This window comes from Scomber japonicus, chromosome 21 (assembly GCF_027409825.1).
Source record: "Scomber japonicus isolate fScoJap1 chromosome 21, fScoJap1.pri, whole genome shotgun sequence".
Classification (NCBI taxonomy): Eukaryota; Metazoa; Chordata; class Actinopteri; order Scombriformes; family Scombridae; genus Scomber; species Scomber japonicus.
This window is the reverse complement of record NC_070598.1, coordinates 23,887,263-23,959,351: the sequence shown is the minus strand read 5'-3', so window position 1 is coordinate 23,959,351 and position 72,089 is coordinate 23,887,263. Positions and strand designations below refer to the sequence as shown.

Sequence of the window (72,089 nt, the reverse complement as noted above, 5' to 3'; positions counted from 1 at the left end):
GCATACACAGACACATGCATACACAGACACATGCATACATTCATTTTCATGCATAATGTAGCGTAAATGACAGATATGGTAACCACTAATTTATTATTAATGTTGCTTTTCATGTAAAAATCATATTCCGGGGCATTCATTAAATGCACTGAAGCCTGTGAGCACACATCTGGCACAGCAGAGACATAATAAGTTATCATGCAATAAAATAGAAATAACAATGTTACTTTGGGTTTTGAACATAACGAGCAATTGCAGTATATGAAGAATATTATGAAAATGAAAGAAAAGGTTAGAGCAGTAAGCTACACTGACTGACTTTTATTTCTGTCTGTGTGTGCTCTCTGTGTTCTGCTGAACCATTAAATTGTTACTTCTGTATATTTGCTCTCAATGGAAAAAACATCAGATAGACTTCCTCCTTTTAAATCAGCCGGTGGCTTCTGCTCCTATCTGTGCAATTACAGGAAAACCATTTGCATGAACATTTAACTTCGACTCAAAGTCAAGGATAACTTATTGTTGTGTGCTAACGCAGCACAGACGTTTTAAATCAATGATCAGTAAATTCTCCGAAGGGGAAGAAGAACTGCAGTAAAGAATGTGTGGAAGTGTAGATTATAAAATAACGTTTCAGGCTTGGGTTCAGTCTGGGTCGGGTTATTTTAAAATGTACTCTCTTAAGAAATGTCACTCTCTCTGTCTGCCTGCATCCATGCATGTCATGTATTGCAGGTAAATCCACTAGAGTTCATGACTTTCAGATGTAAGACTCATAATTCATTTAACTCTTACATACTGTTTGGGTCACATTTGACCCATTTTGACATTTGAAAGCAATTAAAAAAGACAAATTATTATTCAAACCGGAAATATTATGACTTCTCCTACAGTGGGCTAAAATATCCAAAAATGGAAATATTTTTAAAATGATTCACTTATCCTTACTTAAATTAACAGAAATAATTGTAGCTGTTCTAATTTTAGATAACAGCAGATCATAATATAAGATTGATTGTGAGTGTTTCAGTGTTTCAATTTTGGTATAAGCAATAATTATAAAGGAAAACTTAAGCTGGGTTAGAATATGAACAGTGTGTAAGGTTTGAATTAATTATTTTCCTCTTGATTTATTAATATTGATGCATTAATTAATCAATAAAGGTGGTGCCCCTAATATTAATTTAAAACTGTAGTGTTATTCCTACAGTGTGCACATGTATTGTAATGATTTAACCAATGTCTCTTTTCATTCTTGCTTGCATGTAAAAACTCAGCGGTGAGTCATGTCATGAAGGGGGCCAAATGTACTCTCCAAAAATATTCCATGAGGACAGTAAATGTCAGCCAGCCTGTCTAGCTGGAGCTTTAGTAACCCTCTCTCTCTTCATAACATAACATTGCCAAGAGGTCATCAGCAATAAACTGAGTAAGGACAGCGGCTGGATGTGCTCATCTACAATGAAACAAGGCCCCTGGGACACGGATCAGATGGAAAAGGGCCACTGAGTATAATCCTGCTGACAACATCCGGGCTCCTGCAGCTCTGGGTGGAAGCTGAAGTGTCAGTCTGGTTTTGAGTGGAGTTTGGAGAGTTGGTCAGGAAAGCAGACAGGAACAGAAGCCTGGAGCACTAATAAATGACATCCTGTGGATTCTAGTTAAAGTAATAAATCATGCTGATGTTGGTCTTTAGAAGGCTGTGCAAGTGTGTGTACTTTCAGCAAAAGGCTTAACACTTTGATTTATGGGACTTCAATATCCAGAAATGCTATAAGGTGATGAATGATTCTAATCTCATAGAAGAAATTGATCTCAGACATTGAAGTAAGTGAAGTCATTCCATAATTGCTAATCCTAACCTGCTTTGTGTTTTCAGTCCAGGAAGTCAAAGGTGTCAGAATACGCTGTTGATGAAGAAGATGGTGACTTTATTTCAGTGAGTTTGACTGCATTATTTTGTACTTTGCTTTGGACAAAAGTGTAAAAAAAAAAAAGAATAAATGTAAATGTTATTACTTGCATCACTGATGGAGATGATTTCCCACCAGAAACCATACTAAACGGTTCTATTCTCCTTCCTCTTCTGTTAAAATTCATGTACTACTGTAGCTCAGATTATGGAAAACAACTAAATATCTTTTTATAATAAATTTTATAAATTTTTATAAATAAAATGATGGTCCCATTATCACAACCATGTGAACAAATCCATTTTTCGAGAGTGATTTATACTATTTATACTAGTCTTATGATTAAAGTTCTATGTTCACTTTGAATCACCAGTGTTAAGACAGAAGACCCACACTGATTCTACACTACCTGCCCAGTACAGCAGCTAGAGAGATAAAGTCATGTTTGTGTTAGGTGTGGTGGAGACCAACGCAGAGCTAAAAGTGAGTATTGACTATTAGACTACACAAACACAAACATGACTCCAAATGAATGATTATAGTGCTCTGTGTCTGCTGGATGTGCAAATAGGCAAATATTAGCCTACACATCTTTTAGAAACCCGAATAAACCTGTTTCTATTTTAGTTTAGCTTTATAACATCTGTTGTTAAGGTTGGAGTGGGTTGTTTCCTGACTATCAGCAAAACTATTTGTTTGTTGAGGTGATTTGGCGTTTACTCCCATCCTACTTTTTTCATTGTGTATTGCTTTGTTTGTCACAGGAGTTAATCTAGTTCATTTACTAATTGGCCTATGCTTAGTTTTTTTGGTATTATTGTGATCCTCATTTGTTAAATAAAAGCCTACTTTGTGTTCATTTAACTCTATTCACCTTGTTTGATCTTTCCTCAGGGAAGCATAGTTACTCCCCTCATCCCCTATTCATTTTCATATTTGGGGACCAGCTGGAGAGTCTTTAGAGACTTGTTAGGACAGCCTGATAATAATGAATTACAATAATCCAGCCTAGAAGTAACAAATGCGTGGACTAGTTTTTCAGCATCATTTTGAACCAGGATGTGTCTGATTTTTGTAATATTACGCAGATGAAAATGGATGGTGCTGGAGTGATGCCATCCAGAGTAGTTATATTATTAGATAGTGTGTTTCTAAGATGTTTGGGGCCAAGCACAATAACTTCAGTTTTTTCAGAGTTTAATAACAGGAAGTTGCAGGTCATCAGGCCTTTATGTCCTTAATGCAGGCTTGTAGTTTAGTTAACTGGTTGGATTCATCTGGCTTTATTGATAGATATAATTGAGTATCGTCTGCATAATAATGAACATTAATGGAGTGTTTCTGAATAATATTACCTGAAGGAAGCATATATAAGGTGAATAATATTACCTAAAGGAAGCATATATAAGGTGAATAATATTACCTAAAGGAAGCATATATAAGGTGAATAATATTACCTAAAGGAAGCATATATAAGGTGAATAATATTACCTAAAGGAAGCATATATAAGGTGAATAATATGACATGAAGGAAGCATATATAAGGTGAATAATATGACCTAAAGGAAGCATATATAAGGTGAATAGTATTACCTGTGTTGTGTTCTCAATGGCCAAAAACTCACTAACAATCTGCAGGTTTTAGAATATAGCAAGAATTAAAGAATCAGCTAAACTTACACCTACTTTAGCTTCACAAGTCTCTCAGAGAATGGTCACCAAGCAGCTCCTCACTGAAACCAAGAGTAAGACGTCAGTTCTCAGATCTGCAACCTGGATTTTCATGTAGTAAAAAAAGATTTTAAAATACTACTAGTGCTTTATAAAGCTCTGAATGGGTTGTCTGATGTGCTGCTATGTCAGGAACCATCCAGACCTCTCCATGTAATGCACTTTGATGGCCTTGTTGGAAGCTGTTCTACATATAAACTTGCCTTGCTTTATAAAACTGATGAAATTGAGTTGCACTTCTATTCAAATGTTACCTTTTTGTCAGAATTGTTAATGTTCTCTCTCTGTAAATGTGCATTCACCTGATTTCTTCATTGTGTTTGGAGAGGAAACAACTCTCAGGGTCTCCTGAGCATCAGAGGAAATTAGATTTTCTCTTTCATCTGAGGAAGGTTAATAAAATGCTCGTGCTCATTTTTAGGAACATCTCCAACTCCACAGCTCCTCATGAATAAACACATACATCCATAAACGCTGCGAGGAAGAAGTACGTTCACACAGAGCAGCAGTATATGTGTGTGTGTGTGTGTCTGTGTGTGTGTGTGTGTGTGTGTGTAAATGCTGGCTTGGTGTATATGGATGCTGTGTGTGTGATGCTTGGCCAGACAGGCTGATAAATTAGCCTTCAATGAAGCGAGGTAATGCGCTATTTGAAGCTCTGCCATAATTCTGTATCGGCTTTAGTTTTTCAAATTATCAGCTCATCTGACTGATCTGCACAGCGATGCTCTGCTCGGATGTAAAAACACAACAGCAGCTAGAGCTCACTGATATCACATCCAGCTGAGAGAGATGAGAGAAACCTTTGAGATTACTAAGGTAAAGCATCGTCTTGGTTCACACACACAGAAAAAGAAGGGAAAAAAGCTGACCCTGCAGTTCTGGCTATGGCCCTTTCGCATTGTTATGGAAATGAGAAGCAAATGTCTGTCATTGGCAAAGAAGAGAGCACAGATGAGAATGGATTTCCTTTGCCTCTGAGGCAAGAGAGGAAAGGAGCAAATGATAGAATGTAATCCCTCATAATGTCATAATTTGTCAGTAATGTCACACATGTCACTCTAACTGAGTCAAATGAGCCAAAATACTGGAATTGTATTGACGTTTCCTCTGCTTCTACAGTCCAAGGTGTGTTTAGCCTCACTCAGCAAAAAGGCTGCACATCATCAAATGTGTCTTATATATATATTATACCTTGTTGTTGTTTAACTTACATACTGTTCATATTCTACACTCTCACAGTATATTCTAAGAATTCCCTCATAAAACGTGTCTAACCTCATTTTGAACCACAGATATATTTAGAAAGCATCAATAGTTGATCTGACTAATTAATAAATTAATGATTAAACCTTGATTCATGTTTCAGAGAGCAGAGAGAGTGTATTTTTTAGCTTTTACACCACTAAACATCTCCTATCACACAATATCATGTCCTATTTAACCTAAGACATGAAAATATAACATAGCAATAATGATGGAAATGTATTTATAACTTTATGGAAGTGTGGGGTTTATTGTATAACCATTAGAGCCATCAGTCTTCACTGCTACATCCTAAAAAGAAATCTTATTAAAACTATTAACTATTCATTTAACATAAACACATGTCAATAGATACATTTGTTAGATACATTGCTTTTAAGTTAGCTAAATATGTAACTGAAGCCTGGAAAAAACGTCAGGACGGTCTATATGTTTAGTTGCTATAATGCCCGTTATCTGGTTTTCATTTGTTATTATGTGTTCTTTTCTTCTTTTGTTTCTGTGTCTTGTAAGCCCATTTGGGCTGGGCACCTCTGGTGCATGACACGTTAATAAAAAATCAATCAATCAAATCAATCAGATACAGGTCAAATTTGACCCAGAACAGCCTCAATGGACAAAAATTTGTAGCAGCTATACAAAAGTATAATATTTTAAAATATTTCATTTTGGGCCACTTTAGGAAAAGTCATCAAATTTCAGAGTAAAAGACATTTGGCGTGTTTTTACAGCTGTTAAATGTGAAGGGTTAATTTATTAGTCAGGTTGGTGAGGTTTTGTTGTGTTATATGGTGTTAAAACTTGGTAAACTCGCTATGACAACAGGACTTTATTAGACACTGCTAACTGTAACCAGTGAATGTTTTCTAAGAAATAACCTTAATGTTAACTGCTTCCTATTTACTGTACAGTACATTTGAGACACTATATGATTGCTTTATCTGGCACAGTGGGCATCTGAGGGTCTAAGGTCTTGCATCATTACCACATGTTCACTTACTTTCATTTGCAGTCACTTAAATGATATACAGTAAAACACAGTGTGTTTGGTTTAGAACCTTTGACACTACACTGTTCTCTAAATGAGTTCTCCCTCTGGTCTGCCAATAGATGTAGCTGAGGGTGGAGCCACCTACTTATATGCAAGAGACCAAGCCAAGGGCCAGACCAAGAGCTGTGACAGTATGGGGGTGGATCAGGGTTTTAGTTATTGTCAGTGTTGTCTTCCCCTGTGTATGTTTATTGGTTGCAGCCAGTATGCTGTTCATGTTTCCCTTGTGTCTCTTTCTGTTAGGCCTGGTAGCTGACATCTGAATTTGTTAGCCTTATTTTTCAGTAGAGTTATGCTTTGTTGATCTCATTTTAAGGGTCCTATAATTCAGTTAACTCCATTTATTTGTTTTTGTTGGATCTTAAAAAATATGAATCTGTGTTTTCTTGTGCCTTGACTGCTTGGTTCACTACATCTCAAAAGACGAAATTATTGTGTCAAACAAAGCATACCCCTTAATAAAGTCTGATTGTTGCCATATTTACTTCTAATTAATGCTATGTTATCTATTAATGTTAATGTCCTGTGGCTGCTTTGCTTTCTGGCTCATTGCAGCTACTGTGCTGCTTGTTATAGGATGGATTTTCTCCTTTACAACTGTTCGATTTCTTCAAAACCCCATTCTGTGTTCTGCTCTCTTCTAATCATCAGCTCTCCTCACAGGAGTGCAGTATATGCTATTTAATTGGCTCAATTTGGAACAAAAGAAAAGGAAAAGTCAAGAGTCCGCAGTTTAATTCATCTGCCTCTCAGCAAAAATGATCAAGAGAAGAGAAGACTGCTTTTTAACTCTGACTCTAAATCTTTAAAGTGGTTGCTATTTTTTGCTGCAAATGAGCCACCTGGGTTCTCCAGGTGAGCTATTTTTGGGTTATTGATAAAAAAAAGAGCTTAGTGACTGACTGTGTCTTTGTTCACAAACCCAGTGAAAGGATAGATTCTACTAACCCTCAGGTCAATCCTGCACTATGCTGACCCTGTTATAGAGTACTACAGGCCTGCCTCCAGTTTATCAGCTTCCTGGGACCATCTGCTGTCCCTTCTACATACACTATAATCTTCCTCTTTCACCCCTCTCTCCTCTACATCAGTCTATGTCAGAAAGTTTGCTAAACATTTAAGATAAAAAAGAGCAGTCCAGCAACCAGTGTTGCTCCAATTGGACCTTGTAAGAGCCTGCTGCACCTGCTGGGACCCCCGTTGATACACAGCATTATCGCAGCATCCTCCAGTGTTTGGATCCCGTCTCCAGAGGATTAGAACATCATTACGGCCCTTCATGATTTCATCAAAAAAAAATCCCACTGAGTACTGGATCAAGAGGGAGGAAATGCAATACAGAGCAGAGTGATCCGGCGGTATAGCACTGTGCTGCCACGAGCAAGTACGTAGTAGAATGTGTCGAACGCCCTAGGCTATCCATTCAGCAAGTGAACCATGTTAATTGTTCAACCAGCAGATGTTTCGAGGATGTGACGCGCTTCTCTACAGGCTCCTTTGTCAATCTCCTTGGGCTAAACGCAGTAGGTTAGCCCACATTTCTCTCCTCTTTCCAGTGTCTGTTGTGTTTTAATGAAATGCATGCAGATGTGAAGCAGAGTTCAACCAACACAGGCGCAGGAAGTTGCTGTTAGCGTTCCGTTTTCTACCAACAGTGAATATTAGTTTGTTTTAATCATGACCAAAAATGTTCCTCAAGTATATTTTAATCTAAACCTTGATCTATATATTTTTGGCTTTTAGTTGTAGAAGCATATGACATATAACAGATTTTGTCGATTAATTTGGAGGACTTGCTCAGGTTTTACTAACCACTGGTAGAGCAGTGTGAGTGCTTTTAATGGCCTCCAGAGAAATATTCCAAATAATTGAATCAAACCCTCCACCCTCCTTGACCATCAAACACCACCATCTTTCATAACAAGTACCTGACTGTAATGAGCAAATGAAATGCCAGTAAAATCTGCTGACCACATTCATGCTCCTAAGGGTGTGAACCTTTTTCATTGTAATAACGCCAAGACCCCTCCACATGATCTTTATATTTGAAGTACTGTTAAGGTTCCTGAAAAATGCTAAATTGTTTCCAGTGCTGTATGTCATTCCCAAGCCCAGTATTCCAAGGAAATATGTCTATAGTGGATGATTCTACACCTCATGATTGATGTCCAATGCTAACATTTTGTGGAAGTGTGCCCTTGATGGAGTCAAGCAGAAAGGAAGGATGTAAGGGTTTGCATGGTGAACTGATGTGTCACGCACATATGGATGACTAATACAGCTGAGAGAAAAATGTCATCTTTAACATGATGGTCAATGTAAAGGGTATGATAGAAGCAGTTCCTATTCACAGTGCTGCTCAGATAGATAAATATATAGAAAAGAGTTCTTCCATGAGAGTGACCCAACAGTAGAGTACATTTTCACATCAGTGTCACACCTCAAAGGGTGTCTAAAGTATGTCCTGGCTTTTATGCTTCCTGTCACACTCCTTCAATTAATTCATGTTAAATTAACATCACATTTAAATCGGTCATAACCTCAATCTTTACATATTATCAACCATGCCATGCTCAAACTAAGCAAAAAATAAATAGAGAAATGGTGATAATGTGTTGTTCCCTCCATGCACACTTGTATTGTGTAAGTGTAATAACTGTTTAAATTTCCAAATTTCATTGTCTAGTGAATAACAATGCAATGACAATAAAGGCATCCTGACAGCTGACTTGAAGCTACAGTCAGTACAGGAATACTTCGATTTTGTGACAGCAATTGTTCTTCATCACAATAATGATATGAAGAGCCTCATTCAATAAGCATCCTTAAATATGATCCAGGAGTCAAAATGACCTGTATTCAAAGGTTTCCTGAGAACCATTTTTGTCAGTGTGAAAAAATAGGAAATGAATCAAAGTGTCAACCAGTGTGTCTTAGTGTGTTTCTAAATTTAGAGTGGCCTGAGTCTCCCCCCCCCCCCCCCACACACACACACAGACCCACATACAGACAAACTACAAGGCTTTAACTGTCTCACCCTCATGTAGATAAACTCACTTGTTCAGCAGAAGTTCATTGATTCCCCCTGATGGAGAAACAGTGTGACAAAAACAAGAGCCTTTGTGATAAGAGATGGGAGACAGCATCCCCAGGTCAGAATATACTGCCGCTTTAGAGGCTCTGCTGTATATTATATTGGAGGGATTAGAGATACTCTGGAGATACTGTTAGGCAAAGTGTAGATGGGAAATTGGTGAATCAAATGCCATTAGTGCTCCAATTCTTACTAATTGTTATCGTGGTCAGCCTCTCCAGGAAATCATTTATGTAAAGTGTTCTAGGAAATCATTATTGAGATTGAAACTAAAATGTTTTCCTTTGTATAAAAAAAAACTGATAACATCATCTGACTTACTCAAGTTTTACTCTGACTGTGTTTATTAAAGGAAATAGACAGCTCTTAATGGATTTGCAGGATATGCAATCATAGAAAGGTGATGCAGATTGAAGCAGCGGGAGAAAGTGACAGAGAAGGAGGGTGAGAGAGGAGGGAGGGAGGGGGGGTGGGGGGCTGGATTTATTTGCCATATTGCCTAATCCCGGCAGCACAGCATCACACACCAACACCATCTGTCACCATTCACATTTGGAGTCAGCTGCCTGAACTGGGTACTGATGGGTACTGGTGGGCAGGGCTGGGGTTGTAGTAGGGTGGGGAGGGGGGGGGGGCGCCTCCCTGCAGCCTGTGGTCTATACAGAGTGTATAGGGGGTCTGTCTTTCAAACCGGGGCGGAGGTGGAGGAGGAGGAGGAGGAGAAAGAGGAGGAGGAGGGGGGGGACATTTGTGATTTGCGGAGCAGCATCAGCAGCAGTGTGAGGTTTGGTGAGAGGAGCAGGGGAAGGATGCAGACACACAAGGAAACGCGGTGATGCGGTGACACATGGCTGCATGTACCGCCTGCATGCTCTGACTCTTACTGCAGCTTCCACTTTCCATTCACTGGGAAACAGGAGAGGCTGGAGACTGGGACGCTGCCTGAGAGTCGCTGCTGGGAGGCTGGAAGCTGGAGGCTGGAGGCTGCAGCAACTATACACACACACACACACCAGGATCATCCACATCCAAACAGGCTGCTGACCATATATAGTCTACACACTGCTGGTCGAATCGCCTGCTGATCAGATTGTCTCTTTGGTAAGTCTGATTCTGCTCCACCTGTCACTATACCTGCAGGGTTTTAGTCATTTTTTAAAAGCAGGGGCTGCTAATATAACCTAATGGTCAATTTTACAGCAACCACAGTGCAGCAACAATTGTTCTCCATTATAATTCTGATCTGCATCTTCATTACAAAAACAAAGGATGTGTTGAAAATTGAGCAATTTCTGATAATATTTAACATGTTTTGCATTTATACATATATTTAAAATTGTCATAAATTAACCACCATTGTGGCCTATATGGAAGCTCAGCCCATTCAAGGTGACATTCATTAGCTAAAAGTTTTTTCTCTTTAGCTGTTAAACTTAATCTCTACATCATGGTGAAAGCTTATGTTGTTTTTAATACGTTAGTCATTTATTTTAAAGTTTTATCTGATCAAACTTTTCCCCCCTTCTCCTGGTTCTCTATTAGGTAAATAAACAGCTCAGTTTTTCTTCCTAAAAATGGGAGCCACAGCCCAGATCATTCAGTGGTGAACTCATATAATAAGACACACTTGAATTTACATACATACATACATATATTCATGAGGTTATTGGACTTTTCTGCCTCGTATAAAAAATGAATATCCTTGGAAACACTATAGATTATATGATAATTATGCACTTCTAAATGTAAAATGTAATCGACCTGTGGTCATTACAATAAAGCTGTATGAAATATATTGTCTTCTATATAAACCTGTAAGATATTCTGTCACTTTTACATATTGCTGCTTAGTGCTACATCAGTCTACAGCCTGCAGGAACAGTGATTCTACAGCCAAGCTTTGATTTGTTCTTCACTTTATAATAACAATAATGATAATAATAAAGGTGATGATGACGGTACAATTAATAATAATAATAATAATAATACAGTTATTTGTAACGCACTGTACATTTGAAGCAAATCTCAAAGTGTTACAAAGTAAAAGCATCAATATAACAGACAGATTAAAAAAAAAACCTAAAATAAAACATCAGCAGCAGCAGCTCGTATTTTAATGTTTTATTCTGTCGTTCTTTACTAATGAGTAGAAATCACTTGTATACATACTTTAAAGCTGACTATCAAAACATTTTTGTCACCATAATCATATACTCATGGTCGCTTATTATAACAGCCCACGTACTCTTTGTTGCCAGTTGATTTTCTGTATTACACGTTTCTGAATCGCGCTTTCTTATTTTCACTATAATGGCCCTACAGTGTGCCTGTGGGGTTTTTGGTCCCTGCCGAGCCGCCGTAGCGATGGGAGATAACATGTCTAAGCGGTTGAAGCTGATCTCAGTGACAGAGGCAGAGATGGAGGAGCGCTCTTTCCCAAACCCTTACCCCGACTGGGACCAAGGACTCCACACTTCCAACTCTGGAGCTCAAGAAGACAATAACGAACCATTTGATGCAGACGGAAAGGTGAGAGACTGTTTTTATAACTATTAATATTCAGTTTAAGAACATGACGTACCAAGTTAGAAAGTAGTGCTAACATGAGTGATGCTGGCCTGACGTTAGCTGTCAGTGTGAACACTTGTTAGTATTTATAGTGTGTGTATTGTGTAAGGACTCATTCTGGGGATGTTTGTGTCATTTTAAGAGAATGGCGTCAAATACAGTAGCTTGGGCTTCACTGAATGTAGCAAACATGCTAATATAACACTTACCGCGGCTCACTAGCATAATTAATGAAAGTATTGGAGGTTCAGCTGGACAGTTTACACTCACAGGTGTTTCGGTTTAACTGGTGACCGTGTTAACTGGTGACTTTCTCACATTTCAAGATATGTTACGACCATACGACAGGTGAATAACTTAACTGACATAAATGCTGAGATATTTAGATATATCATAGATATTAGGCAAGGCAAGGCAGCTTTATTTATATAGCTGCCTTTAAAAATAAAACCCAATAATAGTAAAAATTGGAAACATTAAAACATACAATTAAAAACTAAAATCCCACTAATAATAAAAATAAAAACAAAGTACAGAAAAATAGAAAACAGAGAAAAATAAAATAAAAACTAGAATAGAATAGAACATTAAATATAAGATTGCAGATTTCAGTTCTGCTGGTAGTTTGTTCCAGTTGTGTAAAAGCTGCTTCACCATGTTTAGTTTGAACTCTGGGCTCAACTATCTGACCTGAGTCAGTAGATCTCAGAGCTCTACTGGGTTTATATTCTACTAACATGTCATTCATGTATTCTGGACCTAAACCATTCAGTGATTTGTAGACCTGTAGCAGAACTTTTAAACACACAGTATGTATTTAAAAAGGATTAAACTGCAAAGGCTTTCGTGAAAGTCACCAGTTAACACCGTCAGTCACCAGTGGCCACTTCATTAGATACACCTGTGCAATCTAATCCAATCCAATACAACAGCTCTGCTATAAATTGTAACATTTGGAAGTTTATACATTTTCAGTTTTTGTTAACATTGTCACAAAAGAGACAATTCTACTATGTGTTTACTACTGAGGTGGTACTAAGAGGTGGTGGGGTGAATTATATTGACTGGTGTTCCTAATATTTTGCATGCTCTGATGTATTGTTAATGGAGTGGACAAAATATTAGTAACACCATTAATTATAATGCACCATCATCCACTATGACCTCAAGAATAAACATCGCGTAGAATGATCGCCTTTTGTAAACAAAAACTGGAAATGTATAAGCTTCATGAATATATCATTTTTATAGCAGAGTTTTTGTATTGGATTGAATTAGATTGCACAGGTGTACCTAATGAAGAGGCCAGTGAGTTTATATTCACCCAATTTAACCTCCTCATAGCTGACTTTCCTGCTATCACTATCAGTGTTATGGTTCACACAACTGTAATCATTAAGTCTTAAACACACCTGATTAATTTTACTGCAAACGATGAACAACCACATCACACCTTAAACCTGCCCTGACTGCCTGGCTGGGATTGTGTGTGTGTGTGTGTGTGTGTGTGTGTGTGTGTGTGTGTGTGTGTGTGTGTGTTATGGAAATGTGTATTTTTGTCTGCATATGTAAGTAATTGTGTTTCTCTGTATTTGAATGTCAGGTGTTGATGTTGATGTATAAAGTGTGTGTATATAATTGGGTGGGTGAGGATAATATAATACAATGACAACTGATAGTATGGAAGTTAGTGGTCAAGCAATTTAAGCAGATTAAAATGTATGTAATTTAATTTCTAGAAGGAATGACAAATATGTTGACAGGTTAATTGTATTGTGGTCTTGCTCACCTCAAGAAAAAAACAAGAAAAGAAAATAGTCCCACAAGAGCAGCTAATGGACCACTGATGATGTGCAGGGAAACAAATATGAGCAATCTGTAAATCATTTTATTACACAATTAGAATACATAGTGATTAAATGTTAAAGACTACATGGTTAAACTTGAATCTACCTGGTACATGGATCTACTTTCCTATTGGCACCTTCAACCCAGTGGCACCCGTTACACTAAATAAAAATATTGAGGACATTAGCTGTAAAATTCATGAGTCTCACCTTACTGTACAATGTGCTGTAGAAATGTCTGCTTCACACAAACACTACATAGTTTAGTGGCATTAGGTTTGTGATGGTTAAAGCTTCACACACTGAGTTTGAAGTGCAGTGGCAGAAACAATCCTTGTATATAAATATAACTCATCCATCCATCCATCCATCCATCCACCTATTTATTTAATATATTCATTCCAGCCAGTGAGAAACGATGGGTAACCCACAAGGTGCAGACGTGCACATCTTGCAGTAGCAGCTGAGAGTCTTTGGGTGCTCACCTGGTTGCAGAAACAGGCCCTGGTATCTATACTGCATGTGCTTCTCTTTGATCTCTCTTTGAATGCTAGAGGTCTGTTTGATTCGCTCTTTGTATGCCCATTATTTTTCAGCCCCCCCCCACCAACTTCTGAGCATGTGAATTAAAGCACATCACAGGAGAGAGGGAGTGCTGCTGTCCTGAATATCAGCACAGCTGGGATTCTGTTTTTTTTATTTATTTTTTTTACTCTCTAATATCTGAATCGGCCTTCAAAAATCCAATCTTGGTCAGGCTCTGTTCTTGTGAAACAAATCCTGTCTGTCACTCTTTCCTCCACCATTGATCCCTTCATCCATGGATGGATGTACTGTAGCAGTGTGAGGACAGAGGACAGACTCTGCTCAGGCTCTTTGGCTTTTACCCTTTAAGGTTGTTTCTTGTGTTAAGACTGGACTGAATGTATAAAATATTTTCTGACTCACAAGCTAGTACTTTATCTTCATAAGAAAACCACCAGCATAAATAATTACAATTTTCAATTTTGTTTTAAATTCTATCCTTGATTTAAAAAATGCTACTGATTCTAGTTCCAGTTTTACATTTCAACATTTTCAAAAGATTTTTTCATTTATTATTGATCCCCTCCAGGTTGAAATTCAAAAATGATAGATGCTTTATTGTCATTGCATATTTCTTTGAGAGCAGTCACACAACAGCATAGATAAAATAAAATAAAATAAAAGGAGTAAACATAAATAAAAGGGATAAGCAAAAAATAAAAGGAATAACAAGGAATAAAAAGTCAGAATTTCTATTAAATATAAAGTACAGTGCAAGTCCAGTAAAGTTCCAGAGTCCATATCAGGCTTCCAACAGAGCTTTAACCGCCCTGGAGAAGAAGCTGAAAAATAAATGAATAAACATAAAATAAATACAATAAACAATCTCTGTGTAAAATAATCTGCAATCATATAAATCTGCACTATACACATAAATTCCTGATACTATATACAAGTGTGCAATGTTCCTGGGATTACAAAGTAAAGTTCAATATAAGGACAGCCTCAGTCTTATTAGTGGGAATGGGAGCTACTGGGAGCTGTGGTGTCATGCAGTCTGATGGTTGATGGGATGAAAGAACCCCCAAGCTCTTTAAGGCACGTGACTGGATGAGTCTGCTTTTGCTACAACTAGCACAGCACTTACTGTATACAGTATAGTTTACAATGCTAATGTTGGGTGGCGTTACACTTTGAAATTCAATGTAATTTTTGAAATAACGGCTCCTTCATTTTAGTCCAAGGTAGACAAAAGCTGCTTCTCATTTCTAGTTAATGATTGTCTGTTGTGTCTGTTGTTACTTGCAGATTTGATCAACTGTAGCTTGCTAGCTAAGATCACTGCAGCTCTATTAGCTGGTTGAATGCTCTCCAGCTGAGGCATTAGGCGCGACAAATGATAGTTTTATCCTGAGTAGGGTATCATAACCAACCAGAATGACATGCTCTCATGCAAACAAAGCACTTTTGCTTTGAGACTAATTTTACTCAACAGAAAATAACAAAAACTAATTCACAAAGAGACAGAAACACTTCTGGCTTTCTATTCACGGACGAGCCCCCAACTGTTAGGACCAGCTTATAGTTCTACAACAAAAGAGGGAGATGCATGCCAAATTTAGCATTAACACACCCACACCTGTTCAAGTAAATAACAGTAATAACTGCATTGGGGTGTAAAAGTCAGTATCAGTGATGTTTGAATGTGTGAGGTGCATGTTATCAGTGTAAAACAGAACCAGAAACGGTAACAAAAACAAACCAGACTTGGCAAGTGAGGAAGCAATCAGAGAATTGGAATCAGAGCAGGCAGGCTTAAGTTTAAGGTTTTCACAGTTAGTACTCAAGGAACCTCCACTCCACCCATTCAAGCACCTGCAACATACAAACACACACCACAGGACCAGATGCAGTAGGCTCTAGAGCCTTCACATTGGACAAAAACTGAAGCCAGCAACAAGATTAGAGTGTCAGAATTGATTTACCTTCTCACGCCTCGTATAACAACTTCCACAATTGTTTCTGCAATGTTGACCAGCAGGTTTGTGCTATTCTATGCAGACCTTACAACATGGCAAAACAAAAAAAAAAGGAATGATGTTGTCGGTGCTGCTCATGCTGTGAGGTGGAACCGTGAAACAGAAGAAAGGTTGGTGTTGGAGTTATGACAAGCGGACATTCTTCTTACATTCTTGTTCCTGGAAGTTGGACCCTAGCACTTTGACTATGGAGGTTTTGTCCTATCTTTATTCAAGAGCATGGTATATCAATTTTTACTTCGTAGAGCATCCAGTACAGGCGGGTAGTCTTTAACTGGGTTCATTCAGTCCTGCTCCCCAGGGCTTTATTAAATATATTTCCCTTTCCCTTGCCTTCTTTATGACTTTTGGAATAAAATAATAATTAATTTATACACCAACGTCTCGTATAACAACTTTCACAGCAACAAGAAAGGTCGGTGGCGCTACGACAGGCACACCATTTGTTTATTTACACTCTCGGTGCTGGAAGTTGGTCCTCCACCAACCTTGACACAATGCTGGTCCTGAATGATGGCAAGCTGTGATTGGTTGGGTACCAGCAGAATCTTTCATGTCTCTTGGCCAATTCCAAGCAAGAATTTATGACTCTATAATCATCTAATTTGTCACAGTGACATCTTATCAGACAAAAAATATAGTCTAGTCTACAGCTGGCATTACATTACAGCAGACAGGCACACTGTGGAATCCATTCCTTGCACACAACCCTGTCTTTACATATGAAGTATGTCCTGAGTTCTTTACTTCAAAGTCTTGAGAAATCTAAAGTTTGACAAGCTTTTTCTTAGTTTCTTAGGTTCTTAGGCTTTTTCTTAGGTTACTTTAATTGAACTCTTGAGCCATTTTGAGCAATCACTAATGACCAAGATTGTTAGTTACAGGCCCCTGTTACTTTACTCAACCTTATATCCTATCATCCATTGAGGAACATGGAGTGCAGCTTGTGAACAACTGTCTGCACATGACTGGCTTTCAGCAGCAGAGGTTGGCCAGAGCTGAGAAACCTATTCTCTAAGCGGTTCTTGTTAATTTATCAGGCCAATGGATAGGAGTAAATGGGCCTTGAGTCCAACAAATAGCTCCGGCGTTCCTCGTGCACTCCCTGATTCCCATCTGTGTTTATTTGAAGAGGTGGCTAGTGAGAGACAGAAATCTCTGTGCCTGCTTTGATTCAGGAAGCTTCCCAGCTCTCCTTCGCATATAGTTCACACTGTAGACAGAGTGTGAACGGAGCCTGTAGAGAATTAATTAACTCCATATCCACCATCAAACTGAGCTTTGAAGCAGAAGTCTGACCCATGCTGTTCAATCTGTAAAGGGTAAATGGAGCTTTGAGTCTTGTGGAAACTAACCTCATTAACATAGTATGTTTGTTGAAATGAATGGTAAAGATGAAGACTTTTTGGGTCATAACCTACTGGCTGATATCTGAGCAATCATCAGGCTTACCACTGCTGACGGTACATAACAGACAGGACACACGTTCAGGCCTCTTATGGTGTCTGGAGGTAATGAGACAGAAGTAGACTTGAAGCTCATTGGTCTACTCAACCAGTTTATGATGTGGCGTTTCTTCTTCATGACCTCTCCTTGATCTACTGCGTCTTGGATTGTATCTCATTTGTACATCGCTGTGGACAAAAGTGTCTGCCAAGTGAATGTAATGTTTGTTTCTAATGTGTTACTGATAACACAGCCAATATCACAATTATGTAATGCAGAGATTTGATCTGATGATGATTCATTTGTAATTTGGAAGCACACTAACATTTAGCCATGATAAACTGTTTTCATTAAGATGTGACTGTTACTGCGCAACTGTACATGGATAAAGTTGATTACTTTACTAGCTGATTGATGGATTGACAGTAAATTAACAATTTTCTATTTTAAATGCTGGTATTGTTCAGATAACACTGTGGGTTCTGTAAAGTATAACAGTGTTTTTCACTATTTCATGATATTTAGTGTAGAAGAGAAATAACTGATTAAATGAAAAAAATAAACAATTGGTAAATTATTAATGAAAATACCCCATGCTAGTTAATATGAAATGTGTGTATGTGCAAGAAGTTGTGTTCACTTAAAGCAATGATGTGTCAGTGAAGCATTCAGATTGACCTACTGGACAGTAGAGTAGAGAACTGGCAACCAGTTCCAAAACATATCTCAGTAAAAAATAATACGATACGGGCAGAATCAAATATCACAATATTTTTGACCAAATACCTCTATCCATATTTTGACAGTATTGAAGGAATGACTATGGGTGCTTCCACAAAATATTTACACAATGAGATTTTTGATAAATAATCATCAGTAATGTGGATATAATGACTAAGTGGATAAAGGCAGATAATAGAACACTCTGTTAAGCTCAGAAAATTACATTTTTACTGTAATGCAGCCTTAAAAAGTAGGAAAAGACACTTATTCTATATCACCATATTATGATATTCAAACTCTAAGACGATATCTCTAAAATATCACAATATTGATATCATATCGATTTATTGCCCTGCCCTAACAAGCAGTTGTAATACAGTTTTCATTTTAATCACTGCCATTATTGAGAGGATATTTCTCTTGTGATGGTTCTCTGCTTTACATTGTAGGATAAGTTTTTTTCTGGACTATTTTAATACATCGTAATGCTGACAGGGGCACGTCAGCCAGAGCTCCAACCATTATTTTCATTATAGGTTACAGCTGATCATTTACTCAAGTCATCATTTAGTTTGTTCAGAATATCAGTAAATAGTTAAAAATGCCTGTCACAAACCTTCAGAGCCTGAGCTGACATTTAAATGGAGTGTTTTGTACGAGCAGTGATTGGGAACCAAAGAGAGTTAGTTTACTATCATGACTGAACTGAATAAGAAAGCAACAGATAATTACATTTGAGAGGCTGGAATCTATGAGGGTTTTCTTTCCTTTTGCTTAAAATGATTCAAACCATTAATAGTGGTATTAGAAAGTTATCCACTAATGGATTAATTGTTTCAGTTCTAATGTCAGTGTCATATTAAGACAGACTTACAAATTCTAATCTGCCCCTTTTATGAAGCATTAAGGTGGAATTTTTCCCCTTAATGAGTATGGCTAATTAATATTTTGGCTGTTAGTTATTAATCTGCTCTCTGTCCTCCTTAGTTGAGTGCGGCCTTCCAGAAGAAGGTCCAGAATAAGATCAAAGACCTCCTCCAGCAGATGGAAGAAGGCCTGAAGACTGCCGACCCCCATGACTTCTCTACTTACACTGGCTGGACAGGTCTGTCTGTGAAACTGCAAAGATATGACAGTTCCATGTGTCAGGTTCAGCCAATCACAGCTTACCCTTTCCACTACAGGCATCGCCTTGCTGTACCTGCAGCTGCACCGCGTGTCCCATGAGGCATCCCACCTGCAGAGGGCTCTGGACTACGTGAAGAGGACCATGAGGATCCTGAACGGCCGCAAAGTGACGTTCCTGTGCGGTGACGCGGGGCCGCTGGCGGTGGGAGCAGTGGTCCACCACAAACTGAACAACACTGCTGACAGCAAAGACTGTCTCTCCAGGTACGTAGCTGGGACTAGATTGTCCAACATGGTACATCAAACATGACAGCAGCTGGGCAGATGTCAGTTTCGCTCTGTGTTTTTGGCTATGTCCACAGTCCAAAAATATCTGGAGCCACATATTTAACTTTAGGCCCTTTTTTGTCTGGCAGGCTCCTCCAGCTGCAGCGCTCTGTGCTCAGTCCAGACTCTGACATGCCAGATGAGCTTCTGTACGGGCGGGCCGGCTATCTTTACGCTCTGCTCTACATCAACAAAGAGCTGGGAGCTGACACAGTGGATGAGGACACCATTACAAAGGTGAGACACACACATGTAGTGCAAGGTTTATCTCATGTCTATGTCAATAACCCTTACATACTGTTCATGTTCTGACTCATAATTCACATTCATAAATTCACCATCAGTCATTAATACATGATTAATCCTTAATGAGAAGTGTTTTCTGTTTGTTTATGGAGGAAAAAAAGACATTCACAATTGTTATATTATGCTCCAGGATAACATCTTATAGAATATGAAGAATACAAAATGTTTGAATTTGACCCCTTCTGTTCAGTCTATATATGCTGCCCTTGGGTCAAATTCTGCAGAACTCTAATGTAGACTATCACAGTTATGCAGATGACACACAGATATACCTAACACTGTCTCCAGATGACTACAGTCCAATACAGTCACTGTGTCACTGTTTAGAGCAAGTCACTAATTGGATGAACCAAAATTTCCTTCAATTAAATCAGGACAAAACTGAGGTCATTGTTTTTGGCAATAAAGAGAAGAGGATTGCTGTCAGTAAACATCTCGAGTCACTCTCTCTAAAAACTAGGGACCAAGTCCGAAACCTTGGCGTGCTGATAGACTCAGATCTGACTTTCAGCAGTCACATCAAATCAATCACCAAAACAGCCTTCTATCAGCTTAAGAACATATCCAGAGTGAAGGGTTTTATGTCTCAAACAGACCAGGAGAAGTTGATTCATGCTTTCATCTCAAGTAGACTCGACTACTGTAACGGTCTTCTGACTGGACTCCCACAAAAAAGCATTAAACAGCTGCAGCTCATTCAGAACGCTGCAGCTCGAGTTTTAACCAGAACAAAGAGATCAGAGCACATTACTCCAGTTCTAAAGTCTTTACACTGACTAACCCTAACCCTGGTCTACAAATCACTGAATGGTTTAGGTCCAGAATACATAAATGACATGTTAGTAGAATATAAACCCAGTAGAGCTCTGAGATCTACTGACTCAGGTCAGATAGTTGAGCCTAGAGTTCAAACTAAACATGATGAAGCAGCTTTTACACAACTGGAACAAACTACCAGCAGAACTGAAATCAGCCCCAACTGTGAACAGTTTTAAATCCAGGTTAAAAACACTTCTCTTCTCCTGTGCTTATGATTGAGCTCTTTTAAAGCAAAATGGTGCATTTTAATTCTATTTTTGTAAAGTTGGGGCAACATTAGGAAAAGTTTTAAAGCAATGGGACAAATTTGACCCTGAACAGTATGTAAGGGTTAAAGGTGCAGTGTGTAGAATTTAGCGGCACCTAGTGGAACAGACTTGGCAGAAATAGAATATAATATATCAAAAGTATGTTTTAATTAGTGTATAATCACCGGAAAATACGAATTGTTCTGTTTTCGTTGCTTAGAATGAGACCTTTCCGTCTAGAAAAGGAGTGGGTCCTCTTCCATGGAGCACCACCATGTTTCTACGGTAGCCCAGAATAGACAAACCAAACACTGACTCTAGAGAGGACCTTTTCACTTTTTCACATCTTCTCTCTCTCTGTTGTAGAGAAGGTTTTAAATATGTTTAGAAATCACCTTCATATGACAGACAACATGTTTCTCAGTGAGGCCGCTGTTAGAACCATCTGTTAGACATGGAGCAGGGACAACAATGAGGTGCAGCCAGGGCACAGTGGATAGTAATCCCTCCACACACACTATCTGACTATGATTTTAAGCATGCTAACACACACTGGAGAACCTGCAAGACCAGCTGTCCCCTCTGGTAAAGTGCCAGGCCCAACCACATATACTTCACACGTACACACACACTCTTACACACAGGGAACAGAAGGACTGAGAGAGCAGGCTACGGTCGCGTTTTATATGAATATTATGATGAGTAAGCAAGGAGTAAAATATCCTGCAGCGCTTCACTACTGTTTACCATCATCTGTGTCTCTGTATCTGTCACCAGCACAGCAGCACTCTGCAGGCTTTCTGCTCCAGGCACCTAAAGACTTCTTTTTATTTTCTTATTTTCCCGGGCCTTTCACCTTGGTTTAGTTGTCTCTGAACTATTTGTGAGACTCTTTTCCTCTTTGAAGATTTCCTCTCAGGGTTTTATTCAGTCTATTTTTATGTGTCTGTTCAGCCTGCTGTACGTAGTTTTGTGCTCGGGCTGGTTGTGAGCGCTGAGTTTTCCTCTCTTTTTCGTTGCTCACACTGCAAGCTGTCAAACTTTCAGCTGAGGTTAATATTTTTGTGTTTTTTCCTCTTGCAGTTTGATTATTTACTGGGATTGCAGCCAGATACAGTATCTCCAGTTTGTGGCTGCTCCAAATTGGGGGGAAAATGGAAAAAAATACTGTGTGTGTGTGTGTGTGTGTGTGTGTGTGTGTGTGTGTGTGTGTGTGTGTTAGGAAATGTCAACCCTGCTGTCAGCCAGCAGCAGACTGTAATGTCAGGGAGCCTCTGTCCAGTCTGGTTCAGATCTGGATTTGGCTGCTTGACTGAGAACGAAAAATCTAGTCTTTCAAGTTACTATCACAGCCTCATCAGTAGAAGGCTAAAAAGTGGACAAAATGATAAGCTTCAAGGGGACATTTATTTGTAGTTTTGTATATACTGTTATGATGTAGAATATTTATATTAAACATAGACATTGATGTCAGCTCATCGTGCATGTAAGCTCGGTTGCTATGATTGTTGCTAAGGTTTTCCATGTGTTGTCCACTCTCATATTTCAGCTCAAACATGTACAGATGTGATTTGAGAAGTTGACATTTTGAGTAAAGGATGAGATAAAAGTAGTGAAATCCTGCTGCTATACTTTGTTGGTGTAGCCATCTGAGCCAATTGGAAGTCAGCTGAGACGCAGCTTCTGGAAGATGACCAATCAGAACAAAGTGGAGAGAGTGTAGCGCCAGATTAAAAAAACAGAATTATAATGTGCAGAATATGGCCTCCTTTAAAGCTGAAAAATATTATTCATAATATAGACATTTGCCTCATTGTTAATATGAAGACACTGATCATTTGTCATCATTTATATTTATATATTATTTTATTGTAGACCAAACAGTTGTACAACAGCACAAACTAACCAAGCAGCACTCCCTCCTCCTTTTTGCAGACTGAAACACACACTGAGCTCATCAGTCTTTGTTTAAAATGAATTTAATAGCTTAAAAATATATTGGCTTAAGTTCTGGTGTATTCACAATTACTACTGTACTTTCAAAATAAAAAGATGTAATCATACATTCACAAAAGCCTTTCACTATAAACACTGTGATATTTGCATCAGACAGCTGTTTCAGCCTGTCTATGTATATTGTATCTGTCCCTATTAAATAAACCATAATAATTAAAATACGCTGTCTGCATGCTGGACTCTAAAGTTATATGAGGTCACACAGCAGCTCTTACTGCTTCTATCAGCACATACTAACAGACAGCACTGACAACCAAACCTCTGAGTACGTGCCTGTCTCTCCCATCCTCAGTCTTGACGCTGCATCCCACTCGGCATGCAAATGAACAAGAATGAATTAACACTTCAGTCAGTCAGTCAGTTAGTTTTGGGTGTGCTCGGCCAGTCAAAGCTCAGAGCTCGCTGATTAGATTCAGCCTGTTCAAATCTTTGATCCTGGCGGTGACGAATCCCACTGGCTCCAGTTTGTTTGCAGTGATTAATTTATTCTGCAAACTGATTAATTCCCCCTAAATTACATTTTCTGCCTTCAGGAGAGACAGCTGATTGCTTACTGAGGCTTTTGTGTGCGTGTGTGGGACAGAGAGAGAGAAATGTGGATGTTTGGTGGGTGGTGCCTGCGATGTCAACTGACAAAAAGAGTATTTGATGCAAAGAAGGAAGTATAGTATAAATCATTTAGACATAAGTCATAAACTTTATTTCTATAGCATCTTTCCAAACTGATGTTATAAGGTTCTTCACATAATATAATATTAACAGGATAACATACATAAAAACACAATAAAAACAATAATCAAGCATAAATATTGTGATATTTGACTTTGTCCATATTGCCAAGCCCCATGAGGCGCTGACTCAGCTGTTCTGATTCTGAGGGGGAGTTTGTTGCACAGTGTTCAGGCTCCAACAGTTTTAAGCCTGGACCTCAGAATGTTATTGGTGGATCTCGCTGCAGAGTAAGGTATTAGTAGGTGTTAAGAGTTGTGAAACATAAAGCGGAGCCAGACCATGTAGGGATTTGAAAGTTATTAATTTTTTTAGACATATTTTTATCAGCTTTTTTTAAACATACACAGCCACACAACAATACAAAACAGCTAAAATAATAAATATGAATAAATAAATATACTGAAGAAAATTGAGGTGGGTTAAAACACTGAGATAGATACAGGACCAGAAATAAGCGTTTTATTTTATATGGAGTTGCATTCTAAAAAGGTGGGGGAGTTAGAAGCTTGGCTCTGGTGGTTTGTCAGATTTCTCACAAATGTATCCGAGGAGCCACATATTGTCAGTCTCAATTTCTCAAGTTTGAGATACTACATCACCTCCTTGCATCCACTGAGTCCAGCCCAGAGGATGAGGAGACTTCCACTGGAGAAGGATCCATCGTCATGTCAACAGAGTATCGAATGTTCTTATTTAAGTTTAGTTCCAGATAGATTATTATTGCTTTCTCCTGCAACCCCAAAATAATAGCTATTAAAGGATCTGGCTGAATTGTCGATTTGAAAGTGTCTGATAGTGTTCTGCAGATTGAACTCCAGTAAGTGAACAGATTAGGACATTACCAGAATGAGTGTGCTAGAGAGTTATTAGTAAAAGTAACAGATGGGGAGACTGTGTAATTGAACCAGAACAGGAGTGATGTGTTCTCTACAGCAAGTGTTTGTAAGAAGCCTTGCTGCTGTAGATGGGCAACTGCTGCATTAGTTAGACAATTGAATAATGAATTACAATAGTCCAGATAGCAGAAAATGAGGGCGTGAATAAGGGGGAACATTGTTTTGGCTTTGGCAATATGTTTGATTTTGTAGAGAACAGGATTGATTAAGGCTCTTACTGTGTTTGTTGAAGTTGAGGTGTTGGCCAAAAACTACTCCTAGATTTTTGGCAGTGTGTGTTATGTTAGTTCTTAATAGAGCAAGATAGGTGGTGATGGTTGTCTGTGTTAAGTTGCAGGAAGTTGGAAACCATCCAGTCCTCAATGGCAGCAAGGCAGCAGTGCAGAGAATCCAAGTTTTTGAGTTTTTAGGGCTGAAAGAAAAATACAAGAGAGTCATCTGCATAACAGTGGTATGACACAGGGGTGAATCAGCAGATAACATGGCCAAGGTGGAAAAGATATAAACTGAATAATATAGAGCCAGGGACTAAGTTGTCAATGCAGCTCTGAGTTAAACATGTTCTGATGAGGAAGATGAGATGTCTTTCAGATTGCACCACTGGTCGATTTTACAACGTGCTATATTAAAGCCTTAATTAAAGATCATCATGTGCGTGAAGGGCGTTCACGTCTGCTTCTCACAGTGAATGCACAATATTAAATGAAGTTACACAAGCACTGAATGACAGGACAGTGGTCTCATTAAATTCCTATAAGCTCACATCCTGTATGATGTTTATCTGTGCAGTTGGCATTAATGAAAATATAGGGCAGGAGTGCTTGTGTGATTATCACTGTGGTCATAGAGTGTATTTTTTTTTTACCTTTTGTAATGCACCTTTAATCTCTCTCTGTACTGCTGTTGGCTGTATGTTAATCTGAATGCAATTATTTCAGACCTTTCCAGTGTTATTTTGCAGAAAAGTGACTCGGGCTGCTTATTCAGACGTGAAAGTGGCATGTTAAATGTTTGAAATCAGATTAATGTAACAAGGTGAATATTTGAAAGAGGCTTAGGAATGACGGGATGTTTAAATGATCATGCTGAGTGTAAATTTGCTCCATCATGAGGTAGCCACTGCCGCTGCTGCTGCAGAACCGTTTTCCTTTTCACTCTGTCTTCCATGGGGGACCGTACAAACTGCTGACTCAGAACTTCCCTCCCTCGTTCAGAACACACACACACACACACACACACGTATATATCCCATCCCTTTTATATGCATTGAGGTGGACTAAATACTAAAATATTAGAGCAACCCTTCAGCATAACCCAACACAATTGAACAGAAGCACAAACTACAGCCTCCAAAATGACTGTGAGATAAATCAACACTTCTCTAAAACAAACAAGATAAAAATGGAATATTATAATCCTCATGAATGCAGGATTTATTGCAGGGATGTTGTATTATACTGCATTCATTTTATCTAATGAACTGGTAAGTGAGTGTATTGTGCTCATAAATGTAAAAAGGAAATGCTTTTGAATCGTGCCTTTCTAGTCTTTTCACTACTCACTTTACACAATATGCTAACATTCATCCATTCACACACACATTCACTCACTGGTGAATGGTGGCTGCAATCCTGCTGATTAGGAGATAATCTAATCTAATGCTCATTCACACACACAGACACACACACACACACACACACACACACACACACACACACTGCGGCCGCAACCATCAGGAGCAATTTGGGGGTTCAGCATATTGCCCAAGGATACTTCCACATATGGACCAGTGAGGCTAGGGATCGAACCATCAATCTTCCAATTAGCGGACGACTGGATCTACCCCCCTGAGAGAAAAGGGTTTGATCTTTGGCTATTATTGAGATCAGCTGCTGACCTTCTCAGCCAATTTTGCTCCTCTCAGGGCTTGCTTGGCCTTCTATTACTTTCCCACATTGGCTCTTTCATTATTGAAGGCAGTGATGCATGTGTGTATGGCACAGTGTAGCCCTAAACACATTCCAAATGTCAATAGAAACTACCTTGTACAGAGTTCGCATTGTTAGGGTAAAGCCTTTTTATTTACTGTGCATGTATTCCTTGCACATATTCATTGTACTGACCTTTCATTTTAATGCCCAGCAGGACCTCTGATTCATTTAGCTTGTAGAACTGTGCTCAAACACAGGAAGGGCAAACTTAATGTAATTCCACATTTCCCACAATGTGATCTGCTAATGACTCATTTTAGCTTAATAGCTTACACACCAAGAAAGCAGTGCAATAACCAGAAATGGTTCTAAGTAGTGTTTATATATACATCCTGTCACGACCACATATTAGAGCTTCAACAAGACCTACAACACAGACTAAACTAAGCCAAGTCTAAACAGATGGCAGTGGGCTGCTTTATTAAAGGTGTTCACAGATTTTAGATCCAACGGGAGAGAGTTCCAAAGTGTAGCCAACACTTGAAAGTCACGGAATGCTTTAATTTTAAGCTTGGAGTGAGGACCAACCAACAAACCCTGATGAGAAGACCTCAGAGTGCTACCAGAGATGCACAGCACATCACTGATATAGGTAGATGTCCTAACATATAGAGCACTAAGAATTACAGAGATCTCCAAACTTGAAGAATATAGGATGATCATTTAGAACTAGTAATACTTTGTCAAACTGTTTCAAGCTACACCAGGCTGTAGTTCTGTAAAAAAGGTCTTATACTAAATAATAAGGTGAAGCTGCAACTGAGACGAATGAAACAAGTTGGAGTTACCAAAGTGTACTAAATCTGGGTGTATAAAGGAATCAGACAGGCTGGCTTAAGTGGATTAAGGCTGGTGAGTTAGCAACGTTTGTCATGGCTTTGGTCTTTGTCTTGTCCGGTGGATAAATGGCATCTCATGTTTTTGTGGATGACTGTATGTCTGTAAATATGAGTTGAATTCCAACAAATGAATACAGTGTAAAATCCCCATGACGAAGTGAAAGCATGTGTCAGGACTGCACTGAAAGCTGAGCTCAAATCAACACAAACTAAATTACCTGTGGTACTTGGCAGAGTCTGGTCTTAATGTCGATTATTTAGAACTGTGTGTTTCTGCAGTATATAATAGAATAAAATCCTCTGGAGATGGAAGTCTCTCCAACTGATCCATTACTGCACATAAATATTATTAACTGCTGTGTCACAATTTCATCTAATCTTTTTTCTCGAGAACAATAAATATCATAAATTGTATTTAATGCATTTGAAATTAACCCCAGCATCCTTATCTAAAATAAGCCCACAATCACCACCTTGCATCAGTAGATTGATGGATGCAGTTCTCTCAATATTTCAATGGGATTAATTGTTATAATTACTGTGGTCATATTGCAGAATGTCTTGCCATGGCATAATCCTGGCTGACACTGTGCAGGGAGCACAGTGTCTTGATGTTCAATTTACCAGTGTTGTAGTAAAAAGTTAATTACAAAAGACAAACTTGGGGTTATACTATAAAGGAGATGTGTATGCTTTATTATATTTTCATATCTTAAAGTCTAAGGCTGGCAGTTTTCTATATTTTTCTTGTGGTCAACAAATCTCATGTTTGGAGCCAAACCAACTATCCCACTTACAAGTGCGTGCATCCAAAGACTGATATATCGTATTCCTCTGTACTGTAGACCTCAGTTTTTTCCCAAAAACTATTAAAAACACATCAATGAGTCACACTGCTGCACTGTGTGACACGTTCCTTCACCCTGAAGAGCGTGGTTTCTTCATTTTGTTTAGAAATGGCTCCAAACAGTAACACGTATTTCTGTCTACAGAGCTTCACTAGCTTGTGGTGCTACATATCACAACCTCTTGACTTTGTTCTGAAGTTCTTTGAGAATGTATAATGTAGGACAAAGTCAAGAGGTTGTGTTATGTAGCGCGGTAAGTTAGTGAAGCTCTGTAAACAGGACTTTTCAGCTCATACTCATTGGCAGGTTATGCTATTTTTACTCTTTGGAGTCGTTTCTAAATATGCTAAAGTAAACCTGTCTTCGTTGATACAGAGGAATAAGATCTGTCAAGCTTTGGAGACACACACATTTCTTCACCAGTCTTAACCTGTGGTCTCATGGTCATTACAATATATAGACCCAAGTGTGAGTGGATGTCCTGAGACCATTAACTATAAAACCATCTATCTCTTAAAGTAGCATCTTTGAAAGAAAAAAGGAGAAGAGCAGGAAGTGATAAATGTAGTGTAGTGTCACTATATCACACTACTCTGGGTCAAAGATGTGTTTTATACTGTATGTTCAGAAGTGCTCCTACATGTATAAGTGGCTTTCCATTATTTTTCTGCCATATCACAGTCCTATACATATAAAACAATAAATCTGTTGATATATGAAATGGGTGAAGAATCATGAATCGAAGCAGCAAGAAGGGGTCTACTGGTCACATTAGTACCCCCAGGGGCCCCCAAACGACTTTTATTTCATTCTGTTGGATAATGCTGCTGGCAGGTGGGAACCTTGCAATTCCTCATTATGTTTTGGACATATTTAATTTCTGACAGTGACCATAATGATCAACATCAAGAGAATGGGTCAAGCCCTGTGTTGTATATCTGTAGGGTCCTGCAGTCATTGAGGGCCCCTTTCTGCTCAAGGGCCACTGGGCACTTGTCCAGATTGCTCATATGGTAGATCCGGCCATGCTGCTGGTGCAGTAGGTTGGATAGAAAGAATAACTGACAGTAATATGTCCACAGTGTGTGTTTGTCACTGAAGTTAGTGGAACATGTTTTTCTGCCTCTGCAGTGTTTACTCAGCATGAATTTGTTCTACATATGAATGTGGCAGGTAAATGGAAGCTCAGAAATGTTTGCACAAAACCACTTTTGTCAGAAAAAAAGACAAACATCACAACATAGATTACAGCAGCTGTATCTGTTCAATATTTATTCAATAAATCAAACTTTGTGTGGTTAATGTATGCGTAAGCTGGTGTCTATTCAGTCAAAAGATTGTGTATAAAATATGATGCATCACATAGAAACACACACACAGATAGTCTGGTGGGCTAGTGGTTAAGACACGCAGGATATCTTTATTGCATGTAATGCGAGGGGCATTACATTCCCCCTCATGCCTCCTCATGGTTCCTGTCTTCATCTACACTGTCACCTGTCCAATAAAGGCAGAAAAAAAAATTTCATTTCAAAATGTAATTTAAATTTCTGGTGATTGGTCCAGATTCAAACTGCTGGGCTCAGTAGAAGTTATTCAGGTTAATCACAATGAGTGAAACCTCAGCATACAGCTTTAGACGTAGCTTTATCAAGTTGTAGTAATTAGATTCCTAGAAATCAAAAGAGCTACCAGTCCTCCAGTCTGTTCCTTCTGTCATTTTCTCTCTCTCTCATCGTCAGGTGGTGACAGCCATCGTGGAATCGGGGAAAAATCTGTCAGCGGAGCAGAAGAAGACAGATCGCTGCCCTCTGCTCTATGAATGGCACAAGAAGCAGTACATCGGTGCTGCTCATGGCCTCGCCGGAATCTTTTACATGCTCATGCAGGTGAGGGGGGGGGGGGGGTGAATGAGTTCACACACCATAAAAACACTCACCATTGTATAATGCTGTTACTTTTGGCTGATTACAGCTTTGTCACACCCCCTTTGTCGTTACATGGAGACATGTCATGAGATTAATCTTCAGTGTTTTCATCATATTTTGGTTTCTTTTTATGTCTGAGAATCAAAGTGAGGAATTGATTAGAGCTAAAATGAAGAAGGCTCAGAAAAGAGATTTACAATCTAAAATCAAAATGTAGACCGTGAAATCTAGCTGACATGATCACACAAATCCAGATATGACATAGTGTTAATACTGTGGTTGTGATGTCGAGACATGACAAGATGGTAGAAATAGAAAGTCCCTGCAGTAAGGAGGCAGAGAAGAGTGTACCAGTGTCTCAGAGATACAGATCATCTTAGTTCTGCAGCTTAGAAAAACATTTTCATGCTAGTCTGGTTAATTGATATCTGATTGCTGATAGGGATAGTTTATAGAATAGTTACAGTAATGCATTTTTCTATGATGGAACCATTCGTTAAAGGCTGTTAAGATTCAGATAAAGTCATGCCTTCAGGTTCAGTTGCATCTGCTGCATCTGGAAGAGCTGCTGAAAGAAACAGCAGTATGACAGACATACTTTGGTTATATTGCAGGCCCCAGAGCATTTTTTTGTCACTTTTATTATTATGTATTATTTATATATTTATGTTTAATCATCAAATTTTTGGTATTGTCGTCATTATTTTAGTTTTTGTCCTGTTTAGTTTAGTTTAGTTTATTAGGAGACCCATTATATCATAAATGTAAGCATCTATACAGTCACTGATGTATAACGTGTCATTTTTAGGTATTGTAGTCATTATTTTAGTTTTTCTCCTGTGTATAGTTACAGACGTAGCTGTCTTGACTCTGGACGTGGCTGCCGTAACCAAGTCCTTTCCTGAGACAAATCAATAAAGTATATATCAATCTAAAGCACAACCAATCATGTGGCATTCTGAAAGTGCTTGCGGAGCTGTATTGGAGAGCAGTGAAATGAAGCAAGAGTTCTAAATTGCGCACTGCTACATTTTGATCTCAAAGCAGCCGTGATGCCTGTACTAACATTACAGGATAAATGATTCACATGGTTTCAGTAAGCAGCAGGTTTGACTGTAACTTAAATCTCTAATTTTACCTCAAAGGATATTTTCTTATATTGCAAAAAACATGGCCTAAATACTACAGCTAACAGACCAAGATATTAGCTGTTAAGATATTAATATTTGATGGTTTGGTCAAATTAAGGTCCCATTTCCCATAAAGCTTGTTGCAATAAGGACAAGGCTCTCAGCCAGAGGTTAGACACTCTTGGCTAAGATTTCTTTCGTTTTATGATGATTATACCACTGTGTTAATGTTAAGATGTATTAATGCTCAGCTGTTGGCCACATAGATCCTTAATTCTTAAAACTCTCCAGTGATTCAGCCTGACTGTTTGGTGAGTAAACCATCACTGGCAGTACACAGTCCAGCAAGAAAGATGAAGCAGTGAGCCAGCGGTTTAATGATGGGTTCATGTATAGTGTTTGGAGGAGCTGATCATTCTACAGTCAGATATTACATCACCGCTAACGGGGACGTTATAAAACCAGTAAATCCCTTCAATTGACAGATTTGATCAGACTGCAACCTGCAAATGATGATGAAGTATATCTCAATCTGGTGATATTATTACAGCTATGAACTGAGTTCTGGTGATGTGCCTCGAAAAGATCAAAAAATACATGCAGTATTTAGGAAACTGTGAATTCATGCTTGAGAGAAGTGACGGCAACATCAGAGAGCATACAAATGAAGTGAAGTAGAAGAAAACAGGTAATACATGATTTAATATGTGATTTTTCTCTTTGCACCTGCACCTGTGTTTTTATAGTTGCAGACATGGCAGACAAAGGGTGGTGCTGTACTTTAGGTGGAGCAGTGTTCACTGAGCTGATACAGTAAAGTGCCACTTAGAGAAAAATCCAACTACTGGATGAGATTGAATGATTTTGTAATGTGTTGAGGTCACTGAAATCAATCCACAGAGTCGGACTGTGTTGTGTCTCTTGTTCCTGTTTACGGATGTTCTCATTAACACACTGAACTCCTACTTGCTAGAGAATGAATAATTCATTCAGTCTGAGTGAACCTGCCAGTCCTTCCAGACCAGTTAAATAATCTGCTTTGTTTTTCAAGCTTGTTCAACTGTGAATTCAGAGCAGACTCAGTATTAGTATTTATCATTATATCATGTTATAATGTTGCTGAAGTGTCTAAAGATACAAAGAAACCAAACAGATCATTAGTAAAAAGAAAATTCTGCATTTCAAACTCACTCACACTTGACTGAATGGTAAAATAAATGACATCCTTTTTCATGTTCTGTTAATTAACTGTCCAAACTTTGCTTTTGACTGACAGTTTCTGCAGTTTGGGCAAACATTTTCTTCCTTGATGTTAGCAGCACAAGATTACTTCTACTACTCTCTACTTCTACTTAGTTGTGAGAATCCTTCTTTGTAGGCATCAAGTCCACAATATGAGTAGCTGCATTCATTATCTGTCTTTGTTCTGTGTTCTGTAGTTTTCTTCTTGTTGGTTAATTGGCCACAGACAAGGACAGATAGTTGAGACCCAGACCTGCTGCTGACAGTTTTTCTGCCTTTTTTAAGAAATTAGAGGCAGAAGAACAAATGGGTCCTGACTCAAACCAGGGACATTGTGACACATCTTATCTTAAACCTCTACACCACCACGATGCCCCATCTGTGTTAATGAGCTCTGACTCCCTCTTGCTTTCCTCCTCCTGTACAATAATGTAATTATCAACATCATCATGTCTATCTATCGACTTGTCATATGATGACCTTGATCTTTTTTTTTCACGTTAGCAGCTAAGAGTCTATCCATGTCACATTGGCTAAGCAAGTAGTGTCCTCCATTCCTCACTGTGTACAAATACTAGAAGTAAACATCTTCTATATACTACTCATGCTTATTGTCATCCTAGCTGGATACCTGACTTTCTGGCACTGCTTCCACTACCATAATCAGAAATACCTGCAACAGATGGTGGAAGGTGTGACAATTAACAACCCATCAATCAATGCAAAATCATACCATCACTTACTCTATAAACAATTCCCCTGCTAGCAGTCATTATCCAGCTCCAGCTCTGTTGCAGGTGTTGGAGAGGATGCAGCATATAGCCAGCATTCTTATGCCCACCTGGATATGTGAGCAGACTTAACGGAGCATCTCTTCCTGCTGCACTATCCATACAGCCTGGTCTATTTTTGCTGAGGCAGCCAACTATAAAATTGAATTGAGAATTTCTATAAATGCCTGTATTTATTGACAGTTTACATCAAACCCTGTGCCATAGCTACACATAGTAAATATAGTTGTTCTTCATTATTCTTATTTATTTTATATTCAGCGAAGTCGGTGAAGTAAGTGAGGGAATGCTGCCATTATCCTTCTGCTACATTCATTACAGTATTAAGGAAATAAAAAATAAACGTGTAATTAAAAGGATTCAAATACAACCACAAAGTATCTGTTATTAATGTGCTGCAAACAGGTATTCAGTTTGCTGATGTAACACAAAAAATGCAGCAAATAGCAAGACACTACCGTTTGAGAGAGAGTTGACCAGTAATATTGAAACTAAACTCTCTCTCTCTCTCTCTCTCTGCAGCCTGGAGCGAAGGTGCATGCAGACATGCTGTCAGAGCTGGTTCGTCCCAGCATCGACTACGTCCGCCATAAGAAGTTTCGTTCAGGCAACTTCCCGTCGTCGCTGAGCAACGAGACTGACCGGCTGGTTCACTGGTGCCATGGAGCACCTGGCGTCATCCATATGCTCATCATGGCTCATAAGGTGACACTGCTTTATACTTTGTACTGTGCAGCTCACATTAGTCAACACAGGGTGACAACAAGCAGCATCTGCCTGAAGTGACCAGACATCAAAGCCCAAACACATGAACAACACTGACACCCTGTGGCCAGAATCTGCACTGCATCCACAATGTATGCTGTTACATCTAATTTTAAAAAATGCAGTATTCAGCCATTTCTAAGTACACAACTTAAACATGTTTTTTATTAAACACACACTGCCGCCTGTCACTGATGAAGTGAATGCAGGAAGAGAGAGATGTGAGCAGATTGGAACAAAGCTGGGATATGAATGCACAGTCCATGTGTCCCCTTCCAGATTAAACACCAGCTATCTTTCATTTCAGTACACACATACACACACATACTGCAGCAATGCATTGTCGGCTAATTTCTTCTCTTCTTTGCCCATTAGGGAGCCACTTGGCAGCTAATGTGCTGCTATTCTGGCGTTCTCATTCCTCTCGCTAATGCAGAGACTCTTTGGCAGCACACAGAGAACAAAGCACAATGGGAGACACGATTGCTTATCACTGTCTCACTATTAACAGAACACACAACAAATCTTGCATTTGTTGTGGCAGGAGGAGCATCTGAAATGCTGCATTTATTTTGTCAGTGGACTGTTCAGGTCAGCTGGTGCAGCTGTCTGCATACTACGCCCCATTTAGAGCTGCTGTCATTCTGTTTTTTAACCTTTTCAACTGTGATTTCCTGTGAACAGGAGGTTACATGATAGGGTCAGTTTCAGAAAACACCTGGATATTCATGAAATCATTGTTTGAGCCATGTTAATGGATATCTGTTTATTACAGAGAGAAGTGATAAACAGCAGTTTGTACTGGTGTCCTTCACACAGGTGAGGCTGGTAACAGAAATCTGTCAAAGGCTGCAAGGAACCACATCACTCTTGTTGCTATGCAACACAAAGCCTATCAGCTATATGACTAGTTTCCTCACCTTAAAAAACCTATATTTTTGCCTTTAGGGGTAGAGTGTTTTTCGCTTTAGAGGCAGAGGAGGGGTTTCTAGCACAACTTCTCCTGCTTCCAAGGTGCACAGAGAAGAAAAAATAGTCTACAAAGGTCAAAGCTTTACAATAATGTAAAGTTGTTATATATACTACAAATGTGGATAGAGCTTTGACCTTTTCAGATATTTTTCATTTTGAAACAGGACAGTGAGCAGTTATTCTGATGTGTACACCAGAGAGCTGTGGTTGCACTTTTGTGCTAAGCTCAGCAGTGCAGGAGGACAGCAGCTCTGATGAAGCACTGTCTTGGAAGTTGACTGGCTGGAAGTTTAGTTGCTGGAAGTTGACTGTGTGGAAGTTGACTGGCTGGAAGTTGGCTGACTGGGAGTTGACTGGCTGGAAGTTGACTTACTGGGAGTTGACTGACTGGAAGTTGACTGGCTGGGAGTTGACTATTTGGAAGTTGACTGGCTGAAAGTTGGCTGACTGGGAGTTGACTATTTGGAAGTTGACTCGCTGAAAGTTGGCTGACTGGGAGTTGACTGGCTGGAAGTTGACTTACTGGAAGTTGACTGGCTGGAAGTTGACATACTGGAAATTGACTGGCTGGAAGTTGACTGGCTGGAAGTTGAAGGATATTTTAAACGTTCTTTGAAACAGTGAGTTGTTGACCATGCCTTAATGTGAACATTCACTGATGCCCTCTGAGTTAAAATGAAGCCACACTGGGCAAAACAACAGGAGCTATACTGGTACTGGTACTGAGTCCCCTGAATTCTGCATCTTCACCTGCAGGAAGAGAAACAGTCACTTCAGAGTTAGATTGACCAGTTTGGACCAGAAACAGTTCAGTTAGCTACAGTTATTATGAATCATGCCATATTGCTAACCATGATCTCTGTAAGTGGATACCAGCAGTCTGTAAGATATGAGCTCTTTAGGATCAGGTATAGATGGGGGTGGAGGGCAGCAACAGGATGCACACATTTGTTTCTAAAATGCAGAACACAGCACGTCACACCACGACTGGCAGATGCAGAGGCAATCGATAACTGGGTAGAACATTCTTTAAAGATCTGTGGAAATGATAATGAAGATGATTGATGTGGTTGAAGCGGAAAAGGAGAAATGTGAAACAGAGGATGAGGCAAATTATGTTTTGATTTAATCATTTAGATTAAAAAATGTGAGAAATGGCCACACATATACCGTAAGTCGACATTTCCTGGAGCCTGCTATGATTTGGCTCTGCATAAATAAAATTGAATTGAACTGATTTCTTAAATGACTAGTTTTAGCTGACCAAAAGTTCATAAGTCAATAATATTCAACTTACAATCCAGTTAAACAGAAAAGTAGCCAATCACATCTGAGAAGGATTGGTAGCTTTGTTTTGAAGGGATAATCAATTATCAAAATGACAATAATGGTAATGGTGGTTCATTTTCTGTCAAATTTCCAATTATCACTAGTTGATGTCAATTAAATGAGTGTAGACTGAAGTTTCTGTGTTCTCCTCCTCTACTGACACACTGTACAGCATCATATGAACCAAGCTTCCTTCTATATGTCATATTTGAGAGGTTGAGCTTGTGGAAGAGGAAGATGAGGAGGAGGAACTTCGACACAAATTGTTCTCTCCACATTACAAAGCAGCTCCATGAACACGGCCATCTGCTTTTCATGGCACAGCTTCCTGTCTGAAGCCAGCAGGGACACAGCGCTGCGGTGGGGTTGGCCAGCCTTTAATATCATATCTAATGAGACACACTGACGGATGTTCACACTGCCTCTCAGTTTGTCTCATCAGCTTCATACATGGCTGACAGGTCATGTCAGTTCTGTTATGAAACGAAGCATCTCTCCACTCTGGACTGGATGTATTACCTGCTAATGAGTTGTGGGCATGTTGAAACACTAACGTCTCTCCTGGGAAACATGCAACAACCTAAAGGCCTGCAGGAAAATGGTTTTCTATACTGTACAGCTTTAATGAGACTGAGGTTAAAGTTCTTACTGCCTGTTTCTGCATTATAGTTGATATTTTCTGTTTATAATTAGTCTTTGAATTATATAATTTAAAGCATAAAAATACAAGTAATGATTGTTTCCCTGAGATGTTTTGTCAGAGTAGAAAGACAGAATATTTTAAAGCAGAGCAGTTGAATACATTACAAAAAGGACTGTATTTTTGTGGTGTCACTGGTATTTTCTCCCTTGTCCATCTGTATGGTAATTTTATGGCCACAGGTAGGCCCACTTTCAAATTTTCACACAATTTTGGTGTAAATTGTTTTTTAGATGCCATGCTGAGAATAGATGTTTGCCTGTTGAAACAGAACAATGCCTGTTTGCAAAGCTGAGTCATTCAGATAGCCATTTGGTGATTTTATGAGCAAACCAATTTAATTAAACTCTCTTCAACTACCAGGTGTAATTAAATCAGCTTTAAATGAATGTTTAATGTAATTTCTAAAAGAATGTCAGAAATGTTTGAGCTGCTCCTTTTCTGTGTAGTTCGACTCTTCAGTTGATTTTTATTCTCTCATTTATTCTGACACAAATCTGCTTCCATACATGTGTCTTCCCAGGTGTTTAAAGAAGAGAAGTACTTAAAGGAGGCTGCAGAGTGTGGTGAGGTGATCTGGCAGCGGGGGCTGCTCAGGAAAGGTTACGGTATCTGCCACGGAACCGCCGGCAATGGCTACGCCTTCCTCTCCCTGTACAAACTCACCCAGGAGAAGAAATACCTGTACCGCGCCTGCAAGGTAATGATCAAGATAAAAAAAACCCGTCTCTATTAAACATGTTACCTAAGGTGTTGAGGTTGAAAAGGAGGAATTAAGAGCACTTCTTGCACCCTGCATGTGTTTTAGGCCAATATTTAATCAAGTAAATGAATGTTGAATTAAAGTTATTGCCCTCTTCCAGTTTGCTGAGTGGTGTTTGGACTACGGGACCCACGGATGTCGCATCCCTGACAGACCCTACTCTCTTTTTGAAGGTACCAAATACTATCCTTCAACTTCTCATCAGATTGACGTCAGAAAAACTACTTTGGCATTTCTCTTCCCTTCCTGGAATCACATCCTTTTTAATCGATACAATGGCAGGGTTGAGATTTGTGTAGTGAAAGGCCAATTATACAGCAGCCTGTGTGTGTGTAGAGTTAGAGTGGCCTTTCACTTAGCTGTAATGAAAGAATTAAGGACACGACCGGCGTCACAACAGAGCAGAAAAGCTCCTTTGAGTAGGAATGAAAGAGTGAGTGCACACAAGCAGGAGGTCTAATCACAGCTTTTACACTCTGACAGGGAACATAAGCAGACTCACTCACACAGATACAAAACACCACTTATGTGCTGGTTGTTCAAAATAATCTTACTTCAATAAATACTGGAAGGAATTGCTCTCATATGAGCCACACACAAATAGGAAGGTTTACAGTATGTGTGTTAAAACAGCATAGTGTTAAGTCAGTGTGTGGTGTGTTTATGTTGGAATATGCAGACAGCCAACAGGGTTATTAACAAGAAGAAAGAGTGGAACTATAAAGAAAACCAAAACAGTCTAAAGATGTATAGGCTTTATTGTGCTTTTAATATAAACTGTGACAAAAACGCATACATGACAATAAAATCAACCGAAATAGAAAATATGGCCTGATTAAATATACACATACATACATATATACATATACACACATATGCCATCTTCACCAAAACACTTGAACTATGTGTGTAAATGAAAATGACATCACATACCATTGATGCAACCAAAAGCACAAGATGTATGCAGATGATTCTGATATATGGGTCAGTGACAAATAATAGTCGGCAATATGAGCAATTCAAAAATATCTTAAAAATACAATCGACCACCCTCCTGCTTATGTCCTGATCTGTTAGTACAGTTAAATGAACTGATGAGCAGGAAACTACAAACTGAAATCTACAGCTGGAGGTAACACATGTGTTTGTCCTCTCAGGTATGGCGGGGGCCATCCACTACCTGTCAGAGTTGGCCACACCTGAAACTTCCTGTTTCCCTGCCTTCGAGCTTTGACCTGTAGACTTCGAGGGACTGAGGATGATGAAGGGGGAAGAAGGCCAGCTGTTTGGGAAGCTAAGATGAGCATTGGCTTGAGCTCTGGACACAGATGTATGAGTGATACAGCTTTCTGAAAAAGACTGAAAATGAAGATCAGTGATTGTTTGATGGATTTGATTGAAACCCTGTACAAAATCTTATTTTTTGGACAAACATACAGGTGCACATGTTGATCCAGTGAAAATAATAGCATCAGGTGGACTGAAGAGCGAAGAGGACAGTGGATCTTTCTCTTTTTGAGGATGAACACTTACATCCACTGTCAAAACCTGCTGGTCATTCTGAGCTCTGAGGGTCCCCTGTCGTCCTCCAGTGTGTTTGGGTAAAGACGTGGAGCCCCCCTCCCCCCTATCCTCACCACTTACAATGTATTGCCAGCTAGCTTGGACACAAAAGAACACACCCTGAGCCCTTAATATAAGAGAACATAGGCCAAGAAAAAGGGTGTGTGTATGTCTGTGTGTGTGGATGTATGTGTGTGTGTGTGAAGTATTTCTATGCCTCTGCATGCTCACTGTAATTGGCTCTCGGTGCCTCATATCCTGTCAATGTAGTGATTTCCTCCTTCTGTACTTGTAGATGTTGCTGTTTCAATTCTCCACATTACTGGTCACCTAATGGAGGGAGAAGGTTCATTAAGAAATAAAAAAACTAAACTAAGTTAATGCTTGTTTGAAGATCAGCGGATTGACCAATATATCAGCTGTGAAGCTAACTAAGATAAGATGCCATTGTCAAGCCAAAAAAACTAATATGCTATTCTCATAATAACTTGCTGAAAGAGAATGTTCATTAATTTAAGGTGTGTATTAATACTGTGATATATCAGTATGCATAAATGATACCTGTCATGCCTAATATATTAGTGTCACAACTGAAAGCTTCATTATTTTTTTTACAAGCAGACATGGTAAGATCCACATTGAAGTCATGCTTAAATAAAATTTTCAGGTGTGTTTCCAGGTGTTGGGAAGCACTACTGCAATGTGCCAGGCATGTCCAAAAGATTCCATAAAGGTTCATGTGGCTGCAGGTTTTCATTCTAACCAAGCAGGAGCACACCAGACTGGACTCATTTAATCAGCTGAGCTCAGTCTTCAGACAGTTGATTGGTCCAATCATGTGCTCTTGATTGGTTGGAACAAAAACCTGCAGGCACATGGCCCTCTATGGAAGCGTTTGGACATGCCTATGTGGGGGAAAAAAAGAAGTGTAAAGCCATGTGTGTGTCCAGATGGAGCTGTGTAAAATCTAAGGAAGTGTCTCAAGTGATGCCACTTCAGTCAGCATCCATCGGGGCTAAGACTACAAGTTTGAAAATGAAAGAAATCTGGGGGTGTGAGAAGTGAGGTGAGCAGCTCCAGGCTACATTAACCACTGCTAGCACATCACACCTGAATCCTTACAGTTGAATGAATTCAGTCAGATTGCATTGTGGGTGATGCAGGCACCAAGAGAATGTGTAGAATAGGCCTTTCACAATAATTATCATCTTATCATACAATAACATCATCATGTCTATATATGGACTTATCATATGATCTACTCTTAAATATTAGAGCAGTCCTTCAGTACAAACTTTAATTACTGAGTGATGAATTAAGGCTGTTGACATGGTTTAGTCCAATCAGAGGCAGGATACTGAGAATCTACAGGATCCAGCTGTGATACCAACAGAGAGCTCAGATTATATCCAATTATCCCGACAGCACATGAATGCACATAAATGCCTAATTCTCTTACAGAGATCCCGTCATGAATGTCATTGCATGAGGATCATGTCACATGTTTAAAAACACCTGAAAATGTGTGTGTTCATCTGTCAGGTTGATTGGTCCTTTTGAACGTGTATTGGTGGTGATTTGTATTCTGGTCCCCTGCAGTGAAGAGTCAGTGTTGTTAGATCTTCATCCCAGTGTGTATATATTTGATTTGCCCTTTACTTAACTGCTGTCAACATAAGAATTAGTGTTTGTTTTGCCTCATTAAACTCCCGAGCTTTTGTGATAAGTAAGATGTCTTTATTCTTCTTACCTGTTTTTTTGGCTAGCTACTGCTTACAAAAGGTGAAGTAACAGAATTCATGCAAGGTTTGATATTGTTGGAAATAAAGAAATCCTGTACCACTGCTTTATTGTTGTTTGTTCCCCACAATCATTACCTAATATATTCTGCTTCCTCAAAATACAGTCAAATATATTTGACTGATATGTCAAAAATATATTTCTTTCAATTCTAAAGGGTAATAGGACACTTTGAGCATTAAGATTTTTGTATGTGCATTAGTTATATCTTACAAAGTAATTAATTGAATTCAAACAAAAACGCCTTTTGAGCTCAATAAATCTATTCATCCACATAACCACCATAATAAGCTTTCATTCAACACAGGGATTTTGAGAGGAGGCAAATAAACTGTGCTCTCTGGAATCTTTGTATTCTTGGTTTTCATAATTGTCTGTCTCCCCTTTTTCCTCCCTAGTGACCCGTTATCCTTATTAGATATCAGACTGGAGACAAAACAGCCAATCAGAAACGACCTACTCCAATTCTCTAAATAGCTCTTACTGTGGCACAGTCAAGTTTTATGTTTGCTAAAATCCTCTCTACAAAATACAGTTATATGTGTGTGTAAAATATATTTCCGTGCATAAAATGTATCATTACAATGCTCAACATTGTGATCCAAATATAAGTGACAGTGTAGATGTCTGGAGTGTTTGGTGCTGAGTAAAGCTGAATGAGTAGAAAAATAAGAAAAATACCTGTCCAGTTCTTCCCACAAAAACAGAACATTATTACTGGTTAACTGACTTTAGTGAGTGGCTGCTACCACTACTGCTGTGTTGGGTGCAAGAGATTCTAACATGACAATCATTATGTGTAGCCTCTCGTTTGCAAGCTCTCTGTTCATTCAGAATCATAAAGGCGTGAGGATGTCATTCAACTAGGGAGAAGAGGATAAAGAGGCTCTGAAATCATCAGTGCTGAGAGGAATGGAAGAAGAGCACACAGGCTCCCACAGATATGGAGACTATAGCCTTACTTAGATGTAGGGACTGTAGTAAGACTATAGCCTTACTTAGATGTAAGCTAATCAGTTGTTGTGATTTTATGAGTCATCCACACATTGATCTTGTAATGACTGTCTAACTAAAAAGCCCAAGTTATAATCTCTCACTTATCCCACACTGCTCTGATAATCAGCCCACTATACTAAGACATAACAAGTGGGAAGTCTTTAGACTTTCGTCTCACAAGGAGGTTATTCATATAGGCTACCACGTGCATCATATTATCAAAACAGTCAGGTATGAAAGTACAGCATTCATTTCCAATTATGTGGCACACACCTCCACTTGCTGCTAGGAGATAATCAAGGGCCACTCTATTTTGCCAGGCAACATTTCTAAGGGCCTTCATTTCAATGGCCATATCTGCGAAACCGTCCTCTGTGAGGGCTGTTAAGTTTTCCAGGTCCAAAGCTAAGTCATCTAATTGGTGAGCATTATGTACGGTACTCCACCATGGGAGGAGACCACTTTAAAAACTTAGTTTCTGGAGTGATGCGCACTGTTTTAGTATTTCTGTGTTCTCTGTTAAGATTGTGATCATAATAATGGTCATAGTGGGTGTGGTAGTACAATAGAGAATTGTGTATACTAATGTAAGGAACCAATTTAGCCAAATAACACTTTCCATTCCATCCTGGCCTAAGCATTTGATAGACATGTTTTCCACAGACCCACACATGTTGACTTAGGCTGCCATATCCATCATCATTTGGAATAAACAGAGGGTTGTCAGTACAGTTCTTTGTGCTACATTTGGTATAGGTTAAGCCTTCTGTTAATCTTGCCATGTACGGTGAGTCCATCAGGCAAGCAGTTCAAGGGGTTGTGTGGCTGAATCCACATGTTGCTCAAACTGTTACATTACATTCACTGTGACCTAAAGGAAAAGAGGAATTTATGCATTGTCTCTCGAAACAAACACTACCTACACGGTGCCATGTTGGGTTAATTTCCATCACTGGTTCAGCAACTTTTATATTCCATTTTGTGGAATTATAGATACGAACTTTAGCCCCACTAAAGTTTGGCAGAGTTATATTTAACACTGAGGAATCAAGTTCATCTGATATGTCGGGGACAAACACAGTGGCCATCTCTTCTGGGAAACTCAGAAAGCTGGTAGTAACAGTCCATTCAAACCCCCAATACCGCAGAGCAGAAGGGAGAAGAAAAACTCTGTCCACGTGCATGAAGTCCCTGGCAGCAGCATGAGTGGCAATGTCCGAAGCACACTAACATTAAAAGTCAAAACCTCAAATGAATACACTGTTAGACAACCATAAATGGGCGTAATTTTAGCGTTCACAATATCTATACTCACTCATAAACGTGTAAATAAACCCATGCTTCACATATGCAGCCTGACACAGGTATCCTCTGCTCCTGAGAAGGCGCATGCTAGTCAGCTAACTCAGTTTCACATGCTAACAGCTAATTTAGCAACAATACTCACTCAAACGTCTCCCAACATGGCTCAAACTCCAGCTGGTTTAGGTTACACAGAGTCGCAGTCTTAATTCTTACAAAATACTGTATTTACAAAGAATAAAACGAACTTAAAACAGCATATTATCCTCTCTTTCTGTCATTGTGTTTTTCTTCGCTCTGTCTCGTATTGTCTGAACTAAGTCCCGCCCTTCACAGAATCCGGCACATGATTAGTGTTGTGTCGTTCGCGAACGTGTCGTTCGAACGAACAAATCTTTTGAGTGAACGAAGTGAACTGAATCACTTCATGAACTGATTCGTTCCTTTCTCAGTTCAGTTCAGTTGAGCTCGGCCGCGAGCATGGCTGCCGGTCGGGAGTGGAACTGCCGCGACTCACTCACTCGTTCACTGCGAACAAATCACTCAGTGAACGACAACACTTTGACTGACTCTGAGTGAGTCTGACACAGCGCCACTTTCAGCACAGTACGTGAACGAGATTCATGTCCTCAGCATGTCGTTCAATGAATCGTTCGCGAACGAATCACGTTCGCAAACTGCTGAAAGTGGCGCTGTGTCAGTCACTCACTGACTCAGGGCACTGAGGGCTGAGGAGTTGATTCACGTTCAGTACATGTACTGCTAACATTAGCGCTGTGTTGCTAACATCAGTGTAGCATCATGTTATGTTATTTTACTGTGCACAGAGGACACTTTCACTGTGTAATATTTTTAGTGCATGTATAAGCAGCGCTGCGTCTCCCGCAAATGATTGTATAATATATTCCTTGAACGCACCGTCCCTCAGTAAGTGAACGTGAACCTCAGGGCTGAATCATGAACTGAATGACGGATTATTTGGCTGTTTATCAGTTCAGGGAGTTGGAGAGCACTGAACGATTCGGTGAACGAATCTTTTGAACGAATCATTTTAATGAACGGATTCTAAAGATTCAGTACAGTAAAAAGAACTGCCGTTCTCATCACTACACATGATCCGACAGGTCAAAGCCCTACCCTAATTTGATTAATTGACACCTGTCTATCCAATACGAAAAACAGAAAATGGACATGAGAAGTTCAAGGTCTGCTCTGAATGTAGGATATTTGATCACTTACTTACAAATACTCACTATAAAGTCATTTAATATAATGTAAAAAAGGTTCCTGGATCAGGCATTTTATTCTAAACTGGTAACATTGGTTCACTTTAGTCTAAATTGAACAATATCAACAACGGCTGGATGGATTACTATTAAAATGTATTCTACACAGGAACTTAAAGACCAAAATACCTGCAAATATAATCAAATTGTGTTTCTCAGTTGTGTTTTTGATGAGTAATTGTGTGTATATGTGTGTTCATGTCATTGTAATTATAAGTGTCAGTGTGAATAGTATTCACATCAACATCCAAGTCAGAATTACTGCTGAAAGCTCTGATATATCTGATCTGGTACTTTATAATAGAGAATGGCCTGAAAATCTCACATCAGCCACTGAGGTGTTTTCAGTATTCTGCACTATTATGTACATGGCGTGATCAAAAAAACACTTCAAACCTAAATATAATTGAATCCATTTTACCAACCTGAAGACAGAGAAGTGGGATGTTTGGGAATATGATGGAAAACAGGCCCTTTCTATTTATTACTGTGATGTGAACAAACAACCTCAAGAAAAGGCAGCATCACATTTTATCAGAAGTGAAGTTTATTTACATATTTTACATTATAGAATTGTCTTTTATTTTGAAAGCCTCAGAGCAGATAAAAAGGAGAAGAGCAGAGGGTAACAGAGTTAAGATGTTTCACTAATCACACAATCTGTTGCATAGTTTGACATGTTCAAACAAAGAAGCTTTTCTAATATTGTGCTGTGTGTTCCAAATATCCAACAGCCAGACAACATGGCCTGGTCTTATTCTGAAATCTGTTCCTGTGGGAGCTCAGACACCAGATTTGGCTCCTCCAAAGTGAAATATGAGCAGAAACAGTGAAGACTGTCCTAACAGAGTGCAGATAGCCACTTTACAGTTGTACAAATCTTTTGGAACCACATCTGGTGCCATGAGGGGATTTCACTGGAGGACAGTCTGTTGTTAATTGTTAAATACAACAGAACTGGGCAGATAAAGAGAGACTGGATGTAGTACCTGGTAGTCCAAAAATAACTAGTAAGAAATACATGTCAAGAATTTGATTGATCTGTTTGATTAAAATTGAATTATTTTAATAGCAAACTATAACTAAAGGCCAGATTACCGTACACTTACATTTGTAATGGATACTCATGGTCCTTACAAGATGAAGTGATACATTTTGGTGACTCTTTAACCCCCTCGAACCCCATTTCCATCTTTCAATAAGGAAATAATGTTTTCATCATTACTTTTATGGACACAAAGTCATAATAATGAGACACCAAGTCAAAATGATCCTCTGCAGTATCCTGAAATGATGATATGGACTCATAAATGAGAAGACATAATTATAACCTCATGAGGAAAAGTGTTGACAGCTGTAGTAAAATATTCTCATTATTTTTGTCTCCCCAAACACACAGTTACATTAGTGATGTTACCAGCTGCTGCTTTATGATAGACGTGTGAAGTTCATCTTTTAATCTCCAGTTACATTTTTGTGAATGAAACCTGCCCACAGAGTACTCTCACACAGTAAATCTCATCTCATGAACAGCTGGCACCTAGCAAGTTGAGATTATAGATTCATAGTTGTGCTGTTAAGAGTTTTCTGAATCCATCTTGGATTTAGGAGAGGAATATATAACCCTGCTTGGTGCTTGTTGAGTGAGTGTATCTGTGTGTAGTGAGGACAAACTATGCTACACAAAGAGCTTTCCGAACCACTACATTATCTAGATATTTATTGCAGCACAAAAGTCCATAACCAATAACCAAAAAAGCACAAGGTACTCCTCTGGAGCAGTCATTGTGTTCTTCAATGAAATAACACACATCACTCTGTACATACTGGAGCTCAAGTGTGGAGTGTGTCTCAAGGTTCTCTTAACACACTGAGTAACCATGAAGAAACACATGTGAATAAATCAAATGAGACTGTTGAGATATTTAGATCAGATTTCTGTTTTTATGATTGATAGTTTATCCTGGATTTCACTCTAGTTTCCATGGGCTTTTCCAGCCGACTTCTAGCAGGGAATTTAATTTCTTTTGGCATAAAATAGTCATTCTATATGACATTTTATAACCCTGACCTATACTATGTTTCCCTGGTCTTGGACATTAAGTCACACATGTGCTTATAGTGTTACTGGACAAACTCTGGTTGGAAATCCATACAAACAATAGCTGTGTCCCAAATCCATCCTACATACTCATTCTATACAGGAAGTTGTCTGAGTACACTGTTTTAGCACTTAGTATTTTTTGGTTGCCATTTTTGGTCAACTTTTCCCTTAAGTCCCTTTATTTTAGCACTTATAAACAAGTATAAATAAATGGTTTATAACACACTATAATGTAGTTGTAAGCAAATATAAGTGTTAAATCAACAACTATAAATGTAATACTGTTAATATTTGACTAACACTTAAAATTGAGCTTATATCTGCTTATAACAAGTTTTTATAATAGTGCTTATAAATACTAGTAAACAAAGTGAAGTGTTCCCAGCTAACAAATACACATCAGAATGTCTCTTTCTTTTTTCTTTCTGTAGCTTTCCAACCACCATGAATAGTTAGTTCTCATTATTTTCAGCTTTGAGCTTCTCCATTCCCTTAATTTGTGTTACAAACTTAAGCGTATTTAGCCATGCTGTCTGGTTTGAGTTTAACTCTTTGTCACTTTCCCGTACTAAATCCTGCTTACATTCAGTGTGGAGGAAGGATTTGGGACATGCTGCATGTGACATCATAGATACTAGAGTGCTGCTCATCACTGCCCCTGGTGGGAAGCAGACATACTGCACCAATACTACTTAATAAACTGTAACATTAATCGTGTATCTTTGTATTTTTAACATTTTTCCGGTAACACATTTCATGATGATGAGGATCTGAGTCTCTGGTAGAACTATCAGCCTGCCCTGACAAAATAACCCTTGATGATGTCACTGTCACTGTCACACATCTATAACAGAAAGCTTGTGTTACAAACATGGGCTGAAGCCAAACGTACACTCTCTTGTCTGAGGGCAACGGACTGCAATGAATCTAAATTCCCTGAACCTCTAACTCATTTCAAAGTTTTTCTGAATGATTTTTACAACTTGTGCGTGATATGTGCATGTCTGCTGCTTTACACACTTGAGATTTTCTCTTCACATAAACTGCCAAACACTGTGAACATTAGACTATATTCACATAAACCATCAACCAAGGACCTTCACATTGTAAATGGACAAAAACCAAACTTTGCCTGTCTAGTTTAGCAGATTATAATAAACAAAGCAAACATTATTAAGCGTCTAGGCCTGTTATTCTGTGTGCTCACTATCCATTAACTTACACAACATACTAACGGAAAAAAGCAAATGTCATCAAAATAAACATTTTGCAGCCTATTTTTTAAATTTTCACTTCCATATTGCTGCAGGATTATGGATAATTGTCCAAGTTAAATATGTAATGCATCCCAAGCAGCCAGTCTGGAAGTCTACAGAGAGTCCACTTGAGGCCCCTTGTGGACTTCCTGTGGACCCTCACACTTCCTGGGGACACGCCCGCAAAGTCAATGAGTCTGTAAGTCCGGACATTTGGATTCAGCCATAGTCATGAAATCTGAAAGACATTTACTAGGTAGGGAGAGTCTGTAGTGTTGCATTATGGGATGTGTAGTTGTTGGAGCTTCACTATTAAAAGTCAAGATACTGCTTCTAATTGAATTATTTTTTCTTCCAGCTGATTCTTGTGACTCCTGCAACTTTATAGAAGAATAACACTAGAAATATGGAGTAACCCTTTAAAACTGAATGTTTAAAGTCAGGCATAAAGAGTGAGGGCAGAAGAAGTTCATGTTTTGTAGTGATGACAGGTTCTCTGCTGCCTTTTATTTCCTTTTTTCTACAGAAAGGATGGAAGTCCTGCTGAGAACATTAAGCTGTTTTACATTCAGCAGACAGTGCAGGAAGGTGACTTTATCTCTCGCTCTCATACAAAAGAATTTACCACACTGATTTCAGTGAATTATTTAAAACCAAGGAACAAATGTGTGTGTGTGTGTGTGTGTGTGTGTGGGCGCGCATAATTCACTTGGTTCTTATCATAAAAATATTCACTGAAATTCACCTTCAAGCAGAGGTGACAGACACACACACACATGCAAATAATTACACCATAAATCAAATTATTTTACTGACCAATAAGCAGCCAAACTTTATCATTAAATAAGATTAAATTAAATTCAATAAGTGTTTTTTATAATTTACATGATGTCCTGATTAAGTTATGACCTTAGACTGTATCTTTAAATAATGTATCCTTTAAAAACACTCCCTGACTTTGTTATAGCACCCAGAACACCCATTTTCCTAAATGATGCATATTAAATGTGCAACATTACACTCATTTGAAAGCCAAAGGTGATTTTGTTGTTATTTTTCTACTGCAGTAATTCTTCTTCATGCACCGTCTCAATGCTTGCTGCAAACAGCATTGACTTAATGGACAACTTTTGCATCCAATAGAGCTCTTTTCTTTTAAGTTTTAAAATGATATATGACTGATACTCTAGGTCAGTTTGTTCACTACCTCAGAGTCATGATGTGGTTAACCTAGCTTAGCATTAAAACATTTGAGGCAGAGGAAACAGACAGCTTGGTTCTGCCAAATGTTCACAAAACATACACCTCAAGCTCACTGATTTAATCTCATTTATAATTTAATAATAAGAAATATTAAAAGACAATTAGTGGTTTTAGAGGGAGTTATGAGCTGGATGTATTTCTTGGAAAACAACGGCTGGGTGTAGTGATTTCCCAAAGTCTCCAGCACACAACTTTCCCTAAAACTACAACTGTTCTATATTTCTGTTTGTGCACATATTAAATCAATGAGACACAACATGTTAATTAGTGAGCTTTAGATGTGCTGGTAGGTGTTTTGTTTCTTTTACTTTTCCCCTTCAACAGCTCTTAAGCTAAGCTAAGCTAAGCTAATTACCTCCTGGCTCCAGCTCTATATTAACAGGATAGGCATGAGACTGGTATCGATCTTCTCATCTGATTCAAAGCAAGAAATCAAATAAGCACAAAAAGAATGTTTGGAGGGAGGAAAACTGTGTATGTGTTATATGTGTTATATCTCACCTCATTTTTAGCTTCAAACTTGACAATTCTTATTGTTTCTGGCAGATTTAACCAATAACAGGTTTCCACATTGAAAACTGTTTGGATTGTAATTAAGGTCTGCTTTACTGTGTTGCTAAAACAACTTTTTTCCCATTTAATTAACATCTTAACATATATCTTAAGGAGAAAAACATAATTTAAATGTAGACTGGTGATATGAGTAAGAACTAAACAGGCTCAGTCAGTCTCGAGCAACTGGTTTTTGTCCTCACTAGATTTGAGTTGAAAGTGCACGGAGAGATTAAACAGCCATGCTTCAGAGAAATAAGCTGAGTCGCCCTGAGCCACTCTGGGAGGCAGCTCGATCGATGGTCGACGCTCTTGGCACAAAAACGCACTTGATTCAGCAGGAAATGTCAGACTGAGGGACATGGATCACTGCTGTAGCTCCTACAAAGAAGAATTACTGTCAACTACAACATTAACATCACAGTCAAAGAGCTGAGGAGGGACCATTTGCATCCACTTCCTCTCCTTCCTTTAAGACCAGATTTATCGGTACATACATTTATTTATGGAAGCGTGTCCCCTTCACCAGTGTCACATCATGTCTGGGAAATAGCTGATGGCGTGTCGCTCAAACAGCAGCAACGAGACACTAGAACATGAGCGGCATCCCATCAGCCTGATTTACTGTATCAACCTTCACTGCTGCTAACAGGAGAGGGAGAACGAGCCAGTGACAGCCGTAGTAGCTCTATATGTCATTACATAACTGTTCAACACATACTGTGATAAAAAATGTATCAAGAACTCATCATTTAGTAAAGAGCCCATGTTGTAAAATGCTGGATGGAAAAAAAGTCAAAGTATCATCCTTCAAATCACTTTACTTTGCTTCAAAATGATCCTGTATTTGATTTTATTACATTTTTGGGGGTTATTGAAAGAAATGGTATCCAGCATTTTAATACATTATGAGCCCCGAAGACATTTTCTGTTACAATGTGCACAGTTGTAGCTGCTGTAGTTGCATTGGGAAGGTGGAGGAGACAGGTGACAGTGAGTAAATCCAAAAACCTCCACCTCCTGATCCTCATCCTTGTTCATCCTCAGTCCAACGAGACCGAGAATAACAGTCACTATACACAGAGATCCACAGAAATCAAGAGTAAAAGAAGCACTCCAGAGGAAGCTGTGTGTGTGTGTGTGTGTGTGTGTGTGTGTGTGTGTGTGTGTATGTGTATGTGAATGAATGTGTGTCTGTGCATCTAGATTCTGGTTACTGTGCCTGGTTTTTGTCTTTTTTCCGCAGGACAACAGATCGTTTTTTTTTTCTTCCAAGTCTCACATCCACAAACAGTTAAGTTCCTCTTCCTCGTCTGAATGAACATGGCATTCTTTTCATCTTTTCTTGTCAAGTTCCATCTCCTCGCCTCTTTGCGGATGTTACTTCTTGTCGCTGTTTTGAAATATTTGTTCGTAGGAGGGTGGCGGGTGGTTGCAGTAGGACGGAGGTGGAGGATAGGAGCTCATCATCATATGTGCGGAGCCGGGTTGTGCGGGGTACATGGGGTGCGTCATGGTAACGGCCGGGTCGCCACCGGTCATTCCGTTGACACCAAAGCCTTGCATGCTTCCTGGCTGCTGGGACACTGCATAGAAGATCAACAGTTCTCAATCAGTATCAGTTGCATGGATACATTCATATTTACTTTAACAGTTAATTCAACTCCTTTTGGTAGCTAGAGAGTATTTTACTGGAACATATGTGTAAAAATATGCTTAAAGACTGTGTAAAGTGAATTCAGACATTTTCTTCTAAACACATTAAATAGGTCATAAATGTATTTCTAAAAAATGTGTAAAAAGCATTTCAACCATTTAGATTTGAATTGTGGAGCTAGGCTTCACAAACTGTGTTTCAACATTTCTGTGTTCAGGATTTAGTCTGAAAATCATGATTAGCATAAACCCGCCCCTGCTGCTGTAGAGGTATAAATACATTCAGCACATACTACTACTACTACTGGCGTACAGTTAGCCAGTTAGCTGAGATAGCCGCCGAACTTCCAGCTGATCTAGCTGCTGAGCTAGCAGCCGAGTTAGCCGCCGAGCTGCCAAGCTGCCAGATGTTTCAGGTAGAGGTGGTGACTTTGATTTACAGGTGACACTTGGTAGGGGGTGGGGGGTTCAGCAAACTCGGCAGGCACTCCTACAACTTTGAAACCTAATTTCATATATTTGGCAATTTTTTTAATCATTCAAATTTGGCAGGGTGGTTAACAACACACTTTTCTGTGGTATGTCAAACTCAGAAAACATATTTATTCTTACTTTACACGGACTTTAAAGTGAAATAAAAATCCAAGATAGCTCTTTATGGCATATTTTCTTCATTTGTAATCTGCAATGTATTATGACTCTAGCCAAAGAACTATTACTGTATCCTGTTGTACACAGTATATCATACAGTCAGTCTGCATAACATTGACTTTAAAAAATACAAATGTGAATCTGATATTCAAAATAAACTATTTTCTATGACTTTTCCAAAACCTTTCACGATTTCATATCTGGATAATAATATTTTTAAATTCCATAACTTTTCTATGTTTTTAATTCCTGTACTGCACTGATGTAATCAATGACATAACATCCTCACCTCATTCATTTTCTTTTTGTCTAAGCTACTGCTGCCATGGTTACATCACTGAGATTCCTTAATTATCTCTTCTGGGATTAAATGTTTGGCTACAACCTCAAAAACCCCAAATGGAACTTTTATATGAAATCCTTTCAAATTCTCAGGGGATCGTTTTGAAAAAAAAGATGAGAACAAACCGGCTGTGATAGGGACTTTATGTGAGTTCATCAGCGAGAGAAACACAGTGCAATTCTCCTCTGGGTCACCTTTCTACTATCTAGTCTGCCTGCAGAAGGGAGTTTTACACTGTGGTTATTATTGGAGCTCTCCATTCAATTTTCTGCTTGGCTGACTGACACAGGGCAGAATTCCACTCATTTTAATAGAAAGACTCACAGAGGTTTATTGGCTGCCCTACTTTCCCCTCTAAAATCCCAAGTTTTAAATTAAGAATTTGAGTCACAATGTTGATCACAATGAACAGCATTGAGGTTGTTATTTAAAAAGAAATGTAACTACATGAAGGAGACACACCAAACTCTCCTTAATGTTCCTTTAGGTCTATTTTGGTCAGAATGGCTTCCTCCCTCTATTTTATATTGAAATTTGGTTAGATGCTTGCTTACGAAATAAAATGTATGCATGATTTTTTTTTCTATGAATTTAAAATACACTGTAATAAATTAAATCTGTACTGTAAATACTGTTGTTGATTTACTTTAACTAATTGCTATATTAATTAATTGTTATTATGTTGTATCGCATTACAAAAAAAACATCATCATGTAGCATATATTACATGTGCAAGATGTACAGTATAAAATGAAATGATGACAATAAATAAAGCATATATATGTAAAAGAATGTCTTACACCCAAACCGTGTCAGATATTGTCCCTTTGTACCATTCACAAACAGGATTTGTGAAAATCCTTTTTTATGAACGGTTGCTTTATCTGAACGCATTAAACTCTTAAGCAGACACTCATTTCTGACATAGTCCCAAAAAACCTTCAGTTGTGTATGCTTGCAAAAAAAAAAAAAAGCTTTAAATTGTAAAGGGAAGTGTGTGGGTGTGTTCCGCTAATTTCATGGAAATCTACAATTTAATTTATTGGTTGATTGTGTGAGAGGTGACATGTGATTGGTCTACTGTAAGTGGAAATATGCCTTAGTCTAATTTTAGTCTGATGGTGATGATGGCAATAAGGGTCAGCACAACACCAGAATTATTATAATCATCTTTTCAGGAGCATAAATCATCACATCCATTAGTTTTTATAGATGCATGTCAATAATCAAACTGTGGCTTTAGGGAACATTAGTGGCCGCACAGTACATATCCATATAGCTTAGGACCATCTGACCCACTGACAATGCCTTCTCAGCCTTTCCACCAGTGGGCAAAAACCCAAAAGGATCAAAGATGAAGCATTTACTAGGATTTGCCTCCATCGCTGATGGGACAGTGATCGTGTTTAATCACAACTGTTTGTCAGAGCTCCAGTATTTCTGATCTGACCCTGGCTGTTCCACTGACACTTCTTTCATCCTGTGCTAAAAACACATTCCATGTTTTATCTAAAGGTAATATGAGTTAATCAAATCAAGTGAAAACCTTCCAAAGTTACAGCCTTTTTAGTACAAAATTATCTGTTTTTGTTTCCCAGTTGAGCTGCAGTGGAGGGACTGTAACAAAAAGACTGACTGATTTTACCACTAACCATGACTTGATTTGACTAATTTGGACAACAGCCTAATATCAGCTTCAAATTAACATTGTGGCAGAATGACTGGATATAATTTCCCATCACTTACACTGGAAACACATCAGGATTGGATCTCTTAATGGCCAGTATGACCAGTAAACTAAACTCATTCTTTATAATATTGACACCTGATTATGCATCAGTGCTTTAAGAACCGTCACAACATCTCTGTCTGCTCCACCAGCCTCTTAATTAAAATAAATCCTAAGAAGCTGTAATGCATGTTTGCTATTTACAGCACTGTTAGTGTCATTAATTAATTAATTGTAAACTATATTATATTATATCATATCGTCAATCATTAGATAGAAAAAATAGATTATCCTAAAAATGTATTCATGTTGCATATACAATTTGATCTCATCCTTTTCTCTTTCCTGGGAGTACTGTTATAGAGGGCAGTTTAGACGGATGCTCTATAAATAGATGAGACGAGGGCTCGCTGAGAATAAACCACATCAAATATGCCATGCTGTCTCTGGCTGCAGTGTTTAAACGTCTACCAGCTTCCCTTCTGAGCATAAATGTCAATATAACAAAGATGTGCATAAAAGGCAGTTTTGTCATTAATCCAATAAAATTCATGTTTGTGATTGCTTGGTGGTTGTAATTCTGTACTGCCTGGATGCAATCAAAGTGGTTTCCATTTGTATAACAAGCTCCCCTCTCTGCTGAACTTATGATGTTTCAGGCACTTTTGTCACAGAGCTGATGCTTGCAAATCATTTTACATACTTATTTTTGTTTAAAAGGTGTTTCACAGCTTGGGGCGAACACATACATACTATATAAAGAATACAATCCAGGTCTGCCTGATATAAATTTGAAATGCAAAATGTGGCAACAGCTTGCATTGAGCTGCATTTGTGTGCATGATGTGGCTGGTGTAGACAGCTGTATTGATTAAAACTGTTCTATCAGACAGCTGCCTGCTTGTGAAGTCTCACATTTCACCTGCAAGATGTTTATATGCTTTTATTGTTAGTCTTCACCTGTTTACCCCTTTTCTCTTCATTGGTTTCAATACTAACAGTACCTGGTGTGGTGACAGGGTGCCTGGTGAAGGAGACGTTGAAGGCTGGCTCGTCTCTCAGCGGGGACGGGTACATCCTCCTGCGGATGAAGAAGCCGGCACCGCAGCAGAACAACACTCCCATCATCAGCAGCACCCTGAGAGAGGAGAAAACACACAACTGAGACCTTTCACCCACCTCCACACCAATTTAAGCCTATGGAAGGAGGATGGAGGGAAATGTGTGGTTTTTTTTTAGATTACACAGCCAGCAGACACAGAGGTACCAGCAAAGTCACACCCTGTCACATTAAGCCACTGCATCATCTTTAGAGATACATTTTGCTCCCCTCAGCTATGAATTCGTCATCCCACAAAAACATACAGTTCAATATGCTCTCTGTGGCGGATGTGCTGTGACACAAAGCACTTAAAAATGTTAAAAATGTGCAGAGTTTCTCGCCCCTGCTCGTCTGAACAATGGCTACAATGATCCACCTTTATATACCTATTGATCAGAGAGGCTCACAAGGTCACACAGTCCCTCTGCTCAACCTTACTGTGAGTGCAAGCACAAAAACACTTCTCACTGCTTTAAGAGCAAATCTACCTTATATATAACCTTGTTGCAGTATTGTTACTTATACTGTAGTTAGTTTTGCTTTTACAAGGATTTACTTTTCCCCTCATATCTCATGTACTATCCATGAACTGGCTCACTGGTAACATATATTATGCAGCAGAGTAATTATATTTATGGAAGAGACACACACAAAACTATATGACTAACTCTGCTACCCTAGTCAGCATTTTATTTCCATGGGGTAAAGCTGAATCTTATTTATTTTATAATTTTATCATGTGCACACCTGCTTCTGATGTATAGTCCCATCTCTATCTCCCACTCAAGATAACATCTGCTTTTTGTTTGTGTAAAAATAGTCAGAATTTCAAATAAAAGTGGAAATAGCTTATGGAAAGTATTATCTTTTACTTTAGTGTGTACACCCATCAGAATGTTAAAAAACATAATGAAACTCAAAAACCTCCTTTATTTTTATATTCAGATGAGCAACTTAAAGACCTACTGTATAAATACCTCCCAGACACCCCCTTATCCCACAGCCTGAATCCAGATGTTTCAACTAGGAGTTTCATCCTCCAATCTTCATTGGATGCTGTTTCCATTCCATCACTACTGGCACTGGCCATCGAATCGACCCCTGAGGGATTCTACCTATCTCTTATCTTCACTAGCTACACTACACTACAATTATCGAAGATGTATCACATCACTGGGGTCTAATCACCAGATTCTCTGCTGTCAGCCTCCATAAACATTCTTTTGCACTCTCTATTGATCTCTCCTTATTGAACTCTTCAAACAGAGACTGATACTGATTTAAGCCTTTAAATAGACTGAATAGCCTGACATTATTTGAGAAAGAAAGAAGAAAAAAAACAGTCAAGTACCAACACAAGGCCTGCTGCATTTACATGACTGAATTTAGTTCAGTACAAATTCTTCAGAGAGCCAGAATGTCTAAAATGAAAGAGAATATTGTAGCTTCTTACTGTATCTGTGTTCTATCTCATTTTAATTAAGCTTCTCTTAAATATAATGTAAACAGACACTGTAACAGACTGTTATGAGAAAAGAGCTGATATAATACTAGCTGATATACTGCATGTCAATGAATTGTCCAAGCTTGTTAAACAACAGTCAGCTCTAGTGTGCCCCAGCTGCAGCAGTCCATTCCTGCTGGACTAATGTAACTCACCAGAAGTACCATAGTCTCTGGATGGACAGGGCTCTGACACAGCAGCGAGTCCCACAGCAGTCCTCATATGAGCGACATCTGCAACAAAAAGGCACATAGGGAGGTGTCAGCAAAATACACACAGATACATTACCTAATACAAAGTACAGAGCATTGTGAGATCTCCTGCTACTGTACATGAAACAGCAGTACCTTTGTTATGATGTCATAAGCTAACACATTGCTGTAGACAAGTGTATTAAAATGTTGTAGAAATGATGGAAACAAAGCTTTTAAATGGCGTGAGACTGCACTGCTCTTTCAGCAGCGTTATCCCATATAATAAAAGATGTTTGGGTGAAATGAGCTTCAGTGCCCAGGGGCCTCTGGGAGATAATGCAGCCTTACTTGTTTCACTATCAGAATTTAACCTTGCCTAAAACTAATACAGTCTAATACCAACAGTCCTGCAATAACACCTCCCTTCATGAATGTTGGAACTGTTTTAGAGACTGTTGATTAAACTTTTAGATGCTGAAGTCTGTGGTGCTATTAAATTGTAGACTTAAATACGGAGAGTTGTTTCTTCTATTTTGTCTACCCTGTTTATATCAATAAGAGTAGGCAGAATTTAGAATTCAGAAATGATAGACTGGAAACAATCAATAAGAGCCAGAGGACAATGTTATTGTATGTGATGGTGATAGATATATAACCAAGGCTGAACTGACAGGCTGCATAAAGGGCCAGTATAAGATAAATAAGTGAGTTTTATTCAGTTGTAAATCATGCAAAGATATTCCAGCTGAGCCCCAGAAAATAAATATAGACCTGGAAATGTGCAGAATATGTCCCCTTTAAGTATGCCAGAGTTTGGAAGCTTCTCTCACAGGTGCACACTGCAGTCTGTAAGTAAAGAGCTTTTATATTTGATCTATTCATTCTTCATGTGGTTACCTCTATACACTGCTTTGCATTGTTGTAGACCTTCTCTGGAAATCTGCACCAAGGATTTCATCATTAAATCTTCAGTTAATATTTTTGAAAATCAGCTGTCTGCCCAAACCAGAAAGTGTGCATATACCTGTATAAATTATGTCAGTCCTGAGCCCACAGTAGATCAATTTTTATTACAAAGGTTGTTGTGTCAGTAGTTGGGCAGAGCTGGAGGCTTGTTGCTTATTTATGTGCTCATTTATATGCCACCACAGTGGTCAGCCCTCACAAAATTGGAATTTTCTGGCTCAAGTAACTGAGATGATGGATATCTGAAAACCTGAAATTAAAGCTTCACTATGCCTCTTTAGAACTGTGATAGACTGCACATCACACCAATGCAGTCATTCATGTAGCCATACCCATGCAGTGTGAGTGAGTGTAATGTTATAGCTGTTGATGAATGAATGAATGCTCACTTATATTGATAAATAAAGGTTAACAAGAATAAACGTCTGTTTACGGCATAGACTCCACCATATGATGGAGATGTTGATGATTATGGTCACTGTCAGAAACCTTGTATGTCCAAAACAAAGTATGCAGTTACAAGTTTCCAACTGACAGCAGAGTTACCCAATATAATAAAAGATGTTTGGGTGAAATGAGCTTCAGTACCCAGGGGTCTCTTGCGGCCTGATTACTAAGATCCCAAATAAAGGGTACTAAATTGCGTGTTTGAATGTAACAGATGTTCATTTATAGAAAAAAGTTCTGCAATGGTTTAACTTCATATCTCCCCACATCACAAGGGTTGAGTATGATGTTGATGATGTAAGATGTTGAATATGATTGATGCACATGTGAGTAGTACTAAGGGGTAAAAGCATTGAGGTTTAGAATATAACTGCATTAGGAAGAAGATTTTATAGTCACATGAATTGTCATTAAAGCATATTTATCAGTAGTAGTTCATTCTGAAGCAGCACCAGCTGGTGAGGAAGGAGGAGGAGGTGTGCTGTTGCTTTCTCTGTTAGAGAAACAACATAAAAATGTTTGTGTAAATTAATATTAAAAAAATAAATGAAATGAAACAATTTTGCCAGGATAAAAGCTTCTCTACAGCTATAATCAAAACTCATTATTACCTCAGGCGCTAAGAGTTTTTTCAAATCAAGTTTAACTCTGATCAGTGTGGGCGGAAATACATCAGAGACTCATTTGTGTGTATTCAGATTTAGTCAACTTCATTGTGTGGTTTCATCTAGGTAAAAATAAACAGAACTTCCATTCAGTACATGCGTGAGAGTGACGAGCATTTTGTTGGTTCTTTCACAGTATGAGTTTATAATATGGCGCATACATCTATACGACTGGAGTGCAAGAAAACACATTATCTCCATTAACTATGTACATATTAAAGGTGCAGTGTGTAGAATTTAGTGGCATCTAGCGGGACACACATGGCAGAAATGGAATATAATATTTATAACATGTTTTATTTAGTGTATAATAGTGGTCTAGGAACACCTTAGGATCCCCCTGGGGAGGCTGATGAGCGTTTCTGGGGAGAAGGAAGTCTGGGTTTCATTGCTCAGCCTAATGCCACCATGACCCTGCCCCAGATAAGTGGCATAAAATGGATGTATGGATGGGTGGATAGTGTATAATCACCTTGTAGTGTAAAATTTAGGTGATAATTACTAATAATGAACAATGTTGTATCTGTTAAAAGGGTACTTGATTGTTGACCATCGTATGCTAAAGATGATCAAATCTGAAGGCATTATGTTAAATGAAGAAGTATATGTGATTCTGCAACTACTAAGTGAATAAGTACTTTATGATTGAATAAGTATGAAAATCGCAAAGTATGTGATTAAATATAATTTGCATTATTATCATTGTTATCATTATTATTGAAAACGAATGCAGTAAGAACAAGTAACAAGCCAAGATTGAACTTGAATTGAACTGTGTCAGATCTGCTGAGCAAACAGCAGCTGTGTAGGAAAAAACCAAACTCAAGGCCTTATAAGGCCGACGCACCTGCAGCTTGGGCATCTCAAGAACTGGTGCCAAGGAGGGACAAAAATTCGGCTCTGGATTTTTTGGTCCAGACCGGCCCACTACAATCCATGCTCAGATACTGTGCCAACTCACGTTGATGTACATTTAAACACACAAGCCCTTAATAACAGTAGTATACTGAACAATATCCCTTATATTCTGGAGACTTGAATAGGCTTGAATTAGTTTTAACTGTATAATGTGAAACTGTTGAACGAGCAATAAACCATAAATACTGACTGAAAAAAATATGTAAAGCATCATAGACTACATTAGTGTTATGGTGTTAGATCAATGTCCTCCATGAACATATTAGAGTGTGGGCACAAAGAACGGTGCATATTGACACTTACAACACTTTAACTCTGGTGACCTGATTTGGTGGATGTCATTATAGGTAGAAATGATCAAAACTTGTGAAAATAGCAGATCTACATACTCAAACCACATCACATTGCAACATGTGAGTTGTAAACTTGCAGATTTGTAATTATGTGGCATCATTTGATGAAAATAGTGATTAAGTGGTTAATAAAAGCAACTAATCAATGAATCAGGATAGTATATGAATATGATTGTTTTCCAATACTTTAGATAACTAGATTTAGGCCTAGTTGTAACACACCACACTATGCAGAGTTTGTTATTTATTATGTTAAGTAAAGTTCAAACAGTTAAGTAACCATTCTGAACATTTAATGAGTGTTTATCCACACCATGCTAGCAGGCTCACACCTGCTTAAGACTGTATCATCACTTCCACATGGTGGAGAGTCTTCCTCCACCTGCTGCTGAGAGGGACCCACTCCTGAAGCCGCTCCGGCCACGCTGGCCCCCGCAGCAAACATTTCTGAAATGTTTTTGCTCGTAGCAGCGTCGGTTGTTAGAGCTTTTCTTTTTTTATCTCTTTGTTTTTCCGCTCCGCCTTTTCGCTTTTTAGCTGCATTGTCCATTTTGTTGTAGTAGTATCTCTCACTATCTCTCGTCTGATTGCTTGTCATCAAAGGTGATTGGACGAGGGGGGGTTGGGGGGGGGGGGGGGGGGGGGGGTCAAGAACCAGCGTGGGTGGGACTCCTGGGCCTCTGTAGCCTATCATAGGGCCACTGGGCCAGGTATTCTTTAGACAGACAAGCCAATGGGCCTCTGCTGTGTCTGCAGGCTGCAGCGGAGCTCTGTGGGCCGGTGCATGTCTCTGCCCCTGGGCCGGGAGAGTAACCATGGCAAGGCGCAGCAAAAACATGGGCCGGTGGCTGCCGTTTTTTTTAAAAACGGCAGCCACCGGCCCATTATTGACTGGCCCACCGGGAAAAGTCCCGGTACTCCCTATGGCCAATCCACCCCTGAGTGAGATAATGTTTTGGAAGAAAGTCTATTGGTTAAACGTTCACCAAACATGGGGGGGGGGTGAAACTTTTAGCAAGGGTCAGCCATATTGACAGTATAAAAGTACACCCCAAAGTCTTATCTCTTTGTGTCATGCATGCATGGATTCAGTCTGTGTATTGTGATTCCGGGTTTTGCTGTCGGCAATAAAACTCTAGCTACATTCAGCTGGACGACTCCTGGTGATCCCTGATTTGATTTGATTTTTGAACTTCAACATTTTTGAACAACGAGAAACTTATGGAATATTTGTCACAACAACCTGAAAATTGTTGTGCTTTCATTAGCTTAGAATGAGCCCTTTACTTATTCATAGGGAGTGGGTCCTTTTCCACAAAGCCTGTCATGTTATAACATATAACCCATGTTTCTACAGTGACTGGATATCATTCCTCATTACCAGAATGGACAAACCAAACAATAGCTCTAGAGAGTCTTTTTCGCTACTTTCGCCACCATCATAGGTTCTCCTTCATGCTTGGAGTGGGAGGAGAGGTGTATTCAGTTAGTTGCAATCTTCAACCTCACCACGAGATGCCACTAAATCCTACACACTGCTCCTTTAAGTTGTGAACAGTTGCCAGCTGCTGCTCGAGACAAAGGTGATGAATGTTGAGACTGAACTACGACAGTAAATTTGTGGGCCGTAAAAACTAAAACAATGAGCTGAAAGGTGCTAAAAAGCTCCGTAGAGTGATAATTCTCTTCACATAATACACAGGCATGTGATCCATTGTTCTGATAATAATATTGATTAGTGCAGCTTTAAAACACAGGACAAGAGGGGAAGTAGTGCAGAACTGAAAGCTTTCCTCTCCAGTTGCAGAGAATGACCTCCTGTCTCTATCACTACAGCACGCTGACATCTCCTCTGCTTTGATGAACCACAATACAACAAACACAGACATACTCCAACTCTGCTATTTATCACATTTTCTGCTTCATAAACAAAACTTTTAAAAGTTTTCAAATGACCAGTGCAGCAGAGCTGAGAGTCAAACATTCAGAACAGGGGCTGGCTAAGGATTAATACAGCTGAAATAATAGCAATGTGTGTGTGTGTGTGTGTGTGTGTGATAGATGAGTGTGGATATCAAGCGTGACAGTGTATACTTCACACTCCCAGACCTGTCTGGCATTTCAGCAGTAGAACAGGGATGAGCAACTGTTGGACACCACTTCCTGCCAAACTCCTGCCAGTTTATAGATATAAATAGTCTCTGAGCTGAAGGTGCAGCAGGTTTATGCTTTATGTTTGAACTCTTAATGTGAAAGGATTCATTTCCCAATAAGGAATTTGCAATAGGTCTTAATTAATCATACTTAGACTGACCCTAACACCTGTAAACATGATGTGCTGGATCATGTAGACCAGCGGGAAAAGCCGAATTTGCGAAACTGAAATCCACTTTTCCTCTCCTCTTATCTTCATAGAGGCAGATGTGAAAGGTTGACTTAAGAGAATTACTTTATTTTTTTAAGGAGATGTGGAACAGAGAGACCAGAGATCCTCCGTGTAAAGCTCTTAAATGTGGCTGCAGGCAAGAGGAGCAGGGCGGTGGAGGAGAGGATAGCTTTAGAGTCTTACCTTGTGAATTAGGATAACACCTTTTCAAGTAGATTTGGTTTTGGCTTGAGATTAAAAAATGAGCAGGGATATTTCACTTTAACGTTTTACTGGTGACTGGTGCAGACGGTGGAGTCAGATGTGACTTTCATTATCAGCATACTGTAAGTGATAATGAAGCTGTTGCAACACTATATACCAGTTTGTGGTATGTGTAAAAACACTTTTGAATATCATAATCTCACATACAGTATTATTGAGTAATGTTAAGTAAACCAATCATGTAATTGTAATTGATGGATATTATCATGGTTATATGGTTAAAGACTGTGTAAAGTGAATTCAGACATTTTCTTCTAAACACATTAAATAGGTCATAAATGTATTTCTAAAAAAGGTGTAAAAAGCATTTCAACCATTTAGATTTGAATTGTGGAGCTAGGCTTCACAGATTTCTGTGTTCAGGATTTAGTGGGCGGGTCTGATTAGCATAAAACCGCCCCTGCTGCTGTAGAGGTATAAATACATTCAGCACACACTACTACTGCTACAGTCTACAGTTAGCCGAATTAGCTGCCGAGTTAGCCGCCGAGCTAGCCGCCGAGCTAGCAGCTGAGTTAACAGCAGAAAGCTCTCAGACCTAGTGTCCATGTTTCTGGTTGAGGTGGTGACTTTGATTGACAGGTGACACTTGGTAGGGGGCGGGGTTTCAGCGAACTCGGTGGGCACTCCCACAGCATTTGGGAGCAGAGAAAGAGGCTGATTTTTACACAACTTTGAAGCCTAATTTCATATATATAACAACACACTTTTCTGTGGTATGTCAAACTAAGAACACATTTAATCCTCAGTATAGAATGGATCAGTTGGGTTTCAGTAGTACGTTTTGAGGAACGTTAGGGATTTAAAGGCACTATGAGGGAGTAATACATTATAAAACTAATGTGGGTGGTGTATGTATGTATATAGATATGAAGTATATGTTTATATGGAAATTAATATATGTGTATTGAGATATATATACAGTATATAATTGATATATTAGTATATTTATGTGTACGTGTATATATTGATGTATATTTAATTTACTGGGACCTGAGTACTGTATTTTGCTCTTTCATGTACCTATATTGCTGAATTACAATTAAAATCCTTGAATCCTTGAATTCATCCCTTCTGTATGGCCATGTGGTGCCTGTGTGTGTTCTCTCCAGCTACACCCAAAAACATGCAGCTTAGGTTAATTGGTCACTCTAAAATTGCCCATAGGTGTGAATTTAAGTGTGAATGTTAGTTTCTACTATATGTTAGCCCTGTGATGGACTGGTGATCTCTCCAGGTTGTACGACCCTCTAGACTAGAGGGTAAGCAGTATGGAAAATGAATGAATAAATGAATTCTGCTGTCAATATGATAGCAATTAGAGAAAATCATTGGGTGAAATCACTTTTTATTGTTACAGAGTAAGCAGGCCACATTGCTCTGAGTGTGACTACTGTGTATCAGTATCAATCTAACTCCAGCACCAGCAATTACACACGCTCCTTTAAATTTCAAAACGCTCCGTTTTGCACAATGATCAGCAGTGCGCTCATAATGTCCTGCCCTCATTATGATGGAGGGCAGCTCAGTCCCATCATATTTCAAACTCAGCACCTGTATACAGTAAACAGTGTACTTAAAATGCTCTACAGGATGTTGCACACTGATCAGCTGAACAGTGATGTGTATAGTTTATGATGCATTGTATATAATGGTGCATTAAAGCCTGATGCAGAAGTGTTTTATAGTCTTCATTTACTCCCACTGTATTTATAACTTTGTCATCACATTAAAAATCAATGTTCTCACACACTTTCTGCAGGAGATGCTTCTACACTTCGTTTTATTTTCTATTTTTTGCATTTTTTGTTGCAAATTAAGCTCTTTAAAATGAAAAAGATATGTTTTCATTTGATTTGATCTTTTCAGTGTTGGTGCCAGTTTATTAAGTACAACTAACTTAAAAAGCAAAGCAGTTTAAAGCTTTTTAAATCTTTCAACTCTCAGAACACACTAACATCTCCACCCTAACACTGCATGTGGCAGGTTTGCTGATCTTTGTAAATTAGGCGGGTTTTGCAGCGATGCTTATTAGCATAACTCATACACCTACAAATGGAACAGGCACCATGATGCTACTTGCTTGACAGCACAGTTTGCAGCTGCACTTTACCCTTTGTAGGTGCTTTGTGAATTAGATGTAACTATTTGTATCATTCGAACTAGTTGCTCAATCCTCTGTGGATTTATTTTTGGATATTTAGTATTGAGTAATGGAAAGTAATCAAGTTACATTACTTCATTATGGTGATGCTTGGATTATGTTAGTGTTTACATGTTTTAACTAGTAATTGTATCACAATACATTTTTAAAGTAACTCTCCTAACCCTGAATATAAGAGCTTTCTGGTCATTTTGGAGGCTCCAGTTTGAGAAGAGTAATTTAATTTATTTTGAACTCTGAGCTTTTGATGCATTGATTTAACTTGTACCCAGTATGTTAAACAGAAGCAGATTTAATATCTTGGTTGAAATAAACAGAACTGCCCAACACAGCATTGTTTTTATTCCAAATTGGAAATTGGAAACAAATGACTTCCTGTGCATCTGCCTGTCAAATTGTCTGCTGGAGCACACAATCAATATCATTTAAGAAACCGTTTCACCTTGTTTTCTTTTGATGCTTCTTAGATACAGATTTGTTTCTTTGGTTGTTTTTTTTCCTTGGATTTTTAATTTGGAGATGTATGTCCACCCTCACAGCAATACAGTGTAATCTCTGTTAAACTATATTATCAACATAGAAATGTACAGTATGCCTCTGCAATAAACTCTGAGCAGCTTCTCTTTTATCATTGATGCTGTTGAATGCTATATACAACATAAAGTGGACTCAGAGAAACAGATAGTGAGGTCTGAGAGGAGAGGAGGAAGTGGAGAAAGCAGGTTGTTTTTTCATGAGGTCATCTCTCTTCACTGATGCTCTCTGTCTCTGTCTCTCTTCCTCTATCTCATCATCACTAGAGCTATGGCCTGCGACTACAAAGCAAACATAATGGATGAAAGTTGGAAATTGGGGAGAAGCATGTCATCCATCTAAATCAGTAAAACACTCTGTGCCCCAAAACAGGCTGTAAAGCTCCAGTAAGCAGGACGTTTTGTAATAAGACTGAATAAAACTGAATTGATCTTTCATTAATATGAAATGACATTCTCCTGTATTTTCACCTGCTCTCCTGCTGTGCTCCTGACCTTTATTATAAATAATCAGCATACATGTATACATAAGTTTTGTATTTTTGTCTTTCTTATGAAACATATTCTATCTAATCTATCCACACACAACATATAATTTCAGCACATCTGTCCCCACAGCCTGATTTAAGGGGCGTGTGCACAGCTGCTCTCTGTACAGGCAGTCTGTCCTCTGTCCTCTCGTCCTCTGTCCTCCTGTCTATGCTGCTGATGTGATTCACTGCCTGCAGGTACGGCTGGTACAGAGGGGGTAGGGAGGGGGTGGGGGGCTGTTTTGTGTCAGCCAGCCAGCAGCTAAATTTACAAGAATATACCAAATTATAGCTGGAAAACTTTTGTGACTTATGTGCTCGGTGACCATTTTTCATTTCATGAACAATGCTGTCACAGGCATCGGAAATGTGTGTGTGTGTGTGTGTGTGTGTGTGTGTGTGTGTGTGTGTGTGTGTGTGTGTATGGGGGGGGGGGGGGGGGGGGCTGTCATAAAATGAGTGTCTGATGCTAGACTCGAGCTACTGACCTTGCAATTATAAGGAACTTGCCCTAACCACTAGGCTACTCGGCTGCACCACAGCACAGTTTTTTTAACCCTATAACAGAAGAGTGAGGCTGCTGTCAGTGTGTATACTGTGTGAGTGAAAAGTGAACAAAATGCAAACATTTAATTCAAGTGGAAGCTTTGATCTTAAATAAGTTCTGAACATCTTGTGACAGTGTAGGCCAGAACTTTCTAATTTTTCTGTTTTGTTTTTTTCCACTCTTAACAGAATGCAAATACAAAGTAATACAATAATACAATACATAGATGGTTTATTATAGTAAAGTTATAATAAATCATATATGTATTATTTGTAGGTTATTGCACAATGGTTTTACTGGTCTGGCAAACTTGAGATCTAATTGAGCTTTATGTGGACCTTTAACTAAAATGAGTTTGATTTTACTAGTTATCTTATTTGCACCTAAGTAAAACATTTTCATAAATATATATATATTTTAAATATTTTGTATATTTTGGATTTCATAAGTTGTATCTCCACCAGGTTACAACAAGCTTCAATTCTACCAATTCAAGGTACAACCACCTTCACCAATGATGCTCCTAACAGGGTGTTAAAGAGTCCATATCTCCTTAAAGGGTTAACCCAACTATCTGACATCTGAGGATCAATGACAAGCTATCATGAGCAGCACTCGTGTGTGTGTGTATGTGTGTGTGCGCTGTGTGATCTACCTGGGTATAAAGTAGCAGTGACAAGGTGAAATGGAGTTTCATTGATGTGGTCATTCCCTTAATAAGAAAGCAGAATGGATTTAATAATGAAGCTCTGGCACAGCGCTCTGAAAACATCGCAGAGTGGATAGACTGATGTATTGATTATTGACATGGTGAAAGTGTGTGTGTGTGTGTGTGTGTGGGGGGGAGGGGGGGGGGGGTCCAAACTACTCATTAGAGAAATAAAGTGGGTGGTGCTTTCCCCACCCTCATATAATGGCAGCAACACCCATGATTGTGAATATAGCATTTAACCCTTACATACCCATTTTTACATTCGAGAGCTGTAAACACACCATATATACATTTCTTTGAGTCAGACGTTTCCTAATGTGACCCACAGTATACAAAAATGGAAATAAAATGCACTTTTTTGTGTGTGTGGAGCTTCTACACATCTTTATATGCAAATGTACAAGTCTGACCCGTGTCTCTTCAGCATTCAAACATATTGCTGTGTTCATCATATTCTATAAAATAGTGATTTTTTCCATTAGATGAATCAAACAGAAGAATGGATCAAATATTTATTAATGGCAGACAGGGGACTGTATGAATATGAATTAGTGTAGATACTAATTATGAGTCAGAATATGAACAGTATGTGAGGGTTAAAATGTATCCTGGGGTTCATCATCACTTCCTGCTTACACTTCACAATAACATGACCTAAAACAGACTTGTAGAAACCTTTGAAACCTTGAATGAGACTTTATTAAATGTTTTATGAAGCCGATTAGAAAAGGGACAAACTCATTAACAATAAACTCTTAGCTACACTGCTGAGAGTTAAGTTGTTTAGCAGGTCACTTTTACTTTGTGAGGAAGAGGAAGCCAAGCAGAGAAGAATTGGTTTGGTGTAGAGATGTAGAAGCATGATGATACAGTAACACGTTCACAATGTTCTGTCTCCCACTGAGAGATCTAAACCAACAGTGAGCTCATCTACTAACAAGTATAATGTGTGTATTAAAGCCTCATATATCTTCTTCCTCTGTGCTGTGGAGCTCTATTGATGTCCACAACTATTAAAAACACATCAGCGAGTGTGTTCCTGTATAACCATGAACACACACACTGTAGTTTACTTGGTACATTTAGTACTCACTAGAGCACCAAATGTGGATTATTCCGCCGCTGAAAATAGTCCCCAATAAATGCATTACTTCTTCCTGTTTGAGTAAGGTTTACTAGAACAGTGAAATGTACAGCAAGTGTATGAAACTATACGTCTGTGAACAGTGTTTAAAGTACACTATATGTGCTTATTTTAAAAGTGCTGATCTTACAAGTCTGCTATAAACTGATGGTGATATTATGGAGCCAGACTGAAGGTAATGAGGAGCACTTCCATTCTTTTTCCCCATTCTCTCCTTTTTTCTTGGCAGTGGGTTTTAGATAACAGCTGTGAGAATGGAATATTGTGGTACTTACATGAAGTAGATGGGGTATCCACCCTCAAAATACCAGCAATACTTTTTGGCTTCTACACACTGTAAAAGAAGAAGACACATCAAGGTAATTATTAAAACACTATACACAACACTATACTCACTGATAGCATTTTTAGTCATTTCATTTTTTACATTTGATCTTAAACTAGTGACTCAGTGCTCAATATGTCCAAACTGAATCAAATGCAGAGTCATAATCACTGTAAAATAAGATGGACCAGTGTATTGCTGGCATAATATGACAACAGATACTTTCTCTGTATATTATATGGGCTCAAATATAAGATTAAAAAACGTTGTAAGGACGAGACAATGCAGAGCTTGTTTTTAGCCACAATGTTGCTAATGAAACTAGCAACTGTCTTCAAGTCCATTTAATAGTGTGTCTTTTAGAGTTACTCATCAAAAGAAGTGTTTTGTTCTCTCAGTTCAACTCTAGTCAATTAAAATTCGGAAGTCTCATCACATGCTTTTTCCTCCACAAAGGGAAATCAGTTAATGACAAGTCCCGACATTTCATGACATCTTCACTGCAAAAACAGACGGTCATGAATTATTGCTGCCACTGATGATAATAAAAGGCGGAGAAGTGCTAATTATCAGAGAGAGTAATTCTGACTGATGAGCCTGACAGGAATGTGACTGATAGACAAGCAACAAATGTGGGATTTCATTTATTCTAATGGTCTTTTCTCAATTTTAAGAGGAAAACGGTTTTACAGCTGAGGACTGTCTTCTTCTTGGATTAATAGTATGTCAGCTCATGCAAATTTTTTAATGTAGTTTTATTTTTTACATATAAGGTTTCCGACGGCAACCACATTATCAACATCAAGAGAATGGGTCAAGCCTTGAGTCGTATTTCTGTGGAGCATGACAAAAAAAAAGGGCAGTGCATTTATGGTAGGGTAAATAAATAATAAATAAATAAATAAATAAAGATTTATTGACTGATTGTTTTTTTTTCTCATCATTGAGGACCCCTTTCTGCCTCAGGGCCCCTTTCTTCCCAGGGGCCCCTGCACTTGCCCAGATTGCCTATATAGTAAATCCAGCCATGATGCCTACAGGAATCCAGAACATTTTCACTGCAAGTGTTGAGATTTTGATGACAAGAAGTTCTTGCACATTTAATCTATATAAAAACATTCAATAATCATAATAAAAATACATATTATTCTAGATTTCAACACATTCAGTTAAAAATAAATGTAAAACAGCAGAGCTCCTTTCCTCTCTTGTACTGCAGCGTATTTCATCTCCATCATCAAGGCCAACAGGTTTCTATCAGTCAGTCCCTGCCAGGCATAAATCATCTCATTTTTTCATATAAGAACATTCTAATACAATTTGATACCAGTCATATTTTTTCTACACTCAGCACGCGCTCCCCTCTTTCTTATGAGTATGAATGAAGCCTTCTTTTTCCATTACTAGCTTCAGTTCAGAACGCACAGAGTACCGAGGCCGGCCGGCTGGAGAGCGCCTTTAATTAACTGTCTTTGAAATGATCTCCTTCTGTGAAAATACAGCCTGCTTTGTAGTGGCATATGGAGGATTTTCAGCTTTATCGTTATGTGCCCTGCAATGAAGAGAGAGAGCGAGAGAGGCTGAGGGTGTTGAGAAGAAAGAAAGAAAAAGAGAGAGGGAAGGTGAGATATGATAGAAAAGGAGTCGACTGAAGGCGGAGAGAGAGAGAGAGAGGAGAGAGAGAGAGCGTGCTAAATGAAGTGAATCATGTGTCGCCTCAGGGTGACAGGCAGCACACACATCACCTACCATTAATGTAGAAACAATTTCTCATAGATAGCGAGTTGAACTGGAGTCTCAATGCAGAATGAAAACATGCAGTCTTAGGATATGGTTATGAAATTGATATGAAGTAACACTTGTATCACAGAACTGTTACACGCTGAACTCTATTATCTCCCGGCGGTGATAAAAAGGAAACATTGAGAGGGTTGGAAATTAAAAGTAACAAGTTCTGTGAGCGACTTTGTGTGTGTTTCATGTGCAGGTACAGCTTCGTTACGCCAGCTGTTCTCAATTACTCTAACGAGCCGCCACTCCTGTCTGCACTGTGATGACACAACACACATTTTACTACTGTGGTGGTGGATTTCCATGCTGTGTGTTGCAGTGGTGTTTTCAGTCATATCAGGCTGCTGCAGTCAGTCCATCTGTACAGTATAAGAAGCAGAATGCAGGCTTCATAATAATCTTATCATAATAGTCTCCTACGTTTTAAATGGGTGAGTTGTCTCATCCCACATTTGGCTAATGTGTGTATATTCATTTCTAATGTTTGCTGTCAGAATTTTGTGGCCAGTGCCAGTTTATGCTGTAATACAGATTTACTGAAAATGATAAAAATAGGAGTAAAAAGTTAGTTTAAAGGCTGATTCTATAACTGGTTTGATCATTATTATTATTATTATTATTAGCTATTAGGAAAGATGTAGTTTCAGTTTAAAAGTCATCTCCTGTTTGGAGTGTGAGACTGCTTATGGATGCCCAAATACTCCAAGTATTAAGTTTATTAAGTAATTCCAAGTAATTCAAGACATATAAAATACTTTGAATAATAACTTCTGTCTTTTGTTTTCCCACTAATAAATTCAATTGCTTTGTCTGAGTTAATTTCATTTTGAATAATTATATTAATAATATTGCAATTTATTCAAATCACATTTACTCCTTGTGCTCTGTTAAAACGTTCAGAAATTATGAATATGCTCCTACTTCAACTGTAAAATCCATTCTCAGTGTGTCCAAAATCACTCTCTGTTTACTACACAGCACACTACATTTACCCTCCACCATTTTATTTGAGTGTCCGAGTGTTGAATGTGCACATATATCCTTTTTTTTATCACTTCACCATTACAAGG

The 72,089-nt window shown here is 38.7% G+C and overlaps 2 protein-coding genes across 2 annotated transcripts; one reads left to right on the top strand and one right to left on the bottom strand.

The window, feature by feature from the left end:
* The first annotated feature begins 11,419 nt into the window (after nucleotides 1-11,419).
* On the top strand, nucleotides 11,420-39,408 carry lancl2 (LanC lantibiotic synthetase component C-like 2 (bacterial)). The gene is made up of 9 exons (XM_053342396.1): nucleotides 11,420-11,584; nucleotides 19,191-19,308; nucleotides 19,388-19,595; nucleotides 19,748-19,895; nucleotides 30,096-30,242; nucleotides 33,967-34,149; nucleotides 37,734-37,910; nucleotides 38,074-38,146; nucleotides 39,131-39,408. Exons 1-9 carry the CDS (start codon nucleotides 11,420-11,422, stop codon nucleotides 39,205-39,207), a joined length of 1,296 nt encoding a protein of 431 aa, XP_053198371.1. The 3' UTR covers nucleotides 39,208-39,408.
* Nucleotides 39,409-51,475: 12,067 nt separating this feature from the next.
* On the bottom strand, nucleotides 51,476-69,318 carry vopp1b (VOPP1 WW domain binding protein b). Its single transcript, XM_053342369.1, has 4 exons — nucleotides 69,179-69,318; nucleotides 57,236-57,313; nucleotides 55,479-55,612; nucleotides 51,476-51,681 (listed from the first exon to the last, which is right to left on the bottom strand). The coding sequence occupies exons 1-4, from the start codon at nucleotides 69,316-69,318 to the stop codon at nucleotides 51,476-51,478; spliced, it is 558 nt and encodes a 185-aa protein (XP_053198344.1).
* Nucleotides 69,319-72,089: the final 2,771 nt, after the last annotated feature.

Bases quoted from the DNA above. Each gene is read 5' to 3' on its own strand.
- vopp1b (XM_053342369.1), bottom strand. From the start codon at position 69,318: ATGACTAAAAATGCTATCAGTGAGTATAGTGTTGTGTATAGTGTTTTA. The intron at 57,314-69,178 runs GTAAGTACCACA...TTTTTGTTGCAG, and splicing joins GGATACCCCATCTACTTCAT to ATGTCGCTCATATGAGGACT. The intron at 51,682-55,478 runs GTACTGTTAGTA...TCTTCTATGCAG, and splicing joins GCACCCTGTCACCACACCAG to TGTCCCAGCAGCCAGGAAGC.
- lancl2 (XM_053342396.1), top strand. From the start codon at position 11,420: ATGGGAGATAACATGTCTAAGCGGTTGAAGCTGATCTCAGTGACAGAG. The intron at 19,896-30,095 runs GTGAGACACACA...TCTCATCGTCAG, and splicing joins ATGAGGACACCATTACAAAG to GTGGTGACAGCCATCGTGGA. The intron at 37,911-38,073 runs GTAATGATCAAG...GCCCTCTTCCAG, and splicing joins ACCTGTACCGCGCCTGCAAG to TTTGCTGAGTGGTGTTTGGA.